This window comes from Balaenoptera borealis (assembly GCF_965194805.1).
Source record: "Balaenoptera borealis genome assembly, chromosome: 6".
NCBI lineage: Eukaryota > Metazoa > Chordata > Mammalia > Artiodactyla > Balaenopteridae > Balaenoptera > Balaenoptera borealis.
Window position 1 is genome coordinate 125,079,338 of NC_138863.1, and position 69,185 is coordinate 125,148,522.

A 69,185-nucleotide genomic window follows, 5' to 3' on the forward strand; every position below is an offset into this window, starting at 1 on the left:
GACCTCGAGGTCGGCCCGAGATAGATCGGATGTGGTGAATAAAGCCAGGGTCTCCCAAGTGTCACACACACACACACACACTCACACAGACACTTATGGTCTCCATCAGGTACGTTCCCTGGTCTCTCGGCCCTTTCTGGAAGCCACCATGGTGTGCACAGTCACTGGTTCCAGCTCCTAGAACCCATCCCTCTTCTCCTTGGAAGCTATATCCAAATTTTTGTCCAGGTGTCCTCTCCCCCCAGCCCAACCCCGCCTCCATCTCAAGGCCTTGTAAGTTTGGGGCCAATCCTGAGGTCCCACCCCTGGCCACATGGCTGATTCAGCATTGGGGACCTGACCCAGTTCAGGCCAATGAGACAAAGGAGCTTTGCTGGGGGACTTCTGGGAAGGAAGTTCTCTGCCGCTCTGGGTGGGGTGTGCAGACATCAAACCTGAAACCGTCGAGGACGCAGCCCATAGATGAAGCTGACACTCGGGGCACAGGGGAGCAGGGGCCTCTCGGAGGCCCTGAGCTGCAGTCCGACTGCCAACCCACCTCAGGCACTGAAGACAACCAGCTGAGGTTTGCTGAGCCAACAAACCCAATGTTCGGTCACAGAGTCCCTGCATAGAGCCTGGTGTTTGGGGTGGTGAGGCTAGAGGTGTGAATACTTGAATTCCCAGAGGCAGAGCCGAGGGTCTGCAGGCCAGTGGAACCAGGAGGAGCAATGCCAGCCTGGTTACCAAATCCAACCGAGGCAGAGGAGCAGGAGGCCAGCCGGCAGGCTGGACGATGTCCGAGTCACTGCGGAAGGCCTCCTGGGGAGCCGGCCGGAAGGAGGGGAGGCCAGGGGAGTCCATGAGATGGGCCAGGGGCGGCTGTGGCCTCGAGGATGGGGAGGGGAGGCCGACAAGGTGTGAGCTGCCTGGCTCTGAGCTCTCTTGGACTGACACACACCTGGAGGTGTCCCAGCTCCCAGACACTCGAGTAGCTCAGGCCTCGAGCTAGCTACTTATTCACTTGGGCGGAATCACCACACGTGGTCCTGCGGCTGGAGCTGTCCCTGCAGGGCCGGCTCCCTCCCCACTCCCACAAGGAGCTCCCTGCAGGCCCCACCCGACACAAAGCAGGGCTCTTCCTGCCAAAGCACCCCAGCTGCAAGGGGCAGGACCCCCTTGAGGCTCAGCCACCAGCTGATACATCTCTGAATCTCACCTTGTGAGAAACCTAACGCAAATACTTTCTCCTGAATAACGTCTTTAAATTTCTCATCGTGAAATAAAAGTGAAGCCTCTCGTGTTGGCACCGTGGCTGCAGACCTCCACACCCCCCAGGGCACACACACCCCAGGGCACACACACCCCAGGGCACACACACCCCAGGTTTGGAAGCTCAGTGGAGCTCGCCTGGTCTGGGCTTCAAGCTTGGCTCCACCAACAAGGAGCTGAGTGGCCTTGGGCAAGAGAATTAACCTGTCAACCTGGAAGGGAGGGAGGGAGGGAGGGAGGGAGGAGGAAAAGGGCGGAAATGCTAAAGCTTTCGAAGCAGGGGCAATAGAAATCAGCTTCCTGTGCCCCACTCTCATAATTTCCTTGCTCATAGAAACTTTGGTTGACAGAGCAGACACTGTCAGCCACAGGACAAGGCAGAACCACAGCAGTGACAATCCTGCCACCTGAAACAAAGCTCAGGACTTGCATCCAAAAGGAAAGCTAAGACTCCAATGTCCATCCCTTTCACCTGCTTTTTCTGCAGAAGAGATTTAATCCCTGCCACCTGGAAGTCCAGGCTGGTCCCTGCGCCCAAGTGCACAACTCCAGCGGCCCCCAGGAAGGACCCAGGCCACTGCTGCATGTGCCACATGCCACTCAGAGCAGCCCGTGTCTACTGATGGAGCTGGAGACCCGAGCTGCGTGTAGTGGGGGCCTTGATGCCGGAAAGAGAGGCAGGTGGGGAGCGGGGCGGAGCCAGCCCATCAGGTCTTCCCGCGCCTGGGGGCCAACTGCCCCGGTTCAGCCCCTGCCCCTACTCCCGCCCCTGTCCCAGCACTCACCAGCAAACCCCCCAAATCCCTTGAGCCTGACTCTTCATCTGTGCAATGCAGCCCTGGTACCGCCCCCGAGTTCTCACACGCACTAAATAGAGTCACTGAGGGCGGCACCCAGCAGACTCCTGGGCACAGAGCTGGCTCTTCGAGCCCCTTGTCTGCCCTTCCCGTCACCTGGCCCCCATCTCCTGCATCCCCACCAACAGCCAGTGAAAACATCACGGGACAGGGCTGAAGCCCCTGCCGGGTCCGGGCCCAGATGAGCCCCAGAGGACGTGCAGGTCACGCACGGGCAGGGGTGCTGGCCAGGGCAGAGGGCCTGCGGGGGCGCTGTCTCAGGACCAAAGCACAGATAATCGCGGCTGCGCTGCGTAGCAGACAGAAATGGAGGGACACACACACACACTCTGAGTACTTTTGTCATTTTTGTTTGTTTCATTTTGTTTTGAACACTAAGATTTATTTTCAAACAGCACACAGACGTCTGCGGGGCAGGGCCAGGCCAGGCTGGTGTCTGGGCCCGAGGTCTCAGGGGACGCTGGACGCCACCCGCGGCAGCTGCCAGGAAAGGAGGGGCCCCGGCCCGGGCGGCCGGCCCAAGCTTCAGGCAAGCGTGGTGCGCGGCGGCCCCCAGGCCCCGCCCCGCGGCCCGGCCCCCAGGCGGCGGCAGCGGCGCCACCCAGCGGGCGCGGGCGGGGAGGCGGCCGGGAGCTCAACTAGGGGATACAGCAGCTTCAGGAACGCTGGCGATTCCGCCGGACTCGCCGAAACCAGGCTCTTTGGAAAACCACCTCATCTTTGGGAAGACACCTCCTGGCTTAGGTCTCTCCCCTCAATTTCCCTTTGCTTTTCAAAAGTTTAAAAACAAAAACGGAAAAAAAAAAAAAAGAAACACACATTTTTCGGGAAAAGGTGCTGCCGTTCACGCGTCCGCAGCACCGCCAGGCGCTCTGCTCTCACTGCACCCTCGCGGTGAAGTTCTCGGGGAAGACGCCCCGGCACTTCTCCAGTTCCTTGTACAGGATCCAGTCGCTCTCCTTCACGCCCATGAGCCAGCCTTCATCCTGGGGGGAAGCCAGAGCGTTGCATGCGGCTGGGGGAGGACGGCGTCCCTCCCGACAGGGCGAGCCCTCCTTCTGGCCGCTCATTTCCTCTAGACCGGCACACCCGCCTTAAAGGACGCCTCCTCCAGGCAGCATTCCCTGCTCTTCTCTTTGGACACAAACCGGGCCCCGCACCCCAGGAGCCATCCCTCCCTGCAGGAGGTGCATTTAACTCTTTATTGTTTGGTGAGTGCTCCTCACCGCGGGAAGGCAGCCTGACTGCCGCACTGGTCCAAACGCCTCTAAACGACTCCTTCAGTCCCCCACCAAAGAGCTTCCCACCAGCTGGTGCCCACAGAGGCCACATCACCGAGGAGGACATCAACTGTTCTTCCGGCCTTCCACAAACAATGCCAGAAAGTTCTGCTGAGCACTGACCACTTGAAAGCTTCTAGAGGGACCTGAGGCCATCCCACCAAGCCCTCCGGGTCGAACCTGACCTTTGCTTTAATACTGACCCCTCACAGGGATCATCTACCCAGGCCGTGACAAGCCCTGACCCCTGGGCCTGCGGTGACCACACACCCCCTGCCATTGCTGCCCCTGCAGCGGCGCTATGCCTGGGACCCACCTGCAGGATTACCTGCCTTGTCCTAGACCCTGTGTGTGTCCTACCTGAGCCACTTCCACCCACCCCAGATGGCTCCCACTGTGGGCTGGGAGGCCAGGGGTCTGCTCCTGAAAACCCCACCTAGCCCAGCGCTGGCCCACCGGGGAGATCGGCGGGGATCTGGGGCTTTAGGAAAATGGGCTGATTCAGCGCCAGGCCCAGGAAATCCTTGTTACTCAAACCTCCCAGCCCACGGTGGCCTCAGTAAGTACCTAGTGTCCTCAAGTCCCAGCCCAGGACGCCCCAGCCAGGTTGGCCTCACCCCAAATCCAGCCCCCTCCCACCCTCGGCCACTCTGACAATTACACCACAGGGACATGTTGGTGACTGAACGGACTGGAGTCCCACTAGGTCCCCTCTGCACTGTGGCTGCCACCTGGATACCCATGTGGGCAGCCCCACTGGACCACCAGCACCCCACAAACAGGGGCTCCTGCTGAGGGGCCACAGCGACCTGAATAAAGCAGCCCGTCCGGACCTGGGGCGGGGGGAGGAGGCAGTTCTGCCCCACTCTGCGCCCCCGCAGGGCTCAGCAAAGCCCACTCTGAGGACCTTCACAACAAGGAGAGGCCACAGCAGGAGAAGGGTCTGCGAGGCATCAGGGTGAGGGCCAGCTGGGGGCAGGGCTGTGGACTCCGGGGTCCGTCACGTGGGCAGGGAGGCGCGTGCCCTTGTGGACAGGGCGGGGCCCGCCTGGAGGGTGGCACCTGGGGCCAACAGGAGGCTGCAGAGCGGCGGGTGGGGGGGTGTGGTCCGTGGAGGGGCAGCCTGGGATGCGGTCCTGGAGGAGGGGGGCCCGGGTTGGGGGGGCCTGGAAGGGAGAAGGGGCCGAAGGAACTAGGATGCAGAGAATCGAGAGAAAGGCAGACAGAGGCTGAGGAAAGGAGGAAGCAAGAAGCAGGAAGTGAGAGACTGAGGGGGGGCAGACAGGGTGAGAGCAGCAAAGGGGAACTGTGCCGGCTGCTGGGAAGGGAGGCGGAAGCAAGGGCGCGGCCGTGGGGAGAGGCGGCGGGTCCGCTGGCGTGGCTCTGCTGCCCCCTGCTGGCCGCGCCGCCTCCCTGCACCGGGCCTCACCTGCTCCTCCGGGTTCTGGAAGGGGATGACCAGCACCACGTCCCCAGCTTTGAGCTGCAGCTCGTCCGTGTCCGTGGCCGTGTAGTCGTGCTGGGCCTGCACCTGCAGAGGGTGGGGAGAGCTGACACCCCTTTCCTCGGCAGCCTTTGTCCCACCTGCAGCCCCGTGGGCGCCGGGAGAAGGTGAAAGCAGCAGGAGCGGGACTCGGACGCCACCTCGCGGATCGGGGAGCAGAGGACGAGTAGTCGGGGAGGGACGGCTTTGGGCCCCCCACGTAGCCTCGGGCCCAGTGTCCTCCCCACCCCATGGAGGCAGCCGGAGGCTGCGGGTCAGCAGGCCAGGCTCACCTTGAACATGAACCCCGGGGGCAGGTCCAGGCGCCCTGCCCCGCTGCCGCCCTCCACCGTGCCGTTCACAGTTGCCGAGAAGGTCTCCACCACCACCGCGGGGAGAGAGCTCTGGGGGGAGGGGGCGCAGGTTAGCGAGGGCGGGGAGTGGGTCCCGGAGGGCGGGGCCGCGCGGGCAGAGAAGGGGGTGTCTGTGCCCAGTGCCAGACCAGCCTGCTTCCAGGTTCCTCACCAAGAACCATGACCTGGACCAGCACAGAACAAGACATGGGGCTAGGGAGCCGCGGGCGGCGGGGAGAAAAGCCAGGGCCTTGGTCCCTGTCATCTTACGGAGGCTGCTTCACTTGCTGCTGTCTCCCCGGGCTCCTGGGCTCCAGCCGCAGGGTGGGTCCCACACGCCACCTCCGAGGCCTCTGCTGGCTGCAACATAAATGCGGGCATGGGGTCAGACACAGGATGGGGCGCTGAGACCAGGACAAGGAGAGGGGCCACGGAGAGCCAGTGCCTCTGCCTGGTACAGGGAGCCCCTCAAAGAAAGGCTCCGGGCACGGAAGCAGCTGGAGAAGGTGCTGGCAGACACACGGACCCCGAGTGACGTACTGCTGAGAAGCCCAGCGCAGGCCCCTGGGTGCCACCCCTGAGCCTCCCTTACAGGCCCTGCCCTCTAAGCCCAAGCCCTAGGCCAAGCCTCGGCTTCCTCCCACCCGCCTGGCCCCGCTGGCCCCTCACAGGTGGCTCCCATGGCCAGGGCCCAGGCAGGGCACCTCGGACGCTGCCTGGCCGCAGTCAGGCTGCGCTGGGCCCGCACTGAAACTCAGCCACTTCTGAGCTCTGGGAGCAATCACTCAGCCCTCCCGGCCCCCACCTCCTCATCTGTAGGAGGAGGAAATGTCTAGGTCAGGCTGAAGGTTAAAGGAGAATTCTGGAGAGTGCCCACCATGGACCTGGAGGTGCTCGAGACATGCCTCCCTCCGACCGTGGGAGGCCTGAGCTGGGACGCTGGGGTGGGGGGTTGGCGAGCGGGTGAGGGGCTGACCTGACCTGAGCCACCCCAGCACGAGTGACAGACAAGCCCTGCCCCGGGGCCTCCTGGCTCAGGGCCCTAGCCTCACCCTCAGTCCCACGGTGGCCTTGTCCGTCCTGTGCCCCCTCCTCCGGGCTCTTCCTCCATGCTACACCCCCAGAGGCCAGGGGCGGGTGAGGGGCTGGCGGGGGCACTTACTTGGGCAGGCCCCGGCTCGGCCGTCTGGCTGGGCCAGGCCACGGCAAAAGTGCCCTCGGCAGCGCTGGGCTCCCTGGAAGGCAGGCTGCCAGCTGGACTCTCTGTGGGCTAGTGATGGGCCACCAGGGAGAACAGGGTGGGAGGGGTGGGGGACGGGGGTGGGGAGACAAGAGAAGAAGGTCGTGAGCAGCCCAGCATGGGCCCACAGGAGCAGATGGGCGCCTGCAGCCTGGCCGGAGCCCCACGGGGCACAGACAGAGACTCCCCGGGGGGACACCTCCTCCCACCACTGCCCAGGGGACAGGAAAGTGCGAATGTGCCACACGCAGCTCAGCACGTGGCTGGGGGGAGGCTCTGCCTGCCTGCGCCAGGCTCTCTCTGGCCTCCTCCAGTGAAATACCCTGGAGCTTGCGAGCCCCAGAGCCTGGGCTGCGGGCACTTTCTCGCCAGCCCCTCCTGCTCCTGCGGGAGCCGCGTCACCAGCTGTGGGGTGTCCCGTGTCCTCCCTGAGGACGTGGATGTCTGAGCCACCAGGTGATGACAGCACCTGTCGGGCAGGCGTCTGGCCTCACTCTTTCTGTCCTGTTTCTCGAATCATCTCTCCCCCCTCCTCTGTTCCAGCAGCTCCCTGGTGCCACTGCCCTGCGGGGCCCCTGCTGACAGAACGCTCCTCGGGGGCAAGGACCCTCCACCCCAAGGCCCCCCTACCCAGCAGGCCTTGGCCCAGCATGGGAACACCCCACCCACCCTCGGGGACCAGTTGGTCACTGTCTACGCCACTCACAGGCCCTGACAACTGGGCTGCACCACGGGGGACTCTTCAGAGGCTAAGCTGAGGAGCCCTTTCCCACAGGGCCTGGCTGAAGGCCCAGGGTCTCCATTGGGGGGGGGGGGACGGCGGGGGGGGGGAAACAGAACAGCTGGAGGCGCGGCAGCTCCCTATGTGCGTGGGCACGGCCAAGCGTGCGTGTGCGTGTGCACCTGTGAACCAGCCAGGTGCAGGACGAGGCGGGGTGGACACAGAGCAAACACAGCTTACCTCCCAGAGGTCCCACGGAATTGACTGAGCACAGCAGAGGGGAGAAGGACAGAGTTAGCACAGAGGTTAGAGACGGCGGCAGGCAAGCAGTCCCCAGGGACCCCCACCCCGCACCCGTCCCAGGGCCCTTGAGCCCAGCAGGCACAGGGCGGAACAGAGCCGGGCTCTGCAGTCTCCAGAGCACCGAGTCCTGGACACCTTCCAGGCTACTGAGACCCCCAGGCCAGGGAGTGCCCAAACCCGGGGCTGCTGCCAGGAGAGGGGCAGCAGGATGCTGAGATGGACCGTGTAAGTTGCCAGGTGAGTGTTCGGCTGACCTGCTCCTGAGGGTCCTCTTGCTGACCTGTGTCTGCCCTCTTCCCTTCCCCATGGTCAGGACCAGGGGAGGTGACAAGAGCTGGGGGCCAGGGCTCCAGGGGAAGGCCAGTGAGTGGGAGGAGAGCCTGGTGACCCCAGGACCCCCAAAGGCCTGGGCCTAGATGGGCCCACATGGCCGGTGGGCAGACATGAACCCAGGCCCCGGTGCCCAGAGGCCGGTGGGCCCGTGGGCAGTGGTGGGCTCACACCAACCTGACCAGAGGGCGTGGGCGCCTTCACAGGGCTTGCCACAGGTGGGAGGGGGTCAAAGTCCAGGTCCAGCAGACTGGCCTGCTCCGAGAAAGGCCCCGGGGCCTCAAACTTGGCAACAGCGGCAGAGAAGGAAGGCAGTTAGTGACAGGCTGCGAGCACTCAGCCAGGGCGGCGCAGCAGGCTCCGCTCCCAGACACGCCCACCAACACAAGGGCACGACCCACACCTCACCCCCGGCACAGGCTCCACCCACACAAGGACACACGTGGGGCCGGCTCGGCCACCGGCCCCCAGGCAGCCACCCGCCAGACCAAGGCCGAGCCCCCAGCTGTCTCGCGTCCGCCCCATCCTTCAGGCCGAGGAGGCCTCCCAGTGCCTGCGCCCGCCAGCAGCAGCCCAGGCCACGGCCCGGGCTGGACAAGACCACACTCAGTCCCCCGGCTCGGAGGGCCCCTGGACGGGTACAGGCCACCCCTTGCTGCCGCAGACTGACAGGCGGTCCTGTGGTGACACCCACCCCCAACCAGCTCAGGGCCGAGCCAGCACACAGAGCCCAGGAGTCCCGTCATAACGGGGAGGGGGGTCCCCAACACCTGAGCACCCGTGTTCACACTGCACGTCCCCCCCCAGCCCCCCCAAGTTTCCCATTCAGCGGGGCTGAGTGCAGCCCAGGGATGTGCATGTGGCAGGAATGGCCCCAGGAGACGGGCCGCAGTGGCCCTGTCCACACTGTGAGAAGCCAGCCCCTCAGTAAGCTGGGCCAGACGATCATGGAAGAAAAGGGTCTTTCCCAGAGCCACCCTGGAGGACAAGCCGCCTGGCACCAGTGCCCAGCGGACACGCTGCCTTCCTAGGAGGAGGGCTTGCTCACCTGTGGCCCCATCTCACACAAGGGGCTTCCCCGGGGACAGGGACGGCTTTGCCTGCCCTGGCTCGGCCCAGGGTCCTCCCCTCAGGCAGGGCTGGGAGGGCCGCAGCCCCGCAAGCCTGGGCCAGCCAGCTCTCCTCCCCGCCCCCTGATGGGGCCCAGAACTGACGGGACACGCCCTCCAGCCCGAGGCACCTGAGGTCCTCCATTTAGAAGGACCCGAGAGCTGGAAGCGTGGGCAGGGGTCCCCCGGGGAGGGCCTTCCCAGCTGAGCTGCAGCCTGTGCGGGGAGACCCAAGACCCACAGTGCTGAGAAGGGCTGGTGCCGCCAGCGCACAGCTCAGGGATAAGGCGCAGAGCGCAGAGGGCCCAGGCCCAAGCTCAGGGGACTCCCTCCCGCCCCCACGCTCATCCCCAGCCACAGACTCTCCTTCAGGTCAAGCCCTGTCCAACGAGCCTGGGACGAAGGTCACTGCCACCTCTAGAGGAGCGATTGTCCGGGAGGCCGCGCGGGCTGGCTCCTGGGTGCCCTCACCGGCTGCGGGCAGCATTTCTCTGCCCCTCGTGGCCCCACCACCCACCCCTCTAAGAAGCCAGCCAGGCGCAGGCAGCCGCCGCCCCACCAGACTCCAAGGGGACAGGGTCACCAGGCCAAGGGCAGACGGCGCACTCTCTGCTCACCTCCCAGCGGGCCAGCCTCCCCCCGCGCAGGCCCGGAACCGGCCCGGGGGCGGCACGCAGGCTACTCACCACAGCCCAGCAGAGCAGCGCTGGCGGCACAGTGTCCTGGGGGGGCCGGCCCACCCCAGCCCACCCCAGCCCCGTGCAAAGCACCCCCGGCCAGCGCTCTCCAACCCCGCTGGGCGGGGCCCCGGCTCCGGGGGGTGGGCGGAAGGACGGAGGGGAGGCGTGGGGAGCACGGCGAGGGCCACGCTCAGCGGGCGGCTGGCTGCAGGTGAGGCCCTCAATTCCTCGCCTGTGAAGTGGGGGCAACCCCTCCCAGAGGCGGCTGAAAACCGAACCAGGCCCGGTAGGTCAGCGGCTGGCCCCACTCCCTGCGCGGTGTCTGCTAGCCCTCGCGTGCACCCCGAGGCGGAGGCAGGCTCCAGGCGGCAAGCAAGCGTCCCAGCCACAAGCCGCCCTGAGGCCGCGGTTCCCCGAGGCCCCGGGAGTGCCCGGGGCCAGCCTCAGCCAGCTCTCCACAAAGGCTCCCTCCCGGGTCCCCCGAAGCAGGGCAACCCCTGCCCTCCCCCAGCCGCCCTGCACTGGAAGTCCCTAGTTCCGACCCAAAGTCCTCCCATGGGGGCTTGAAGCCCACTCACCCCACGGTCCCTCATCGCGGAGAGCACGGTCCGCTCCTAACTGCCTCTCCCCTGACGTGCCACCCCCCAGCCCTGCCCCTCCCTCCAGGCCTCTGAGCTTGTGCAAAGGAGCCTGCACAAGGCAGAACCCAGAGGCCCGGGCAGGACAAGCCCACAGCAGCGCGGCAACGTGGGCCCAGCACAGCCTGGGACTAGCCAGCCTGCACGAATGGCAAGGCCCGGCGGGGACAGGGCAGCCCGTCTGTGAGGCCCGGAGGCCAGGCTTGGAGTGGTCGGCGCACTGCGGCCTCTGTGAGCCGACCCGACCATGTGCGGCCCACCCCCCGCCACCACAGTGACCTCCCCTGCTCCGCCCTCCCTCCGTCCCCCTGGGGATGGGCATTACGTGCCTCCTAGGGCATGGACAGCAGGAGCCGGGCTCTGCGGCCCAGCACAGCCCCGGCTCCAAGTGGGGTCAGCAGCTCTGGGAGCTAAAGTCTCAGCGCCTCGCAGGTGTTCCCAACCCTGCGTGTCACCTCCTCGCCGCCGCCCAAGCAGCGCTCTCCTGACGCACACGGAACTCGCGGCAGTTCCTGAGCCTGTCCCTCACCCGTCCTGACCTACACGCACGCTGCCACCTCTGGCTAACGCGCACTGTGTCTGCTCGTAGGCAAACGTCACCTGCTCCAGGAAGCCTTCCCTGATTGGCCCAGGTCCTCCGTGCTCCCTGCCCCTTTCGGCCACAACATCAATGGAACGGAGAGGCCACTGTGGAGCCGACAGTCTCTACTAGGACTATTTGCCCGTGTCCCTACGTCTGGCCACGTGCTCAGAGATGAGGGATGACGGGTGGAGGGAGGGAGGGAGGGATGTGCGAGAGAGAGGCCCAGAGCCGACCCCTGCAGCCAGACTCCTGCTCCTGAGGCAGAGGCACCGGGGGGTGGGAGAGGGGGGAAGGCCATGCACACCCTGAAAGAGCGAGAGAAGGGAGAGAGAGCTGGGCCGCGGCGGCCGCGGCTGACCTGGGAGGGGGTGGTCACGCTGATCTCAGGGACAAACGTGTCCTCAAACAGGCTGAGGATCTGCTCCTGCTTGACCTCCTTGGACGGGGTGTGTTTGGGAGGCGGAGGGACTGGTGGGCCTTTCCGGAGCTGGGGGTCAGCAGCAGGCGGGGGGCCGCACAGCAGAGCACGGGGGTCGGGGAGACAGACAGAGACAAAGCCACGTTAGTCACACCCCCGGCCACGGTCCCACCCGGCCACTGAGGAGGACACAACAAGGAGAGCCACTGCTCCCCAAGATACGGACACCGAGACCACAGGGGCCCCCGGGAGGGGCCGAAGCAGGCGGTCGGAAACCCTGTACAGAGAGAGGGAAGGGCAGAGGGCGAGGGAGCGAAAGAAGAGAGAAGAGGAGAGAACAGGACAGAAAAGAAGGAAAGAAGGGCCTGCGGGGCCGCCAGGGGCTGCCATCGGAGGGTCTGGCTCTCACCGCCCTGGGGGGAGAGAAACAGGAGCTGAGAGAGAGCCGGGCGTCCAGCCCCCTGCCTCCGCTCCTGCACGCCCAAGCCCTCTGCCCACCCCAACCCCTGGAGGAGCTGCAGCCCAGCCTCTGGCCATCACCCCGCCAGGGCCCCGCAGAGGGCCACACACCTGCCCACTCGGGGACCTCAGCAAGTCACCCCCCCGGCCCAAGCCTGGGTTTCATCGCTTGTCGAGTTGGGGTGATAACAGCATCTGCCTTACAGGCTGGTTGTGAGGACGATGAATGAAAATACAGAAAGGCTGGTGCAGGGTCCGGCCCAGAGCAAGCGCTCGAGTCAAGTGCAGACTCTCAACACCCTCTTAGCGTCGCTCTCCTAATCAGCTGTCAAGCGGGCCCACAACCGGGAGAGCTTCGGCCAGGAGCCGAAGGGCCAGGGGACAGCCTAGCAGGGCTCAGATGGTCCTGCCTGGTGGACCCCACCCCTCCTTTCTCCCTTGGCAGCCCCCGGGGACGCTGCAGAAACCTGGAGAGAACTGGCGGGGGGAGCGGGCTTTCCCCTCCGTCTCCCCTCACTGAGCCCCTCCTCTCGATGCCCCTTTCAGGGTCCCGCATGGCCCCCCGCAAGCAAGAAGGCAAGGAAGAGGGGAAGGCAGCCACCTGCGCAGATCTGGATGCTCCGGGGGCTGAGGGCCCTGGAGACTGTGTCTCGGGAGGAAAGGGAGACGGAGAAGGTCAAGCAGCCCAAAGGCCAGGGGAGAGGAGAGACGGGGATGCTACAGCAGGTGGGGGTGGGGGGGACACTTAAGGAGGAGACAGACGGTCACAGATGCCCCTGTGACCCTGGCAGGGGCCGGGGCCACGGAGGGGAGCCAGGGCCGGCAGGGACAGGGGACGGGGAAGGAGGGGAACGGCGGCAGAGCAAGAGGCAGAGGAAGGAAGGGAGGGGACAGGCCACCGAGACATGTGCCTACCTGAGACGGGGATTTGGGGAGGGCGGCCCCGGGGGTGGCCGCACCAGCCGGCTCGGGCTCGTGGTTGACTCTGATCTCGGGGGTGGCGGCAGGGGAGCCATCAGGCGGAGAGGGGCTCTTGTTCCCTTTCGCAGGGGCGTTGTCACTGCAGAGGCGAGACAAGAGAGGGGCCCGGATGGAAGGAGGCCGCGGTGTCCAGGAAGGAGTGTGCGTGTGACAGGGTGTGTGCACGTGCCAATGCCCTGGGGACCCGTGTGTGAAAATGTGCTTGCACGTTGTGTGTCCACGTAGATCCTGGGAAACTGAGGGTGCATGTGTGTGTCCAGACTCACTGGAAAAACATGACGCCCACATGTGCACAAGTGTGTGTCCCCGTGCACCCACGTGTGAAACTGCACGTTCGTGTGCAGGAGGACGGGTGGAAACGAGGCGACACAGGCGTGAGCACTGGGAACGGGCAGGTGTCCGCAGCAGGGCCTGCCCTGGACACAGTGACAACCACACCCGGAGCTGAGGTCTGCGGGCCCCGACGGGGAGCAGGGCGGGACCCGGGAGCTGCCACCAGGGGCCGGCCAGCCTCCCTCAGGCCTCCACCACGTGCAGGGGCGCCGAGCCCCACAGCAGGAGAAAGCCATACGTCCTAGAGGCAAAGCGAGTCTCACCCCACGTGTCAGGCAGCAGCCTCTGCGCTCAGGGCGGCCCCGCTCCTCAGCCTGAGCCCACGGGCCTCCGGGCCGGCTTGCCTGCCGTCCACCCCTCACGCCAGCACACGGCCAGCCCCGCTCCCCGGGCCCCGAGCCTTTGCTCCCACGGGTCCTCCCGGGGAACCTGGGCAACTGGCAGAGGCAATGCGCAGAGGGGGTAAATAAAGGGGGGGGGGTCTTCACAGCGGGGATGAGAGGGTGAGGCCCCCAAGTCGAGTCTCAGTACCAACAAGGACAAACGGTGTGCACGGCCCGCTACTGGGTGCAAAATAAAAATCTATGTTGTACTTGCCTAAAGAAACTCTAGAACAGTGCTGACCGAGACCAGCCACCAGCTACAGGTGGCTGTTTAAATTAAACAAATTAAAAATTCAGCTCCTCAGTCACACTGGCTACATTTCCAGTGTCCACCAGCCACATGAGGCAGGCGGCCACTGTGTTGGACCGGGCAGGTCTAGAAGGACAGACAGAAACTAGTGACCCCATCACCTGCCCGAGCATGACGGGGGGCCAGACAATGGCACAGAGGCGTGGGAGACTCGCTGGTTCCTTCTCCCCTTTACTGAATGTGTTTTATGGGAACGTCTTTGCCTCCTTAAAGAATACACATACATCCAGTATATGTACACACGCACACACACACAGAACTCCTACAAGCCGCGGAGCTACAGCAGCCCTCTCCCTGAGCCTCCCGGGCCTCCCTTCTGGCTGCAGCCTCCACTCCTGGTCGGGCCGCAGCCCAGGAGGAACGTGCGAAGGCGGTCTGCCCGCCCCCCGTTCCCACCGACACCCCTCTGCCCTCTGCCCCCCAATACGCACACCGCACACAGGAAGGCGAGTTAGGGGTTAGTGGCGCCCTCGGCAGGGCCAGGCGCATGCACAGGGGCCGGGGTGCTGGCCTCCGAGGGCCCCCCCACACAGCACTCACTGCCGGTACCTGTTCTTCTTTCTGCGCAGCCGGGAGAACAGTTTAGTTTTCTTTCTGTGGGGACGGGCGGGACGCGGAGGCCTTCATTTGGGGGAAATGCAGATGTGGGCCCGGCCTGGTCTCTTCCCTCATTGGCAGCCCCTCTGCTCAGAGGAGGGCTAAGGGCAGAAGCCCTCCTAACTCCCGGAGGCGGGGAAGAGGGCCCAGTCCTGCCCACGGCCCCCGCTGGCCTCCGCGTCCTGCCGGGCACCCTGAGGTGGTGCCCACAGAGCAAGCAGAAGAGGACGCTGCCCTGAAGCAGGACCCGGCGAGCAGCAAGAGGCTCAGGCCGGGACAGCGCTGGCCACCCGCCCGCCCGCCCTGCCCGGGGTCCAGCCACAGGAGCTCTGCCACCCGCCCGCCCTGCCCTGTCCGGGGTCCAGCCACAGGAGCTCTGCCACCCGCCCGCGCTGCCCGGGGTCCAGCCACAGGAGCTCTGCCACCCGCCCGCCCTGCCCGGGGTCCAGCCACAGGAGCTCTGCCACCCGCCCGCCCTGCCCTGCCCAGGGTCCAGCCACAGGAGCTCTGCCACCCGCCCGCCCGCCCTGCCCGGGGTCCAGCCACAGGAGCTCTGCCACCCGCCCTGCCCGGGGTCCAGCCACAGGAGCTGTGGGGCCCAAGGACCGGGATCAGCAGGGGGGACCCTGGGAGAGGTGGCGTCCTGGCTGCCCACTTTGCTGCAAAGGAGGCTCACAAGCCCCCACGGCCCTTCCTCTCCCCTCAGACCAGCCCCTTCCCAAGGCGGCCTGGTCCCCGCTGCCTGCACCGCCCGGGGGGGCGGCGCCCTCCACCCTCCTCACCCACCCTGGACGCACCACCATGACCTCCAGGCCAGGCGGTGACCTGGGAAACTCGTTTTGGCCTTTATTGCCCCCAGGGCACCCTGTGGGCCGCTCCCTCCCTCACACGTACTGTGCTTTCAGGGGAGACAAGGGACAGTGACATTTCACAGAATGTTGACTGCCCTCCTCCTCCTAGGGGACACCCCAATTACCCCAAGAACCAGACGCAATCACCCCGCCTTGTAGACGAGGAGGGCGCGGTGCCCCGCTGCTCTCCACGCTGTGCTGCGATGCACAGCAGCTCACGGACAGAAAGGAAGGGAGATCTCGGACTTGCTGTGGTTTCCCACGGGCCACGGCCGAGGGCCGGGTGTTTCCCCTCCTCCCTGGAGCTCTCCCCTCAGGAAGCAGGGCTCCCCTCCGGGCAGAGGGCAGGAACAAGCACCCCCACCCCCGCCACCGCCACTGGGGCCTTGGATAAGGTTGGGGCCACGCCCCCGCTCTACGAGGAGGCTCCCTTCCCGTTGGGCTGAATCATTTATTCCCCGGGCCCAGCTGCAAAGCTGCACAGGCACCCTGACTGCTGCCCCGCAGATAGGGAAGCCAGGCCCAGGCAGGGGAGCTGCAGGCTGCCCGGGATAGCTCCTTCCCAGGTGGGACACGGCGTGGAGGAGCAGGGGCGCCCTCACCTGCTCCCCTGAGCACAGCGAGGCCAAGCCAGAAAGGACCTCGGCAAAGAGCCCGGCCCCGGACCACACCTCCCTCAGCCCCCAGCAGCCCTCTGCGGGGGACAGGGGCACGTCACTCACCTGGGCTGGGCCTTGATCGTGAAGGTGTTGCTCCCGTGCTGCTTCTCCAGGCTGACCAGCACATCGTTGAGGTTCTGGTTGAGCTGCAGGAGGGACGGCAAGCCGGCTGGGTGGGGGCCACCGAGCAGCCCCCTCTCTCCCTAGTGACATCCCTGCTTCTCTTCCTCCCGACCAGCCCCGCTCCTGTGCCCCTGCCCCAGCCAGGAGCAAGCTCTTCTCTCCCCATCACTGGGGGCAGGGAACCAGCACACCTGTCCCAGAAAACCCACAGGAAAAAAAGGAGGAGGCAGTGGGCTGCCCTGCGAACAGCTACTGTTTCTGGGACCACCTTTTTCTTCTTCCTACTTACAGGCGTTTCCCAAAAATGCCCCATAGAGCTTGTACTGTTTTTATTTTTTTTCAATTGTTTTTGCAAATTAACTGTTGATCCTAATTGTTAAATCACTTGCCAAGATGCTTTCAGGCCACGTTACAACTGCCAGAGGTCTCACCAAAAGCCCAGGCAAGACGAGGGGCTTACCCCATGCACCTCGTGATTCTCTTTACTGAGTATACTTCCCTCTGCTTTAGCCACTAGGAAGCCCGGAGCTGAATTTTCCTCCCACTTTACATAAATGTTTTCTTCCCAAAACACCTCTCTCTGTTTTTTTAAATTTTTTTACAAGTTGTCTCAAATCTTTGAAGGGAAGAAGAAAAAGTAGGAAGGAAAGGGAAGGCCTACCAGGCAGGAAACCATACTGAGGGTGGTCACTCAGGACAGGCCCCAAGCTGGCAAAAGCCCTCCTCCTGCCCTGGGCCTGGAATGCCCCAGAGTCACTTCATTCCTCTGGGCCCAGGAGACAAAGTCAGGTCCACCCACGGCACAGGGAGGGAGGGAGCTGCCAACGCCAGGTTTCTCCACCTCGGCTTTGCAGCTTAACTGCCAGTTTAATCAAAATGAAGACAACACAACATAGGAATTTAAGCTAATCCAACCCCTTCTTACGCCAGATTCTATAGATAGAGCAGACTTGTTTCAGTGTCTTAAGAAACATGAAAACACATTTTTTTAATTGGGAAAATTTTAGCAATTTATTTATTATCTGTCTACAAATTGGAAAACTGCCACCATTTTCTGACACTGAGCTCCCTGGGCCAAGGCTGCCTGAGAGCACGTTTCCAGTTTGAGGGTGGCGGGCTCCGCCCAGGCAAGGAGAATAGAACTGGGAGCAGGGAGGGGGCCGGGGCTGGACCCCTGGGGCACCCAGCAGCTCCCACTGGGCCCTGACACTCTGTTCCTTGAGGACTGGGCCCTGACACTGTTTCTCAGGGGCCCGGAGGGTCCCTCTGTGGTCACCAGCATGTGTCCAACCCCAGCAGGGAAGAGGAAGCTCGGCCCACCCATGCCTCTGACCCTGGCCCTTGGCAGGTGGAGCACAGCCCAGGGGCACTACCTTACTCATCTCCTTGTGGAAGTTCTCCTCCAGGCCTGCGATGCTCTGAAACGTGTTGACATAGAAACCCACACGGCTGCAGCGGGGAGGGAAGAAGGGCCAGGTGAACTGCAGGTCAGGGTGGGCAGCCCAGGAGAGCCACACGGGCTGCTTCGCCTCCACCCTCACCGGACCCAGCCCTGGGAGGGCACGGAGCAGGGCAGGCAGAATGGCCATGCCGCCTCAGGAGGGGAGGGCGGCCGAGGCTCAGCCCGCCACCTCCCGCCCCTCACCTGTTCCACAGGGACGGCAGCTCCTCCTGCAGATCCACATTCATCTCCTCAAACACCTTCTGGGCTTTGATGAGCTCCTCCTCGGCCTGGGGGGCGGGACGGGTCATTCCCCTCTGCCGGGCCTCTGTCCCAGCCCACCCAGGCTAGGCCAGGCCCACCCCAAGACCCTGGCCCCCTCCCCCCGCAGTGCACGGGACCAGGGCTCGGGCAAGACGGAGGTTGAAGTGGATGTGGACGCCCGGGCAGACCTCCCCATGCAGCCCCTCGGGCCCCTGCAGCCAGGCCCGTCGGGGGCATTCCGGGCAGGGGCGGGCAGAGTAGCCATGGCCAAAGGGAGAACCCCCTCCCCGCCCCCCCGCATCTGGCCCAGGTGCGCCAAGAAGGAGGTGAGGGGGCAGCACAGCCAAGAAGGCATGAGACAAGGGACAGAGGGGGCTGGGGCACAGGAAGGGGCAGAGGCCCCAGACCCAGCCAGCTGGGACCCTGCTCACTTCCAGGGGAACCTCTCTCAGGCGAGGAGTCCGCATGCTGCCCAGCTCTCTGGCCCCAGCCCGCGCCGGCCCCTCTGACTGTTCCTTCCCTCCGCTCCCAGGTCTGTCCCTACTCAGCCTCAACCACCAGCCTGACTTGGCCTCCCTGGGAGAGTCTTTCCTACCCTCTCCCGACCCCTCTCTCCCCTGTGACCCTGCCCCACCAGACTGAGGCCAGAGGCAGCAGATCGGACGTGTCCACGAGAGGCAGGGGAGAGGCAAGGGAGGAGGGAGCCGGGCTGCTGGGCAGGGGGCCTGCACCCGTTCCCAAGGCCTGGGGACCGGGCGACCGGCCGGGCGCCCTCCAGGCCTGCCCACGCCCACCAGGCGGTGATGCTAAGACCCCATCACAGAGCCCAAGAAAGCAGCTTGGCGAGGGCTGAGCCCAGGGTAGGGGTGAGTCAAAGACCCCGGCCCCAGAAAGGGCTCGGCTAGCACATTCCGGAGGGCGCTGCAGGAAACAGTGACTCAGGGGGGTTGACTTGGATTCAGGCTCTGAGTCACAGCCCAGGAACGAACGTGGAGGCCCCGCCCAGGAGAAAACTCCCCTTCAGCAGCCTCACGTTCGCAGGCCAACTGGCCGGAACCGCCACACTGCCACAGAGCACACCCGAGCTGCCCCATCCAACTTGAGCACCCCCAGCTGTCCCATCCAGCTTCAGGCACCAGCATCAGCCCGAGTCAGGGCCTACACCCCGCTGTGCCGGGGCCGAGCCATGGTGAATTTGGGCGTGGGATTTGGAGGGAAGAAAGGCCACCATGCTCCTGACTACATGACCTTCAGGTTGCTGGAACTTGCTAGAGTGAGCAAGAGCACCTCACCTCACTTTTTAAAATCTCATTTAAAAATTAAAGGGAGTCCACAGAAGACTAATAAAAACAAATATTATCCAAAAAAAAAAAATTAAAGGGAGAATAGGAAATAAAAGAAATGTCTCTAAGCATGCATGCCTCGGGCCCCTCCTGGAATGGGCCAGATCTGCAGTGCCCTCCAGGCCATGGGCCACATCATCCCTGCCTCAGTCCTCTGAGAATGCCAGTGCCTGATGGGGGGCTACTACCCACACTTCCAGCCTCCAGCACCTCGCACTGTCACGTGGGCCTCCCACCCAAGTACCCACAGGCCAGCTCAAGTCCCACATCCTCCAGGACCACCTTGACCGCCCCGGCTCCTGCAGCCACAGAGACCACCGCTCTGGTCCCCACGATGCTGGTCCTAACTCCCCAAATGGACAAGCGTAGCCAAGACGGTGGCGGACAGCACAGCAGCTCGTAGCTGTGCAGCAAGCGCTGTTCACACACCGAGCAACGCGGCAAAGGGCAGGGTGGCTCCGTTTTAGAGTTCCTAGAAGTCAGGGCCTGTGTCTTTTATTCCCTTTGAGTCACATTCCTCATATCGTGGCTCTTTCAGAAACACCAGGGGTGGCAGGAGGTGGGGGGAGAGCTGTCCATTGCTGGGGGGGGCCCCGCAGCCCTGGTGGCTCCACTACACGCCGGCGGACATGGAGAGCGGTGGGAAAGCTCGCCATGCAGCAGGGCCCCGGGGCCCTGCAGGCAGGTTTGGGGAGACCCCAGCACACATGGAGAGCAGCTCGGAACCAGCCCAGGGGATGTCCGGAGCTGGCCGGCTCAGGAGAGCACAGACTCAGGAGGTGGCACTGTCTCCCCAAAGTCAAGTCAGCCAGCAGGGCAGCCCCGGGACCCCAAGTGCCCCAGCTCACTGCCAGCCAAAGGCCTGAAGGCTCCCCAGCCTCCAGCCAGGCGTGAGGCAGGGTGGGGCAGAAGGAGGAGAGGCTCAGAAGAAAACTGGATCCAAATGGGAATGTCAATTTGGCCGAAAGGCGAAACATCTGCAGTCCAACATGCAAAGATGAGATCCCGTGCCTTGGCCTCCCCCAGTGATCCTCCAGGGCCGATCCTCCAGGGCGGGGGCCTGGGGGCCCTCCAGCAGGATCCCCAGCCACACCCATCCCGGGAGCCCCAAAGCGGCCACGGCCACCACCCCAAGCCCCACAGTCTCCCAGGGGCTTCTCCCACAGGACAAAAATGTTCACCTGGCAACCGTGCCAAACCCGTCTCAGGGAAAATTATGCAGAAATCTTGGCTCTGGGTGAGTGGCCCCATTCCCCCTCCAGCCAGAAGTCCTGAACTCTACAGGCAGGACAGGTCACTCCAGCCCCTCGGCCCTCCTCCACCTCCTGCAGCAGGGGAGGACACGGGCCTGTCCAAGACTCCCCCAGCCATTTCCCGCAGACCCTGGAGAGGTGAGGCTGTGAACAGCTCAGTGCCTCCAAAGTCGGCCCACAGCTTTGGCCTAAAAGACATCAGGCAGCAGTAGCCACAAGCCCACGCGGAGCCCAGAGTTCTCCATATCACAGGCATTCAATACGTGTGGGTTGAAGGTGAGGAAATCAGAGCGTGGCCCAGATAAAAGGGGGCAGCTGCCCAGAGCGAAACCCCACCTCCTGGGTGGGGCCTCTGTCGCCTGCCCCCACCCCAGGACCACGAAGGGGTGCTACAGCCTGGTCAGTTTCACCGGACTGAGAACCACGAGGCCACCTCTCCCAGGGCACTGCATCGTGGTCCTCGGCCACACTGTGCTCACCCAGGACCCGGCCCATTCCGAGGTATTGCCAGGATAGTAGTTATCACTCACAACGACTTTCGTACAAAGAGCCTCCTCCAGGAAGCCCTCAGGGACCACTGAGATGTGGACTGTTTGCCCTCCATGAAATTCCCAAAGAGCCAATCCTCTCGGCCCCAGGCCTCAGCATCCCAGCCAGACCGAAGAGCCTTCCCAGCGTCCCCTCCAGGGGCACCATGGGGCCTACAGGTCCACTTACAAGGGTCACCATGACTCTGGCCAGCTGTGGCAGGACCACCCACAGGGAGCCCCGGGCCAGGGAGCCAGGATAATGACCCAGGGCTTGAGTCGGGTGAGCCCCAACTCAGGCACTAAGCGACTCTGAGACCTTGAGCAGGAGATTCTGCCTCTCTGGGCAGGTTTGTCTCCTCTGTAAATTCAGGGCAACCTCACAGTTCTTATGAAGCTTGAAGGACAATGCATTAAAGACACCACAGCCCTCCCCGCAAGAGCCCTCACAGAGGACAAAGGTTCCGAGGTTTTTCTGGGCTCCTGGAGGCTAGGATTTCAGTGTCGGTCCCAGAACAACCAGAGCCCCGGGCACCACGCAACAGAGGTGGGCCCATCCCAGGTCACCCAGAGCCCCCAGCTTCTGTCCGCTTCCTGCATTGGACCTCAGATCTCAGAAGCAGGAGCTCTCGCAGCAGAGACATATGAAAACAGCCCTGCCTCCCAACCCTGGAGGAGCCCTCCCCCGCCCCCCCCCCACCCAGGGCGTCTGGGCAGATGGGCACCCAGCACCACCCAGCACCAAGGACAGGACGACAAACCAGAAAGTGCCAGCACGTGCAAGGTTAGAAGCCAGTGTCACCTGATTTCGGAGCAGGTTAGTTTGAGCTACGAGATGAGCCTGCAGTTTGCCTTGGCACCACTGGGGGGCGGCTTTCTCAAGCAGCGAGACAGGCTGGGGGTGGGGAGGGGAGGTCAAGGTCAAGGCCAAGGAGCATAGAGAAACAGGAGGGAGGTGGGGAGAAAGAAACAGAGACACAGACATTAAACACCACGTCCAAACAGTCTCCAGTGCAGTGACAGACACCTGCCACCCTCCAAAGGGCCGGCCCCCCAGAGCAGGTAAAGGCCCCGAGGCTGAGAATTAAGGGGTGCCCCGAGCGGGGCGGAGAAGGGGGTGAACTCCAACTGCAAAGCAAAATGTGAGAATCGTTAGCAGGGGCAGAGGGGCTCAGCAAGCGCAGTCCTGCCCCGGGCTGGGCGGGGGGCTCCGCCCTCAGACCCTCACCTGGAGAGTGTGTGTGCAACCTTCACCCCACCCCCCACCCCCGGCTTGTTCCAGCTGTGTCAGGGTCGCCTGGGATCTGGTGAAGGAATTCCAGCCAGAGCACGCCAGGCCGGGAGGGGCCGGGCCAGTGAAACCCAAGCCAGGCCTGTTCTCATCCTGGAAAGCAGCCTCAGAGCAGGCGGAGGGGCCAGGGGCCAGGGCGGCACTACGGGATGGGCCAGGAGGGGGGCCTCACCCAGGGGCCCACAAGAGCCTCTCACTCAGGCCCTGGGCCCAGCGCCGTCCCCACCCCAGCCCTTCGGCCAGAACGACTAGTCCCCAGCCGTGAAGCCATCTGGCAAGGGCGTTGAGGATGCCCGCAGGCCAGGGCTCAGTGACAAACAAGACTGCAAAGGGTGCGGTGAACGCAGCACAGGAAGAAGGCTCCCCGGGGTGGGGGTGGGGGGACCTGGGACCCCTGCGGCCCTGCTGCCCCTCCCTGGAGACTTCCCGGCAGCACCCAACACCCCCGGCCTCACCTTAGCAATTTTGGCTTCATCCTTCTTTTTGGCCGTTTGGAGGGACTCGTAATGGTGCCGGGCACTGTCGAAGTCCACCAGCTTCCGCCCGCGCTTGGCGATGCGTGACTGGGGGACGGAAGGAGGAGGGGGCTGAACAGGGCCTGGCGCCCACGCTGACATGCTGACCCGGGGGAACTGGGTCACGGGCACGGTGACCCAGATGCACCGGGAGGGCTCAGGGCGGCCGACTCCAGGCTCAAGTCCGTCTAACACGTGCCTGAGACTGTCTCTCGGACGTTTCTGGTGGCCAAGAGCTCACCCTTCGAGACAGTCCGTGCCCTCTGCGGTCCTTTCTCATATGGAGGTCCTCGCAACAGTGAACCGTTTTTGTCAGTTCCTGCCAGCCGTGTCCGATGAGCCTCTCCTCCCTTGGCCCTCAGCTCCTCAAAGAGGCCTCCTGGGCCTCGGGCTTCTCTCCCCCCTGGGCCACCACCACCTGCCTCCCTCCTACTCTCCCCGTAAGGCACCTTCGGGAGCCTGAGGCATCTGCACTGGGTGGCCGAGGGGGCCAGCGTGGAGTGGGACCCCTGCACCCAACCACCCAGGGGATCGGGTCCAGCACTACGGTCACCACCTGAGCTCCACACAACTCTGCTTGCATGTCCGGAGTACCTGGGGTCCCAGTCACCTCGGTGGAGATCCTGGCCCACTGACGGGTCCTAACTCACCCGGGCCCAGCAAAGGCAGCTGGCTTTTTGAACACGCGAAGTCATACAAATACACCCAGGTAAGAGGCGACACGCACAACTATACACACCTTCCCTTCCAAGCACACAGAGCCTAACACAGGGCACACATACCCAGGCCTTCCAGCCCCTTAGTACACCTCATCAACCCTACAGGCACTCCACAGGGACACGGCCACACACTTACATGCCCCATGAGGTCTCCTTCCATAGTCTGGAGACCCAAAGGTACAGGGCTTCCAGCTCAGAAAGGCCCAGCTCTGGGGGCTGGCAGGCTGGTCTCAGAGGGCGCAGCCCTGTGTCAGGCGAAGCGGGAGGCCTGCCTTCAGCCCCAGGCTGCCCTCTCCCCCGCCCCGGCACCCCCGTCCCTCTCTCCCTCCCCAGCTCCCCGACACAGGCTGCCAGGCCGCAGCAGGGTGGACAGGCCAAGCGCCTCTCACCTTGATGTCAGGGAACTGGCCCAGGTACGTGTCCATGGTCAGCAGCGCCTGGTCCACCAGCTTCTGGTGGTAATCCACCCAGAGCAGGTCATTGTTCTGCAGGAGGCAAGAGCACAGCAGTGTGCACCGGGGGAGCTGGCCCACAGCCGGCCCGGCTCTCACCTCCCAGGGGCCCGGGGGCCAGCTCGGCCCGTCGCTTCCCGGCTGGGCAGCTCCTCAGAGCCTCAGCCTCCTCGTCTGTAAAATGGGGTCACACCTCCTGCCTTTTCACAAGGTGACCACGAGGATCAGATAAGCCCGGGGCTGGTGGGGCCGGGGAGGGAGGCTTCCTGAGCCAGGAGACACAACACAGAGAGGAGAGGTGCCTCAGGATCTCATCAGGAAACCCGTCTCAGCACAAGGGCTGTCAGAGGAGAAAATGGACCCTCAGAGAGGGAGGTGGACTTGCCCAAGAGCACACAGCACGTGGGGACCAGCAGGGTGCGACGGGCGGCCAGCTGAGGTCAGAAGGGCCCTTGGGGAAGGGCCGAGGCCACCGGTCCCACACTCACCTCAGCAATCTTGTTCGCCTCATCCCTGCCAGGCCAGTCAGGCTCGTACACCTCCTGCAGGCACTCGTTCAGCTTCTTGGAGGCCTCATGCATGGCTGTGGGGCAGAAGGGCCATGCTGCAGCCAGGGCCATGGGGAGCCCTGATTGGGGGGCTGGGGGGGGGGGTTACCCTTGCCCCACCCCTGAAGTCCCAGGAGGTAGGTGGACATCCCTGACTGCTGCCCCCTCCCAGCTCTGCGCCCATCAGCTCCACAGTGGGAGGGCCCCCTCTCTGCGTCCCAGGAGGCCCGCCCATCCAGGCCAGGTCTGCCCCTTACCTTTGACCGAGGCCAGGTAGGTCCGGAGATCCTTCTGCAGCCGGGTGCCCTCCGTCTGCAAAGAGGCAGACGAGAAGAAGGTGAGGGCCTGGGGCACAGCCCACACCTGCCCTCTGCCTCCTGCACCTCATGGACACCCGCCATGGATGGGCTGTCCACGGCAAGGCACTGGGGGCCTACAGGATACCAGATAGGAAAAGGCCCCACGCCAGGGCATGGCAGCTATCACCTCTCTGGCCACTGACACACTGAGCTCCCTCTCAGGAGCCCTGTGCCCGAAGGAACAGTCACCCAAGGGTGTCCGCACCTTCTCTCTCAGACACTATTCTCAGCCCTGTGAGGAAGGCAAGAAGACAGAGACCCCTCCACCCTGGACGAGACACTGGAGCACGGCTGAAGGCCACACACACGCACAGCCCAGGTGTAGGATGGGACCAGCGTGTGGCAGGCCTGCCCTCGGGTAACCATGAACCAGGCGACCAACAAGCCGAGGAACACGACTGGGGGTACAGGAACCACCCAGCACCTTGTCCTGAAAGCTTAGGTGGTTGGTGCCTGAGGCCAGCGGACTCCCACTGCATCCCGCCAGGGTCAGGAGGGTTCTGATGGGGAGAGGAGAGGTCCGGAAGGGGAGGCCTTTGGAAGGAGTGCAGAGAAGTGTGGGGGTCATGTCCAGGCCTCTCGGGACACTGGCCCAGCTGAGAGGGAAGATGCAGGAGGAAAGGGTGATGAGGGAGAATGCGCCAGGGAGTGAAGCACCCTGAGCTGGGAGGGCAGTGCCCGGGGCTTCCTGGCACAGCAGGCAGGGCCAGCAGAGAGGGTGGAACCCCAGGCACAGCGTCAACTCCCTCTGGCCATCAGCACCACAGAGGGCAGGGGCAGGAAAGCTGAGCTCCAGGTGCGAGGAGGGGTGAGCAGGCTGAGGCCAGCGGGGAAGGCCTGAGACCACCGCCAGGGAGATGCTGAAGTTTTCAGAAGCCGTGTGGAAAGGGGGAGAAAGCACACATAGGCTTTGGGGCCGTGAAGACCCAGCTCTGTCCCTTACCAGACACGTAGCCTCTCTCAGCCTCGGTCTCCTTGCCTGTCAGCTGGGTCGAATGACCCCAGCCTGGGAGACCACAAGCAAATGTGCGTCGAGTGCCTGCAGGGGCGCCTGGCACATCACAGGCCTTCAGGGAAATGGCTTAAGCGAGCTGGGCCGGGCCCGAGGTCGTGAAGGCCAGCCAGCCTCAGGAAGTGGGCTGTACACTGAGGACGATGACGGGGGACCCAGGGGGACACAGGAGACCGGGGCCTCTGGAGGGCCGTGAACGGCAGAGCGCGAGGCTGACCTCCTGGGCTCTCCCTACCCTGACACCAGCCTCCCCTCAGTGACACCTTGTTTTGAAGTCCCTCCCCCTGGTGGAGGGTTAGATAGATGACAGCATCGAGCCACAGTCCCAGGAGACCTGCGCCCCTCCAGAGCTCCACCCGGCCAACCTGGAGCTCCCGCAGGAGACGGAAGGTGGTGGTCCACCCCTGCAGGTCAAGCCTCCAGCCGAGGGCAGGCAGGGACCCAGCCCCCCTGCACAGGCTCACCCCCAGCACCCTCAAACCTCTCCTGTCCCCCTGCAAACAGGCCCCCCTCTTTACAGCCAGAGCCCTTTCCTCCTGCCCTGGTGTCCTCAGAGCTCCGGGCAGCAGCTGCTCAGTGGGACCGGCACTTTCCACACACCAGCTCTCAACACCACTGTTTCCACCTAATGAAGAGAAAACTGAGAGGTTGCATGACTTGCCCAGGGTCACACAGGCTCTCCCAGTGCCGGCAAGAACCTCCAAGACCTGGCCACTCAGGCCCCAGTTTGCTGAATGGGTCACGAAGGGGCTGGAACAGGCAGCTGCCTACTCGTTATGACGAATGCCTCCATGGGACAGCAGAGACACCGTGCAAGGAGGGTTTCAGCAGATCACATTTAAAAAAAGGAAACCCTCTCCAAAACTCCTTCAGTGGAGTTTTGGAGTATAAAACCCTGGCCTCACATAATTCTTAGGAACATCCAAGTTTGAGGTGTGCTGATTAAAGATTAAAGTACGAAACAAAAAGCCAATCCACAAGCATTCAAACCTCTCTGGAATTCCCTCAGGGATCGCATGTGGACCCCATGGGACTGGGGGACAAGGAAGGGTCCACCCCATTCCTGATGCAGCCTTCCCAGTCTTCACAATTCAGTGCTTTGGTGGTAGAGGTGAAGATTTAAGTATGTTTGTGATGTGATGTCATTGTGTTCATCTGATGTCACACAATCTTCCAGACCCAGCTTAGCCTCCATCATCTCACTCCCCTCCCCACCGTCCCCCAGCATCTGTCTCCAATGCCCCCTGAGAAAGGGGTCGCCCGTGGGGTGGGTTGCCACGCTTGCCCAGGCTTCAGGCCCAGGCTTCAGGCCGTACCAGGGCCCCTTGTGCTTCCCAAACAAGGCCACGCTGTGAGCAGGCACGCTGGGTACAGATGTGCAAGGCCCGCCCTGTGCCAACTGCAGCTGGTCCCAGGGTCGATGCCCCCCACCCCGGGGCCCCCAGCCAGCTGCCTCCTCAGGCGGGCGCCCAAGCCAGCTCCCCTCCACACTGGCTCTGAGAAACAACTCTCCGGAGGCTCCTGGGCTCTGACAAACGCCTTGCAGAGCAGCCGGGGGAAGGATAACGTTCTGGAACCACTGCCCCTCAGCCTGCTCTCCTGGCTCCGGACTTGGCAGTGTAGGAAGGGCACCACAGCCTGGGACCAACGGCAGGTGCAGCTCCATGCGGCGGCCAGCAGGCAGCCCATGTTCCCCCGAACCTCCCTCCAAAGGCTATCCCTGCCTCCCTGACATCAGCCCCCATCTTCCCAGGGAATCCAGGGGGCAAGGAAGTCCTCCCCTGCATGGACCTCTCTGGCTCTAGCTGACTCTTGCCCCTCTGCAATCAATGCCAGAGGATCTTCAAACGACAGATAGCCAGTGATGCCCCCTTGGAGCAGAGCCCTGGGTGCATCCTGGGGGATGAGAAGGAATCAGACCTGCCCCACCTCAGTGACAGATAAACAGCAACGATGAGCCCTGGGGTGCAAGGTCCAGGTGGCTCCTAGGAGGAAGAGCTTGGGCCACCTGGAGGACCCAGGATGGCTTCCGGGAGGGCCTGAGCTGGGTCTGAAGCACTCAGGTGGGCGGGAGTGTGAGCGGGCCCTCCAGGGTTCCACAGTGCAGGGACGGGTCGCGGGGGCAGGGACGCCGCAACTAACACTGAGCAGGCCCAGAGGAGCTGTGTCAACTGGGTCCCTGTGAGAGCAGGTGACAGCAAGGCGACCGGCACCCTCTCCTAGGACCCACCCCCATAGGAAGGGGTGGGAGAGTCACTTCCTTGAAACCCAAACTCCCTGCCATCCTGAACTCAACTAGGGCTGGCCCACGAGGCTTGGTGTTCCCAGGTGAAGAGCAGAGCTCCCTGTGCTCAAGCTTCACCTGGCCTTTCCCAAGCCCCCCCGCCCCCGCCAAGCCCTGCAGCTCCCTGAATTCAGTCCCCTGAGAATAGTGACCCTCACACCTTTGTAAATCCTGAACCCCACCCCCACGTCCTAGTCATCTCCACACACCAATCAAATCCAGAACTGCCCAGCTGCCCTAACTCCTAAGGGAGGGTTACCCCAAGCCTCAAACGAGACCTCAAATTTGCCCACCCTGCTTCCACCCTTGGCCCCTGAGAAGCCGACCACCCCACTCAGCCTGAGGGCAGAGCACCAGCTCAAATGACCGCCCATGTCCACAGCCAGGGAGCCACCAGCACTGGCTATCTTTAGCCCTGGCCTCACTCCCCAGCCCCTCTGGGCAAAGATCAGTGAGTGACTCCTTGCCCAGAGCCAGGGACCCAGAGGGGACTTCAGAGTTCTTGTTCAAACCTCTATTTTGCAAGTGAGAAATCTGAGGCCCAAGGGGCAAGGGCTCACACAGAGCCACACAGCCAGTAGATGTCTCTGTTCTGGGCCTTGAAACATTACTGGCCTGGGGGACAAGCAGCCATGGGGGCTCCCAACCCTGCTCTGGGAAACCCCTCAGTTCCGCTTCTCTGGCAGGTGAGGGTAGACTTGGTCCTGGGCCCTTTCCCAGCTGGCACCCCGGCCCTCCCCCAGCAGGCTCCCCGGCCCACTATTTGCTCCGCAGCCCTCTCTCCCAGCATGCTCCCAGCCCCCTCCCAGCTGTTCCCTTCCTTCTCCCAGCTCTTTCCCAGCCTGCTCCCGGCCCTCTCCCAGCATGCTCTTTGGCCCTCTCCCAGCTGCTCCCTTGCTCTCTCCCAGCTGCACCCCTGCCCTCTCCCAGCATGCACCCCTGCCCTCTCCCAGCATGCTCTTCGACCCTCTCCCAGCTGCTCCCCTGCCCTCTCCCAGCATGCACCCCTGCCCTCTCCCAGCTGCTCCCCTGCCCTCTCCCAGCATGCTCTTTGGCCCTCTCCCAGCTGCTCCCTTGCCCTCTCCCAGCTGCTCCCCTGCTCTCTCCCAGCATGCACCCCTGCCCTCTCCCAGCATGCACCCCTGCCCTCTCCCAGCTGCTCCCCTGCCCTCTCCCAGCATGCACCCCTGCCCTCTCCCAGCATGCTCTTCAGCCCTCTCCCAGCTGCTCCCAGCCCCTGGCCAGTGGGCTGTCAGAGTTTTCCAAAGGAGGCCCCTTCCCCCAGAGGTTCCATTCCAGCCGCAGAGGCTCTGGGGGGGTACCTTCCGTGCTTTCTGAGGCATCAGATGTGGACAAGGAGTAGGAAGAGGCCTGGGCCCTCCCAGCCCCCAGTCTAGGCCCACCTGGCCCCTTTCCCAGCAGAGCTTAGACCCTGACCTCACTCCCCACAGCCATGCCCATTCCTGTGGCCTCCTCTGGCCCCCATCCCCATCTGTCACTCACTGGGGCTAGTCCGCAGAAGCACGGAGCCATGGCCCAGCTCTCTCCCTCTGCTTCCTTGGCCCTGCCCAGTGAGGGGAGACTTGCCAGGGTCATTTCATTCCCCTCTTCTACTACGCTCAGACACAGCCACCAAAGTAGCTTCTTCTAGACTTAGCAGACCTGAGCGGGGAAGGTCTCAGGTACAACCCATCAGGGTATTCAGAGACCTTTGGTCAGGAAGTCCTCCCTGGGATCTAACCACTGCCCCCAGGCTGCCAACATAATTAAGGCCCTCCTGTCACCGGCCCCTGGCCTGTAAAAGGAATTGCTAAGGATGCCCTTCAAGTCCCTTGCAGTTTTTGGAATCAGACAAGTATGGGTCTGAATCCACTCCCAAAGCTGGATGGCCTTGGGCAAATCACCCAACTTCTCTGAGCCTCAACTGCTTCATCTGTGAAAGGGGCACAGTGACACCAGCTGCCTTACAGGGTTGCTACAGGCACCCACAAGCCATCTACAAATGGCCGGGCCTGGAGCTTGCCACTCAACCAGGCACGGTCGACACTCAGCCGGTGCCCAAGTCAAAGCCAGTCTGCTCTGCTCCCGCATTAAACCCTGCAGATACCACTCTCCTCACAAGAAGCTTCTAGAGATCCCACTTGCCTTGACATTCAAGGTCTCCCAGAGCCTGGGCACAATCTAATGCCAGCTCCCACCCCAACCTTAAGTGTTACCAAGGACCTAAGGTATACCCCTGCCCCTCCTTCCTCTCCCCCGCCACGGTCCACACCCAGTGCCGGTGCTTCCTCTTCCAAGAAGTCTTCCATGACCTCGCCAGCCCACACTGATCCTCTTCTCAAGTTCTCCTAGCCCACAAATTCAACTCTTGACATTTTCCACCTGGCAGCCACAGTTCCATTTTCACAAGCTCCCTAAGGCCAAGGGCCACCCACACTCACCAGCTGCTTGTTGAAATTCTGGACACACTGTTCAAACTGCTCATCCTTGGTCTCATCCGCCTTCCCCAGCTTCTGGAGGACCTGCCAAGGCAGAGGGAGAAAGAAAGTGTGTTACTCTGAGAAGGGAAGTAGCCAAACCAAGAAGGCCCCGTCACCAATACCGCAGACCCCTCCCCACCCCAGCCAGGGTCTGGGAGGCCCATGGCCAATATCACCCAGCCCAGGGCACCGGGACCATCAGAGGTCTTGTGGCTGCTGTGACCCCCAAGCGCAGGACTGAGACCCTCTTCATCCTCTACACAGGGCTCACCCATCCGTCAAGAGGAGGAACTTAGGACAGACTTGCTGTAGTAACCAAAACAGCAGTATGAGGGGTCGGGCGCCCCTCCTAGCTGACCTTACACTGCACCCCTGGGTGCTCCATCCCCACCCTGGCAGCTGAACATGAGGGGGCCAGTAGGGGCAGCCCCACCTCCCCACATGACTCCTTTTCCTGGGCCCAAGGCTCATAAATACCAGAGGGAGGGGCAGGGAAGTGACCACCCCAGGACCAGGAGGGCAGGGAGGGCTGGCTGGGCGTCAGGCTCTTGCCATCCCTAGGAGTCAGCTCCCAATCTGACTAGAGTTTCAGTTGTGACCCATTCTAGCCCATATCTAGACTCCCTCCCACCCCTGGCACTGACACCGGCACACGTGCCTTCACACACACAGGCACACAAGGGCACACACACGTGGGCTCACAGCCACACACTCTACTCCCCAAATCCCAGAGGCAGACTCGCCCCTCTGCGAGTCACAGCTGTCCCTTCTCAGCTGTGTCAGCAGAGAGGACATTGAGGACACAGATGGGGAGATGGGTGGGTAAAGGCAGAGAGAGAGAAAGAGAGAGACCCAAGGCCAGGAGAGGGGGAAAGATCTAGAAAAAGAGGGAGCTGGACCAGGAGCCTGAGAGGAAGCCCTGGCCAGAAAGGCTGGCCCACCAGGTTCTCTCAGACTCCCCTCTCCCAGCCCCTGCTCCCTCCAATCCCAGAGTTCTCTATGGGCAGAGAGAGAGAGAGAAAATAGAGGAGCAAGGAAGGGTGAGGGCAATGGGAAGACAGCAGAGAAAAACATGAGATGGGGGTACAGAAAGGGGATACTGAGGCAGACAGGAGGTGGGGTGTGCAGGGGGAGAGGGAGGCAAAGACTCCCCTCCACAGGCCTGGGCAGGCAAGCAAAAAGGACAACACTGAGATGGTCGGCAGAGACGGCGGCCAAAACCCAACAAGAATAACAAGTAAGCAGGTGGTAGTGGGTGAGGGTGGCAGGTGGAGGAGACAAACAGGTGGGCCCCTGGCAGGGATGAGTACCAGATGGGGCTGGAATGCCCCAGAACAGAGCCTGGACCCTTCCCACCCCTGACTGACCCTAGGATGGCCTGTGCTGCCCCGCTCCCCCTCCGCCAGCTGCCCAGGAGCCAGGGCGAGGCCCGTCAGCTCTCAGACGCTCTCTCTCATCATGTAATGCATTCGGCCATCTCTTGCCAAACGCCCGCTCTGTGCCCAGCCCTGTTCATCTCCGCTGGGGCAGCAAATCAATCAGACGTGTGTCCAGTCCCAAGAGAGAGGGAGGTACACGAGCCTGCGGGAGCCCAGGATGGATATCCTATCCAGGCCGGGCAATCAAGGAAGACTTCCCGGGGGAAGTGGCAGCTCAGACAGAGGGGAGAGCTTGCAGCAAAGGCGAGGAGGACCAGAAAGATGAGGTCCGTTACCAGGGAATTTCAAGTCGCTCAAGATGACTAGAGGTCGCAAAGGATGGAGAGGAAAGGTGAGAGTGGCGGGTGCGGGGGCAGCGGCGCACTGGGGAGCAGCCGCCAACAGCTTTGTGCTACAACAGTCAGGACACTCCATGGGCGAAGTGCAGCTGGATGCCAAGGGCTGACATCGAACTGAGAGGAGAAAAGCAAAACCACGAGCAGGAAAACGGGCACTTTGGGACTTCCCTGGCAGTCCCGTGGTTAAGACTCCACACTTCCAATGCATGGGGGGGGGGGGGGCGCAGGTTCGATCCCCGCTCAGGGAACTAAGATCCCACATGCCGCACAACGTGGCCAAGAAAAGATTTTTAAAAAGAGGAAGAAAGTAAAGGAAAGAGAACGGGCACTTCCCTCAATCCACAGGCTCCCCATTCCCCTGGCAGCCACATCCGGCTGGCCCCATGGGAACAGGGCGGAGCTGCGGGGATACCCAGCCCACTGGACACTGAGCACAAGTAGGTGACTCAGCCGTCAATGCCCACCCCACAGCCCCGCCACCTCCAGAGAGAGGAAGAACCTGCAGGTGGGAAAGAACCTGCAGGAGTCAGCAGGGGCCACTGGAGCGAACCGTCGGGCAGGAGGACTGCGAAGTGAGCCTGTGCACCCCCTGCCTCTCCTTCTCCCTGAGGAGATGCCCTCCATCAGTGGAGTCACCAGTGCCCGGCCGGCTATCAGGGCTCCTGAGAACGCCAAGGCCCCGAAGTACGCACAGACATGCACACCTGGCCCCAGGCATCAAACACAGCTGTGTGCTTCCCCCAGCCAGCGGAAGCCACCAGAGAGAGCTTCAGGCCTCGAGAAGAGGGCAGCCATGGTGAGACTACACCAGGCGGTGAGAAGAACCCTGAGAAAAGGGACTCTGACCGTCTCTCTCAACCTCAAGTGCCTTGTCGGAAAATAGAAAGGACATTAGCGGGCTTCCCTGGTGGCGCGGTGGTTAAGAATCCACCTGCCAATGCAGGGGACACGGGTTCGAGCCCTGGTCTGGGAAGATCCCACATGCCACTGAGCAACTAAGCCCGCGTGCCACTACTACTGAAGCCCACGTGCCTAGAGCCCGTGCTCCGCAACAAGAGAAACCACTGCAATGAGAGGCCCGCGCACCACAACGAAGAGTAGTCCCCGCTCGCCGCAGCTAGAGAAAGCCCGTGTGCAGCAACGAAGACCCAATGCAATCAAGTAATTAATTAATTTATTTATTTAATTTAAGAAGAAAAAAAAAAGGGCATTAGTGCCCACCTTAAGGCTCATGTCTGTAAAACATCTCTGTACCTGGCCCATAGTAAGTACCCAAGTACAGGGGATCCCCTAAAAGACTTTCAGAACAGCCTTCACACAGTTGATGGCTGGACCTGACACAAACCCACCCTCCCAGCCCAGACAGATGGCATCCCAAGATGCCAGACAGAAGTCACATGCACACACTCTGTACTTGAATGCACGGGCATGCATGTGCACACAGCAGACTCCTATTCATCCTCCAAAACCTTGCTCAGGCGACACCTCCTCTGTGAAGCTGCCCCTGCCCTTTCCCTCCTCCACCCCACTCTGTACCACTTAGGGCCTGTACCAACTCTCCTCATTGCCTGAGTGTCTGCCTCTGGCCTTGCCCAAGCCTGCACAGCCTGAGATCGAGGACAGTGTCCAGCCCTCTCTGTGTCCCCAGCTCCATTACAGGGCTGGGCACAGGGTCGACACACAGCATGTTCTCATCTGAGCTGTGAACTTTGAGGTCAGAGTCTTGACCTTGAACAAAAGAGCCCATCTCTCAGTTTCCTGTTATGCAAAATGAGAGGGTTGTGTATGGAAAGTCCTCAGCCTGACACGCAGAGAGCTCGCCATGAAGGTGGCTGTTAGGATCAGGGTTAGATCTGGCATTCACACGAATTTGAGGCCTGGTCTTGGGTAACGTGTGTTGGCTCCAGTGGGTCCCAGCCCTGCAAAGTCAGTGTGGAAGGCGGTGACCAGCACAGCTCCATGTGACCTCAGGCGAACGGCTTAACTCGCTACACCTCAGTGCCTGCCTCTGACAAGGGAGTCACTGTACCCACGGCACCGTCGAGGCTCAGGGCATCGCCCAGCGAGTGTGTGCTGGCCTCGGCCTTGTTTATTGCTCACTGTACCCATCCCACTTTACAGACAAGGGGAGGAGGGCACACAGCCTGGGTCCTCGTCCTCAGGGGGAGCTCCCAGTGCGGCTACTGGGGGCAAAGCAAGCTGGGCACCACCTGCCCCAGGACAGGGACCAGGACAAAATTTGGTGCAGCAAAGTTCCACAGCACCGATGGCTACCTGTGTGCCACCCTCCATAGCTAGGGCTCCTGCCACGCCCCAGACACTGGGGAAGAGGCCTTTCTGACCAGCCTCTGGGGTGCCCAGACCGCACCCGATCACCCTGCCACCTAAGAGCCACTGGGCCATGCCCGATCTGTCCCCACCCCCACAGACGCCCCAGGGTGGCTCTGTCCAGCCCTCACCTGGGACACACACAAGCTCAGAGCCCTCTCCTCGCCGAGAGGGGAGCCCCAGCCATGGGCCCTGGGGACAGAGATGCTCCACCCGTTCAACGCCCGGGTAGCAGGCCACGCTACGCTCAGACAACCACTGCGGGCAGCAGGGGGGCTCTGGGTGTCAGGAGGTGCAGGGCCACAGGGGCTCAGGGGATACAGGACCACTGGGCCGGGTCTGGAGAATGAGCTAGGTGAGCAGGGGGCTGGCGGCTGCCCCCTGTCCAGGGCTACGGAGTGGCTCGGGGAGCCCCAGACTCGCCTGTGTCACACCCATCGCACACTCGTCACGCACGTCTCCCTTGTAATAAACAAAGGGGAGCCTTTTCGACGGTGCGACAGACGACACCAAGGTCGCAGTTGCTCAGCCCAAGCCCAGTAGTCCAGGAAGCCATATCGGTGCCACCCTAACTGCTCTCACCACATCCTCAGTGCAGCTAGATAGCAGAGGGTGTGGAGAGCTTCGGAAGGCCCAACCCCGGGCAGGGCAGAAAGAGGGGAGCTGGTGGCAGAACGAACCTCCCCGACAGCGTCCATGGGTCAGCCTGTCCGGGCTGGGCTGTGACCCAGGGCCAGTGGTCCCTCCCTGGGTGGGGCAAGAGGCTCACAGGACACGGCTGAGTGCCTCTAAGTACCAGGGCTCAGCGACAGCTTCCTGTGGCCGGGGTGCTGCATGGGAGGGGGGTGCCCCTTCCCCAGCCTCTCTCACGGCCCAGAGGTCTCGTCCGGGCCATCTTGCCAGGCCCCCTCCTCTCCTCCTGGATGGCCAGTGGCCCCAGGGGACAGGCCAGCTGCGCCACACACCCGGCCACCAAACCCAGAAGAACGAAAGGGCCCCCGGGGCCAGTCTCGTTCGAACTAGGGACCAATTATCGCTCCCTGCCCACCGAGCACAGCACTTTACAGACACCACGCGCCCCCTCCTCACAGGTAAGCGTCCTTGGCTCCGCGTGACAGATGGCAGGCAAAGCAGGACGCACAGCCTAGGGCCTCACAGTCAGGAGTGAGCCCAGGGCTGCTCCCAAGCTCCAGACCGGAGGAGGGGCACCCAGCAGACCTGGCCCCGGCAAGCCACCCCAGCCCAGCCAACACAGGGCGGGGAACAAGCGTGCAGGCACTCACCCCTCGGCTGACCCCAGGGGCCCCGCTTGGACCCCTCTCTCCTCGCAGAGCCTGGCCCGCCCCCTGCATGTGTGGGACATACACCCACATCTGAACATGTAGCATAGGGCTGGCGAGAAAAGCCCAGCCCAGGGGCCCAGGACGGAAGCCCTGGTCCCCAGGCTCTGGACCAGGCTAGAAAAGCCCTTCTAGAGACCAGCAGAGATGGAGACCTCCTCCCGCCTCCCCCAGCACCCGGAGCCCTCAGGCTCACACACACAGAGGGGCGTTCAGCTCCCCCGGGCACCCACCACCCAGCCGCTGAGACCCCAGCGGGCCTTCACCTTCCTCATCATCTCCTCGGGCGCCTCCGCGGCCACGGCCTCGATTGAGGTCGGTCACGGAATGAGCTGCGCCCGGGGGGCTGGGCATCACCACTGCACTTCCTCCTCCGGGCAGGGCCTGCAGTCAGGGGACCACAGCGACAGGATGTACGTCCTCGCAGCCTCACAGAGGCTCCCGGGCAGGCAGCCGGGCAGATGGGCAGGTGGAAGGCCAGGCTTTCCCAGGGGTCACACAGCAGGGACCCATTCGGATGGAGACAAGCCAAGAGGCAAAAACGAAGAGGTGGCCATCACAATTGGGCCAAAGGCCACCTGGCGGCTGGAGCTGCCCCCTCCCAGGATATTCTGCCCCAGCTTTCCACGGCCTCAGGGTCTCTGGCTCATTCCCCGACACCCTGGGGTGACCCCGACTCCTGCCGGCCTGCTCCACCCTCTGTCCCAAACAGCGGGATGGGCCGGCTTCATGGTCCCCGAGCCCGGATGCTGCCCGGGCCCCCCTGGCCCCCTGGGATGGGCGCCTGTCCCCACACTCCTCCCAACCCTCTAGTAACCTAGGAGCCAGGTGGGCAGGGCCTCAGCAGAGCAAGGAGGGAGGGGGGAGAGGTAAGCCCCAGCCCACCAGGCACGGCCACATTGCATAGGCCCCCTCCTGACTTCTAGTTTGAAATATAAACCACTTAAACGGCAAAACAAGTTGAAAGAAGAGTACAACAGACTGCCATCTGCCCTTCCCCCAACTCACCAATTGTTACCACAGGCCACAATTTTTCTCTCTCTCTACTGAAACAGTTTAGTTCGTTTGTTTGTATGTTAGCCCAACCACTGGAAAGTAGGCTGCAAACATCATGACCCTGTACCCTCAGTCCTTCACCCCTAAGGACGTCGGCACATTTCCAAGAATAAGAATGTTCTCCTAAATCCCCATGGTACCATGGCACCCCCGATGTTAACTCTTTACTTATTACTATTACCCAATATACGTCCATATACAAACATGCCTAGTTGTCCCCCAAATCTCCCTTAGGTCTGGGTTATTTGTTTTTTGATCTGGGATCCAAACACAGTTCATAGTTCACACATTGCTTTTTTTTTTTAATTGAAGTATAGTTGATTTACAGTGTTGTGTTAATTTCTGCCCTACAGCAAAGTGATTCAGTTATACATATGTATATTTTTTCATATTCTTTTCCATTATGGTTTATCGCAGACGATTGAATATAGTTCCCTGTGCTATACAGTAGGACCTTGTTTATCCCTCCTTTATATAACAGTTTGCATCTGCTAATCCCAAACTCCCAATCCATCCCTCCCCCTCTCCACCCTGGCAACCACAAGTCTGTTCTCTGTGTCTGTGAGTCTGTTTCTGTTTCGTAGATATGCTCATTTGTGTCATATTTAGATTCCACATATAAGTGATATCTCTTTCTGACTTCCTTCACTTAGTACACACTTTGCTTTTTACTGTCATGTCTCCTGTCTCCTTTAGTCTAAAATATTCCCCCACATACCTATTCACTGTACATATTTGTTTCTCTTTCATGATATTGACATTTTTTTTATTGGCGTACAGTTGATTTACAATGTTGTGTTAGTTTCAGGTGTACAGCAAAGTGATTCAGTTTTATATATATATATATATATATATATATACTCTTCTTCAGATCATTTTCCCTTATAGGTTATTACAAAATACTGAGTATGGTTCCCTGTGCCACACATTTTTTAAGAGTACAAACCAGTCCCATGGAGCATGCCCTACACCCCAGACTCATTTCCTCATGACTAAGTCCAGGTTAAACATTGTTTTGGCAAGCATACTACAGAGGTAACGTGTCCTTCAACAGCATCCCCTCAGGATGCCCCCCGCTTCCGGTGCTGAGCTTGACCACTTGGTCGGGCAGTGTTTGCCAGACCTCTGCTGTAGAGATGACTTGTCTCTAGATAATTAACTAGTCATGACTTGTCTCTAGATAATTAACTAGTCATCTGAAAGGCGATACATCGCCACTGTGTGACGGTCCACGGCCAGTAACTTTTTACCCGATGCCTTTATATCCATTTAATACTTTACTACTCAAAGTGGGGTCCACGGACCAGCCGCATCACAGCCCTTTGGGAGCCTGGCAGAAATACAGAATTTCAGGCTCCACCCCAGACCTGCTGGATTTGACGATGCATTTTAACAAGTCCCCTAGTGCTCTGTGTGCACATTAAAGTCTGAGAAGCTCTGTGCCTCTCATCTTTGCCTGAACCAACAACTGTTATCGCGGGCTTCTATCACCTCCTCTATATTACCTGGCGTGCTATAAAGAAGTCCTTCCCCTGGTCGTGCCTTTATGGGGATATTGTTATGGACTCTTGCCTCCGTTTTGCATTCAGTGTGCTATAGTCTATTACCATCATTATTCTTTTTGATGCTCAAACTGTCCTAAATTCGGCCAGTGGGAGCCTGTGGACACGCCTCCACTAGCCTTTGAGCACTTCCTTGCTTCCTGACACTAGAGATGCTCCAGGCCCAGCGGGTCCCTGCCCCGGCCCTAGAATCAGCCATTCCTCCAAGAAGCCCAGGTTCCCTTTAGGGGGGAGGTGTGCTCACTGCTCCTGGGTGTCCTGTTCCTAGGTCTTTCTTTTCATCTTTATGCCAGGCTTAGAGCTATATTATTCTCACTGCCACTTTAGAGATGAGAAAAGGAAGGAATTTGGCCGCAGGGCAGAGAAGGAGCAGAGCCAGGACTCCGTGGCTGGGCAAGTGTGGCCCAGATCTCGTCTGCTGTGGAAAGTGAGCTAGACTCAAGGCCCTGCAGCTGCCCACTGGGTCCGTGCCTGCCGAGGCCGAGGCCACACCACCCGGTGACTGAGCCCTGGGGATGCAGAGGCGATGGGCTCCTCCGACAGTCGACCCTAGCCCAGGGATGCCCTGCTGGCCTGGCCGAACCCTTCTTGGCACTGTGCGGCCGTCTGGGCCCCTTGGGCCTCTTCCTCCAGTGGGCCTTGGCACCCCCATTTCATGAATGAGAATGAGACAGCCTGGGGCCCGGGACCCTTTGCTGCAATGCTTGCACCTGGACACACCTCTCCACAAGGAACAAAATATGAAGAAACTATATGGGACTAAAAATAACTGCGTGCATGCACAGTTGGGGAAAAATTATGGACGAAAGATACAAAGAGACCAAAAAGCCCAGCTGCCACTTTTGAAGAGCCCGGAGCAAAAGCAGGGGGTCGGGAGCAAAAGCAGGGTCCTGCGCAAGCCCCCTGCACTCAGCACCACCAGACGGGTGGGCAGACCACCTCAGCCACCCCTCCCTCCGACCCCTGGACACACCCCTACCCTCACCCCATATTAGGAACAAGCTCGCCCCCCCTCAGGAAGCAAGCGAGCAAGGGAACCTGTTGTGTGTTCTCGCTCCCACCAGCTGCAGCGGGGGGGGCCCGTAAAGCCTTGCCTGAATTTCTTGTCTGGCCCCTAGTCAGTTTCTATTGCTTGCGGAAGGCCAAGAACCCCGGCCGGTATCAAGGAGACTGTGGGCCGGCCAGGACTGGACCCAGGGCTCCTGACTCCTGGGTCCTTTTCCCCGCTGCCGCTTCTGGGCTGCGGCCCCCGCCGCCCGGCTGGCTGGTGACTACACCGGGGCTGCCTCTCCCGCCGAGGACCCGTGAACTCACTCACGCAGACGCATCAGGCACCTCTGCCTCCAGAACCACAGCGCTCACGCCCAAGGCTGGCGATCTGCTGGCCAGTGTGACACGGCTACAGCCCCAGAGCGGCCGCTGCACCCTGGCGTCGGGTGGGCACCAGGCAGAGAGCGGCTAGAATGAGGGGTCTGGCGTCCCTGGCCCGGCTGTGGCCGGCCGTGGTGGGGAGCAGCTCAGGCTCCTGCCTGAGAGCAGAGCCCAGGGCCCGGAAAGCCAGTCCAGAACGCAGGGCTTCCAGAACGCATGGCAAGGGGCCCTCCAACAGCACTCCTCAGCCCTCCTGCGGTGCCGGGCTGGCCACACATCAGGCTCAGCCTGACGACTTCCCCAAAGGGAGATGACTTTTTAAGAAAGATAAATGTTAAAACGCCGGCCTTGGGCAAGAGCCAGGAACGGCATTCCAACCCCAGCAGGCAAGAATGCCCCCCAACGCAGGCCCGTGTGCACACTCGCGTGTCTGCGTGCTGGTGCTCGCCCACGTGTCTGCACACAGCCCCACACACGCTCCCTGACACGGCTCCTGCCCCGGCCCTTCAGTCGCCTCCAGACACAGCAGGAAGGTGGCAGGAACCACACGGAGGCCACAGAGCCATGCAAGAAGCGGAGCGGAGGCCAGGAGACAGTGTGAAAGAAGAATCCGGAATGCAGAAGGGAGCTGGGGAGAAAACCAGAGAAAGGGAAAGCAACAGTCTCCCAGGGGGGGCAAGCCAGGCTCCAGGCCCGGGAAGGGCCATCTCTGGGCCGGCGGGTCTCAGGCAGCTCGAGAGGGGGTCCCAACTCCAGCTCCCTCTCCCCAGCCCAGCACACACGCAGGGCTGCCCCCAAGAGACAGCCTCCTTCCCTGGTTCCTCTGTGCCCCATCCTTGCTCGGCACCTCCGTCTCCCCAGGCTGGCTGGAGGAGGTGACAGGAGAGGCTGCCACCCGCCTTCTTTTCAGGGGAAGTCTGTGAGCTCAGCTCACACTCCGGGGGGGTACCCCTCACCATCGGATGTCATCTCTCAGCCATGCACCCGCCCAGCCAAGCTCCCCATGGACTGCATCTGCCCCTCCTTCGAAGCTCCACAGACATCATAGGGCAAGGCATGACCCCAGGGAGCCCGGGCCAAGGACCCACCTTCAGGGGGGGCCCCCCACCCCCCCACCCCTGACACTGCCTTACAGGTGGGCTCATACCACCAGGACATCCCAAGGTGTGACTGTTGGTCCCATGTTACAGATGAAGAAACAGTCTCAGAGAGGTCACTCAGCTAATGAGTGGCAGAGCCAGGACCCCGAACCTGATGGATTTCAAAACCCAAACCCAACTCGTGATTCTTTTTTTTTTTTTTTTCTTTCGGCCGCACCGCTGGGCTGGCAGGATCTTAGTTCCCCAACCAGTGATTGAACCCCGGGCCCTCAGGGCAGTGAAAGCTCGGAGTCCTAACCACTGCACCGCCAGGGAAATCCCTCAACTTGTGATCCTTAAACAGGGGTACAGAGCCGCCTGGGGGTAACAGGAAGCGTATCTGTTTACTGCAAAAGATTCCTGCTCCACCTTGCTAAGTTCCAAAGATTTAACTGGTAAAGAAACCACTTTTGTGACATAAGCGGCACAGATTGTGTATTAGAATGCAAAGTTTGCAAACATTTTTGCAATGAAATACGAAACTAAAAAACATTTCCAGGTTCCCCTCCCAACCCTCCCTGAAGCTCCAGGGCCTCACCCCACTTGGTGATCTATTTTTTTTCACAAGCCCTCATGTTCTGGAAGTCGCTATCCCCTGACACCAGTCCACAGAGACTCAACATCCTTTCCTGTGGGCCCTGGTAAGAACAGCTGACCGACTAAGGAAGCCAACGGGCCTTTCTTGGGAAACTGTCACTCTAAAATTATCTCCTTCCTCTTTTAGTGATTCTTCCTTTCCTTTAGAAATACTGGCGAGAGTGAAAAGTGATGTTTGGTTTTCTTTTTTTTTACATCCTTAACTGGTACACAAACACTTGGCCGCCATGTATGTCAGACCCACAACAGCGCCTTGAAATACGACAGTCTGATCGAAACCAGCTTACTTACTTACTTACTCCCAGGTAAGGAGTTTCCAGATGATTCCAGCCAAGAAACCCTGCCCTCCTCTCCTTTCTCCCCTCCCCTCCCAGGAAGCCTGAAACTCCAGCCTGTTCAGCAGATAAGCCAGTGGCCAGAAGCCAGAGCAGGGCCACCCAGACCCCCGAGGAAGCTAGGGTGGGCTGCGGTGGGTGGAGGAGGCTGGAACAGCCCAGAACAGAGCACCGGGGAGCAGAGGCAGCTGGGGCCGAAGCTGGGATGGGGAAGGGGTTGGGGGGTGCTGGGAGGGGCTGGGCTGGACCGATGCAGGGGAGGCAGCCACAGATCAGATGCAGCCGCTAATCCAAAGGCGTCCCAAGAGCCTTACAAGCATTCGCTAAATCCCATGAGAGGGAGGTATTCAGATGAGGAAACTTGAGGTCTGGGACTTCCCTGGCGGTCCAGTGGTTAGGGCTCCAATGCAGGGGGCACGGGTTCCATCCCTGGTCAGGGAACTAAGATCCCTCATGCCATGCGGTGTGGCCAAAAAAAAAAAAAAAAAAAAGGTATTATACATAACTATCAGGCAGTAATATAAAAATATGTTGTAGAAAGAAAAAAAAAAAAAAAAACACAAAAACTTGAGGCCTAATGCCTCTGGTCTCAGGGCTAAGTAAACAGGAGCTAGAATCTGAACCTGGCCATTGGTTCCCAAACAAAATGGCTTTAAAGGAGCCCCTTTCCATATGGGAGGAATTGGGAGGGGGTCAGCCCACATGGGGTGCCCTGGAGCCCCAAGGGGGCACAGGAGGGGGCCCAGGCTTGGTCGTGACTGGCTCCCCTCCCCTCAGGAACCACCCGCCAGTTTGAGCCCATTCCTGGGTGTCCACAGAACCAGAACCAGAAGCAGGCCTCCATGTGGGTAGGAGGGCTTCTGGAAGGGCCAGGACCACCCAGAGGGGAAGGCCACTCCCTTCCACAATCAAGCATCACCCAACTGTCCAGATCTCCCCCTCTAGCCCTCACCCCACCCAGCCCCCCCTCCAGTGGAAGAAAGGGACTTTTCACCAGCTTCTCGGGGTGGGCCCAAGTTGGTCCCTCCTCAGGGACCCCCACGTGTTTTTGGCCCTCACAGCTCGGATGCAATGGAGGAGTCACCGCCCCTGGACTCGGGGATTTGGCCCCTGGGTTGTATGGGCTGGGACTGGAGCTGAGGCTTGGCTCATCTGGGATGCCCTCCCCCAGCCTGGAAGGCTGTGTTCTACAGGGAGCAGAGCAAGGCCCCCCGCCCTGGAAGGGCCGGTGCTCCAAGGGGGAGGCATGTCCGATGGCGATGGAAGTCTCTGAACAAACACACAGCAGGGCACGGAGAGGGCGGGGCTCAGGGACATGACCTCTGTGACCTGATGAAGGAGCGAGACCACACCAGGCAGAGGGCACAGCAAGTGCAAAGGCCCTGGGGTGGGAAGAGCAGGCCAGAGTGTGAAAGAGGGCAAGAGGGCAGGCGTAGGAGGAAGATGCCCTGCAACACAGGTGCCGAGCCCTTCACATGGAAGGAAGTACTATTATTATCCCCATTTTGCAGATGTGGAAACTGAGGCACTGCCTCAGGGTCACACAGCCAGCCAGCAGGGTGCTTAGGATCCAAACCCCGAGCCTAGCTCCAGAGGCTAGACACTCCAACCACTGCACAAACTGCCTTGGCAGCCAGGGCCAGGCCACAGGGCTTTGAAACGCCAGCGGGGAGCAGGAGGCTCTGGAGAGCTGTGACCTGACCCACAGTTTTAAAAGCCCCAGGCTGCTGTGTGGGAACAGACTGCAGAGCAGGTTGGAGCAGGGAGCCCACTTGCGTGACTACAGTGACCCAGGTGAGAGGCAATGATGGTTTAGGGCCAAGACAGGAAATGGCGAGAAGCGGTCAAGGATGGGGCGACAGGGAGACACCTGAGGGGGACGCCAGGTTTGAGCAACAAGAGGGAAGGAGCCTGAATCACCCGAGGTGGGGACACCTGGGGGTCACAGTGAGTCTGAGGTCCCCAGCGCTGTCGGGAAGGCAGGTAGGGACAGCCAGGACCCCTGGTGCAGCCGGGACAGGCCCCATCCTTGGGTTCCCGTTGCTCCCCCTACCCACCCACCTGCCCCCTCAGTGGTTCCCACCCCTGGCCAACAGCTCAGGGTGGCGACCAGCTCCGTGTCTGGTCTGGACAGCAGCTGAGAGAAGGGAAGGGAAGGAGGAGCGCTTCCGGCTCTGGACGCCTTCTGATGGGGGGAAGCCAGGGGGCCAGGGCTCACCTTCCTGAGCCCTGAGCCCCATCAACAAACCCAGCCAAGACCTCAAGGGGGTATAAGGATGAAGTGGGGCTGTGTAGCTGAGAGGGCCCAGCACAGAGCAGTGGCTGGCTTCCCCCTGTCCCTTTACCCCTGTGTTGACCTGGGATGCCTCCCACCCAAGCCAGAAAGCTCTAGCAGCCGCTCCCACCTCGTTCCCTCACCTCCACCCCACCCCGGCCCACACATCCCTTTCCTGAGCCTGGTGCCTGGCGCCCCAAGCACCTGCTCCCCGTGACTCACTCGGGCTTACACACAGCATGGCACAGCAGCCAGCCCACCTCCCTCAGCAGCCTCCTCCCCCTGGCTCTGCAGGGACCCAGCCAGCCCCACCACCATTACCCTGACCCCTGGTAAAGGCCCCCTGGAGCCCAAACAGCGGCTCAAAGTACTGGCCTCTGACGACCCACAAGCAGCCCCGATGGGCCTTGCTATCTGACATCCCAGCGCTGAGCCCAGGTTGCCGCCCACTCTACAGAGGGGTCAGGGAGGGCTCCCAGCCACAAGGTCACCCGCCGGCCACTTGCGTCCGTGCTGGGTGGGGCCAGCGGAGGCCGCGCACAGCCCCGCCCTGCGCCCTGCGTCCAGCCCTCCACACCACCTGTTCAGAGACGTCAGCACCACCCGCCCCCAGCCGCCGCCGGCCCACCTGTCCCCTCCATGCGAGTGTGGGTGCTATTCTCAGCCCCAGGCGCCACAACGCCGGCCATCAGCAGAGGGGTGGAATCTGCCCCTCCAGCCCAGCCCCCTCCCAGCAGCCCCTCATCAGCTGCTTGCTGGGCTCCCTGGGGGAACAGCCTGTGCGGAGAAGCAGCAAAGCGTGAGCCCAGTCCCCAACTCAGCAGAGCACAGAGCCAGAGCCAGGCCAGGGGAGGTGAAGGTCTCGCCTCCACCCACCTGCCTGGGCCAAGCAAAGGTCTGACCGGGGCAGGACCACGGCCACCTCCACGATATTCATCAGGAAACCACTTCCCTACTGACGCCAGGCTAAGCCGGCCCTTCACATCACCTCCTCCAGGCAGCCTTCCCTGACCCCCACCCCAGGCACAAGGCCTCACTTATTCCCCTGAATGCCCTCGGCCCTTTGCCTATGCCTGTTTGGCCTAAATGTGCAACCAGGCTATTCATTCATTTTACCACTCGGAATCCTCCATGGCCACATCTGTGAACCTGGAACTATTAAAAGAGTACCTAAAGGACATAAGACATGTGGTATTTTTTCCCAACATGTTAGTGCTTTTATTTTGATTATTGTTGTTATTTTTGTCACTCAAAGGAGTTGATGCCCAGAGTCAGCTTTAAATAGCTCCACCCAGGCCTGCCAAGTGCAGACACACGCCCTGCCCACGACACAGCACGGGGGAGGGCCGGCCCCCTCCCCCTTCCCCCCACCTCTCCCCACCCTGGCCCTGTGGTCCCTCCCAGGCCCTCGGCTGCCCAGGAGCTGTCCTAAGGGCTCCCCTAACTCAGCCCTGGTCTGATTCCAAGTTGCCACTACCTGTGAGGACACCCCACTTTGCAGATGCAGAATCAAAGGCTGGGGACTCACTGGTACAGGGCCCCAGAGCAGAACAGGGCCCAGGGCCAGGGCCACTGCTTTCCACTAGAGCAGGGGCTGGGGGAAGGCTGCGAGGGGGCTGGGAGGGGCTGGAAGGGAGCATAGTCAGAGCAAGGGCGAAGACCAGGGTGCGGGAAACAAGAGGGGCCCAGAGTGGGAGTCCGGTGGTGGCCCCGCCCCTGGCAGAGGCGCTGACTGTCAGGGGGACAAGAGGGGCTTTCCCAGACTCCCTCCTGCTAACCGTGCACCACCGGTCTTGGGCTGGGGCGGGGTAGAGAAGTACGGTGGGCAGGGAGGGGCCTGAGGGGGAGGCACTGGTCCTCCCAGCCCAGCAGATGCAGGAAATGAGCACACGGTGGACAGGAGGTGGGGCCTCCCCCTCCCAGCCCGGAGACCACAGGGGACGATGCAGGGGCCGCCAGAGCTCTGGGCAGGTCACCCCCCAGGGTCCCACCTCTACCCTCAAAGGTAAGGACCAGGTGAGCGCAAAAGGCCCCTCCATCTCTGGCTTCCCAGGGTTGGGGCAGAGCATCAGCCCTGGAGTCTACCTTGCTAAGGAGGTCTTCAGGGTCTGACCCACATCCCTCCCCGAGAAGAGCTGAGGCAGTGTGGACACGGAGGGGTAGCAGAGACTCCCCACACCCACCCACAGCAGAGGGCCCTGGCCCCCAGGAATCACAGCCAGTGCCAGCTCACCGTCTGGGCCCACTGCGGAGCTTGCTCACACCCACCTGTCCCTTTCCTGCCCCAGGGCCCGCTTTCCCAGGACAAACACAGTCCAACAGCAAGGGACAGCTGAGCTGACAGAGTTACCCATTTCTTTTTTAAAAAAACACAAAATCACAGCAATGTGCCAAAGGAGGAGAGCAGAAAAAAGCAGTGCAGGGCATGGCCTGGGGTGGACGCCCAGCCCCAGACCCCAGGAGGTCGGCTCCTGGCCAGCCCACGCTACAGCTCTGGACACTTCTGGAGCATCTAAAAGCTGGAAGGGATTCCTGCTGCTGACAGGGAGAGGGAGTAGGGGTGGGGGGAGGCCTAAAAGTGGTGAGAAGGGGGTCCGCGGTGTCACCTGGCCCCTGACGGGCCCTCGCTGGGCAACACCTTCCCCTTCCTTCCTCCCCCGAGGCCTCACCATCTGGATCCCAAGCTGAGCCTGAATGGCTCCACCACTGCTGGGCCAAGGCTGGCCCGGACTTGGGCAGGATGGCCCAACTGGACGCACAGGGAGGGCATGGGCACAGCTGAACACCCCACGCCCGCCAAGGCGCCTCAGTACCCCCACCCCACCCGAGAGCTGGAACCCCAACCTTCAGTGTCCTCGGGTGTGAAATGGAGACACCTCTTCCCCCATTAAATCCTCACACACGGGGAAACCGAGGTTCAGAGGGGACAGGTAACTTGTCCAAGGTCAAGGGCTTGAGAGGAGCAGGGCTGGGATTTGAACATGGGCCTTCCACCTGCCACGCTGTATAAGATGCTCCGAGAAGCCTTTTCCATCCCTCGTGCACGGGAGCCTCACACCCCAACTCAGCGTTAAGTGCCTACTATGTGCGGGTGTCAGGATCACACATTCACAGCGGGACCAGCCTCCACCACTGAAGACTTGGGTCTAGCAGGGAGGACGGTCACCCCATTGTGTGGCGGAGCAAATCGAAATAAGAAGGGTTGAGTAACTGGCCCAAGTCCCCAGTGGAGGGGAGGGGAGCAGGAGCGCGGATCCTGGGTCTCCGGTGTGCTGACAGCCCTTGGCTCCCCCATCCCCACCACGTGGCTCCGGAGAGCACTAGCTGGCTGCAGGATGTGGGTGTGGCCTCTCCTGGTCTCTCACCTCCGCCCACAGCGCACACAGTGGGACAGGGTCACCGACTCAGAGCTGGGACGCAGGCATCAGGTTCTGTCCTGCTGCTGACCATGGGTTTCCCACGGTGCTGACTCAGCTCTCCCAGGCGGCCCTGCAGCCCTGCACCCACGCCTCGCGGCAGCTTCCTCAGTGCAGTCCCAGGACGGCCCCTACCTGGTCCACCAGACCCAGGACAGCACCGCCCCCGAGGCCCGCAGGAAGGGCCCAGGACCCCCCCTTGGCTGTGGCCCCTGCCAGGCCCATGGTCCCCTCCACCAGGAGGCCTGGGCTGGTCAACTTGGGGAAGGTGGTGACATTCCAGCCCAGGCAGACCCACTTCCAGAACAGACTGCTCCACTGAGTCTTTGGCGGGGACACACACACACACACACACACACAAACACACACACACACACACACACACACACACACACACACACTAAGCTTATAAACTAGCTCCTGGCTTAGTTTATATTTCAAACAACAGTATTTTCATCCTGTGCCAGGTTCAGCAAATGCACCCAATTAATTGTGGATTCTATTTCTCCGTTTAGATCAAGACTCCACTTGTATTCCTGGCCATTAACTCCTCCTCAAGTCTCCCCTCCCCTCCCCCGATATGGGATTCCCCTCCCTCCCCAACTCTGTTTTCAATCTGCACCCAGGTCTGTCTCTACCTGAGGCTCCCCCTGGGAGTCAGGTCAGGACAGTTCCTTCCACATCCGACCCTGACCTTCGGGGGTCCCGTGATTCCTGCATGAAGCCAGGTTCCCCCACCTGCCTGGTGGAGTCATGGCGGATCCCAGGGGCCATGTGGAAAGTCCCAAGGTGGCTCTGCAGGGTCACCTTCTCCTCTAGCAGGCCAGCCGCCCTCCCCCATACATACCACACACACACCCCTCCCCAGGTGTTCGCCCCACAGAGGCAGCCCCCACCCACTGATTTTTAATGGAAAACATTTCAGCATTCACATTTGCACTACAATAATCTCTTCCAAGCACCCTCCAACCACCCTCTCCCCGCTCAGGGATGGGGGTGGCAGCTCCCAGGAAAGGCCAACCTGGGGCCAAGTCCAAGACTGGGAGGGAGGAAATCCCAGGGCTTCCCTGAGTTCCAGTGTTCTCATCTGCCAAGTGGAACCATAATCCAGTCCCGCCAACCTCATAGGTCACTGAGAGGAACAAATGAAAAACAGCAGGTGGGAGGGTTCTCAGTAAACCACAAAACGCCACGGAGATGCCAACCCTGACCTCCCCTCCAGAATCATCCAGACCCAGCTGGACCCAGCAGAACTCAGCTCCACCATTATCACTTACAGGAGTCCTGGAGTTCACCTTCCCTCACTGGGAGGGGCATCTCATGCTTCCCAGTTCCTAGGTGGGCAACTGAGGCTCGGCGGCCGAGCCAGTTCAACCCACATCTCTCAAGCCCCAGCTCTTCCTGCTATGCATTGGGTTCCTCGAATGAATGAATGAATGAATGATGGGAGACCTCTCACCTATGTCCCCAGGGCCCTCCCCTCATTAGGCCCCTCAACCCAGCCCACCTGGAACCATTTGCCCTCCCCCCACCCATTCAATCAAGCTCCGGCTCAGGGGGGCTCTGGCTTCCCTCCTGGGGGAGGCGACACCCCCCCCCCCCCGATTTAGTGTTTTCAGCCTATACAGGAAAAAAAGGAAACAAAAATGCACTGCAGTTCAATTTCAAGAATCTGGTCATCAGAACACAAAAGCCAGAATGGTTCCTACCTGTGGGTTCCCAGGGGTTCCCCAAGACGCTCCCTGGAACAGAAGCTGTGTGTCCTCCCTCCCCAGGCACTGATCGCATCACTTCCTCCAGCACCACCAGGCACTGGGCACGGGTCATGTTCACTTCCTCCTGGACCCTCTCCACAAGCCCATTCCCGTTTACAGAGGAGGAAATAGGGGCTCAGAGAGGGCATGACTTGCCCAGGACCCCAGAGCGGGTGAGTGGTCACTGGGGTCATGCTCCCTTCTCTCTGTCCAGGTCTGTCTTTCTCCCGCACTCACCCCAACCTCCTTCTTCCCCTTCCCTTGTTCAATCTCTCTTTGACTCTTGCCCACCTGCCAGGGGGCCGGGGCCCAGCTCAGCACCCTCGTCTGCTCCATCACCCACATCTGGCCCCGAGATAGGTGTTGACAGGCTGGAGGACACGTCTTCAGAGAGGTGATACCGTCTCAGAGCAGAGAAGTAGGGGCGGCCACAGGGGGCCGGGGTGGAAGCAGCAGGGAGACCCCTCGGCCCAGCTTTCCCTGCGCCAGGTCTGTCCTCAGGGCCCAGCGATGGGACCCGGCTCGCCAGGGCTCCAGCATGGCGGTCGCAGTGCTGGGGAGAGGCCGAGGTGACCAAAAGGTCCAAAGAAAGTAGCAGCAGCTGTCGGAAAAAGGGCTGGCAAGGCGCTCCCGTCACCCCAGCCGCCTTCCGGCCCCACGGCCTCTGCAAAGCTCCTCAAGCACAGGCCTGGGTGGAGACCCGGACCCCTCACCAGCCAGCCGCTGGCCCTGAGCCTCATCCACAAAACGTTACCTTACCGTCGTCCACTCCTCACCCTGCAGTCTGCACTCCGAGCCAGCGTTCCCACCAGCTGGCATGACCCCTCGTCCTCTGAGGGCCTTTCCAGGAAGGCTGTGACCCCAGCCCTGACGGAGAGGACTCCAGGATGGCAGCCCTGCCCCAGACCCCCCCGTGCCTTCCTGGGCACAGCTGGATTCTAACCTGACCCAGGTCACTCCCTCAAGAGGGGATGCCACTTCCTCCAAGCAGTCTTCCCTGACTGCTCAGGCCTGATGGAGAGGCTCCTCAGGACCCCAGTGTCCTTCCCCTCACCTCCCCCCAGTGCTGTGATGGGCACTGGGTGTGGGGCTGGGAGCTCCTGGAGGGCAGGGGCCAGTTCTTCTCCTCCCAGTGCCCTCACACCTCAGCCCTCTGGCCCACAACGGGCAGGCCATGAAGGAGAGAATGACGAGGGGAAGAGGAGCTAACTCAGCACCAGAAATCCAGGCATCTAAAGCGAGGAGCCAGCTCGAATGTCCCTACAAAGGTGCCCCGGGGGCTCCAGGATGGGGGGTCTTGCAGGGGCTCTGAGGGCCTGAGAGCCCCAGCTCCACCAGCAGTGACGACAGTGACAAGTCCCTCCCCCCAGCACTGCGGTGGCTGCTGCCAGCTGCCGCCCACTCACTCCCAGCCCCTGGGGCTCAGCCCCCGCCTTACTGCGGCCCTTGCACTGCAGAGGCAGAGATGTCTGCAAGCTCGCCCCCTGTCCACAGAGCAGGGACAGCAGCAGAGACCCAGCCGGTCACCCCAGGCACAGCATGGGGGGGACGGGGCACAAATGCCCACTCCCAGGGGCACCATGGACAGGTCTCAGCACCGATGCCCACCCCGAGGCTCCAAACCCACCCTCCACCAGTGCTGTGGCCCCAGTCCCACCCCATCTGCCGCGGCACTGGGACCTGGGGTCAGGGACTGGGGCTGAAGGTGAGGTCCAGGAGGCAGAGGGAAGCGGCCCAGCCGAGAGCAAGCCCAAGTGGGTGTGAGGGCAGCAGTGAGTCTCAGGCCTAGCAAATCACACAGACCCACAGGTCAGGGATCCCCGGCACCCCGGTCACCTCAAAGCTTTCTCAGGTCGGAAGAGGACCCCTGCAGACGGCCCAGGCCAACCCGTCTTTGGCATCTGGCCTGAAGCCAAGGAGGGCTCCGCAGCAGGGCCCCAGCCCACTCCTGAGAACTCGAGTGTCTGGGCCCAGGCACTGCAGCCCCAGGCTCAGGGTAGCACCATCACAGCCCTGAGACATTTTACTGCCGGAGAAGGTTCTAAGCAGCGATGCCCAGGGGTCCCTCGGAATGGCCTGAGCCAGGGCCGGATGCGCCCCCTGCACCTGACCCCAAGACCTGGGCTCTGATGCCTCCTGTGCTCTCCGGGGGCCTGAAATCCTGCAGCCACATCGCCCTTCCCCCTCCCACCCTACACCCTGAACCCAGGGCCTCCCGGGCCTCTGCCAGCCGTCAGCCTGCCTCTACCTGCCTGAAGAATCCAAGCATCCAGTCAGCAAGGAAGCACTGAGCACCTACTGTGTGCAGAGCTGGGGGCACCACAGCGACTGCAGCAGGCAGGACCCACCCTTGTGGAGCAGATATTCTAGGGGGCTTGCCCCAGGCCACCACGGGCCTGCTTCAAGCCTGGGCCCAGGAGAGCAGCCAACAACACCCCAGCTCCAGGCGGCCAGTCCACAGGGTGGGCAGCGAACTGCCCCAGGGCACTGGGCCCCAGACTTTTAGATCCCACACCAGGAAAACCTTCCCAGTGTGTGCATGCATGTGTGTGTGTGTGTGTGTTTTGCGGGGCGGGGGGGTGCGGTCAGCATTATGACTATTTCCTCCCCAAAAACATTAAGAAACTACCAGAATTACCATCATTTCATAAAAGAAACACTGTTGCAACAATCTGAACAAAAGTAGATACAATCTCAGGATAAAAGGTGTTCCTTTATATTGAGTAAAGCGGATGCAGCTTTCATATTTGGGAAAACACACACACATCACCTCATTTGTCCTCACTTGCAGGTAGGAACTCCTGTCCCTAGACTTGCCTCAGGAAACCCCAGGCTGTCCCCTCACCCCAGAGCCCACCAAGCACCCCCAAAACAGAAAGGCCACATCCCAAAGTATAAGCTTAGACCCCATGTGGGGACCCAGGGGCAGACAAGCAGCCCCAGATCTAATTTAATGGTGGGGAAGGTCTTGGGACCAAAATCTGTCAAATGACACCCCGCTCCCCCAGACAGGCCTTCCCTCCTGGATAGAGATCCGCATCTTATTTGCATGATCTGGGCCTTCCCACTGGCCTGAGGGCCTAATCACCAAGGGAGAGATAGCACCCCAGACAGTGGACCAGGACAGCCCATGGGCAAGTCACAGCACTGCTCTGAGCCTCAGTTTCTTCGTCTGCTGAATGGGTATCATAATGACCTTCCCTGCTTGCAGTGAGGATGAGAATTTTCACCAAGCACCTGGCACTCAGCAGGTGTGCAACAAACCAGGTTATTTTTAAGTTAATATTTGACAAAGGCTTCCCTTGGGACAGGAAGAGCCTGCCTTTCTCTTCTCAATTCCCCAGCCCTGACCCCTGCCAGCCCTTGGCACTAAGCCAGCTTCGCTGCCCGGTCCAGAACCATGTGGCCTCTTTGGGAGGTGGCATCCTCTTTGGGGAGGCCCCAGGAGCCCCAGATGCCAGCCAGGTCCCACGAGGCATGCCCCATCCCCGGAACAAGAACCACCAGCCCTGCCCTTCACTTGTGTCCATTTAATCCACACAGCATTCTCTGTGGCTCTCACCACTGACTTCAGGTGAGGAAACTGAGGCTCAGAGAGGTCAGTGTGACCTGCCCAAGGGTAGTAACGTGTGGGAAGGGATTCAAATCCAGCTCCCTAGAGAGTGGTTGCCACTACCCTGAGTTGCTGCTTGATGTGAAAATCTTGTAAGTGGTCCTCCCCGGGCTGGGCCATCTTTGGTGTCTCCCTCCTCCTCTTTTATTGGCCCCTCTCACCTCCCTTTACATCCTGGGTGAGAACCCCCACCCACAAAGCAGCCCTGGCCTGCACTGTCAGTGCCCTTCAGCTCTGGTGTCCTTTTCTTTGCATTTTTAATCCCAAAAGGAGACTTGCCAAAAAAGGAGCTTTAGTGACTTCCCTGGCGGTCCAGTGGTTAAGACTCCATGCTTCCAATGCAGGGGGCACGGGTTCAACCCCTGGTCAGGGAGCTAAGATCCCGCATGCCACGTCAAAAAAAAAAAAAAAGGAGCTTTAGAAAACCACATAGCAGGGTGACATCAAACGGGAAGGCATCATCCCCCAGACGCCCTCTCACCTGGAGCCAGAAGCTTCGGCTCAGCCTCTGCCCAAACCAATCCCTTGCACCATGTGAGCACCCGGCCCTGGAATGCTCAGGAAAGGCTGATCTGAGCCATCACGTTCCACTGAGGAAAAGCTGCCCTGCTCTTGTATCTACCTGCCACCAGACTTTTCGCTTCTTGAGTGTCTCCCCCAGCGAGACGTCAGTTCCAGGCAGGCGGGGGCTTGGTTTTGCTCAGCCCTACAGAACCAAGATGGTGCTCAGCACACAGTGGGTTTTTCAAGTAAATGAAGAAGTAAACCCCGTGATCACTTTACGGATGGCCAGAGTGAAGCCCAGAGAGGGGAGAACACTTACCCAGGGCCACCGGATTTACGTGCAGATGAGTCCAGTTCCCGCCCCAACCCCGGAACTGTGCAATTCCCTCCCCCTGCCACACGCCGCTCCTCTGCACACACACACACAGACACGCACACACACACACATGCACACATACCACCCTGGGCTGGGACAACATTACAAACCCTGATCCGTCAAGGGCTCAGCAGGGATTAGCTGTCTGCAGAGGCCTGTAATGGACACTCCAGGGAGAAGGGCTGGGACAAGGGCCTGGCGGGGAGGGAGGTCTCTGGGTCATCATGCAGCTCTGCCCACTAAGCACTTGCTGTGTGACAGGCAACTGTCCGAGGCCCTACTCTCCACAACGGGCGTGTGAAGGGGAACGAGTATACCCCCACTTCACAAATGAAGAAACTGGGCTCAGGAGGGTCCTGCCATCTGCCCAAGGTCCTGGCTGGTCAGGGGAACCCAGGATCCCCACCTGTTGCCTGCCGAGCCCATGCCCAGGCTCTGTCTCTGACACGCCCCTGGGTAGGACCCAGGGATTCTAGAACCTCATGGAAAAAGCCCAGGCAAGGCCGGGCTAAGGCAGAAGGGGGGACAGAAGCACAACTTGGAGAGGGGCGAGCTGGGCGGAGATCGCCTCATCCAGGGGCAAGGGCCTGGGCAATGCCAGAGAGCGAAGGTGAGAAGGGGACACGGCGAGGTCATCTGCGAAGAAGGAGGGTGAAGAGTTGAGGCCTCAGCTGCTCTGAGCGTCCACAGGATCCACAGATCCCACCGGCGTTCAAGACTTGATCACATCCAACCCAAATCTATGGCCCAGCCAGCCCTCTCCACTCCCGACACACCCCACCCTTTCCCTGGGTGACCAGCGGCTCACTCCCCCACTCCACGCGCACCCTGACCCACAGCTGTCCCCCCCACACCCCGGGAACACCTCCTCCAGGCCCCAGACAGCCCAGTGAGCCGACCTGGGCAAAACAGCCCCTGCCTGGGCCCTGCCACGAGCCAGCAGACTCGATGGAGCGGGACCTCAGCTCACGCCTGGGGCCCAGCCCCCTCCCGGCCCGCCGGGGCCCAGGAAGTCTGGAGGTCACGCTTGCAACTTCCCCACACCCACAGGCCTCAGCCAAACGTCCACGGAGCCCCCAGAAGCACCCCACCCAGAGATGACGCCTAGCTCTGGGGCCTTCTCTCCAGCGCTGGCAAGATGAACCATCTACATAAATAACTCGGGTTCAGGGAGAAGCTGATCCGAGCCTGGAGAGGTGCAGAAACGCTTGTGTAAGATCAGAGGAAAGAGACACAGCGCAGGGAGGTACAGAGTGACGGAGGCAAAGCCAACATGGGAGGGGACGAGAGAGAGGACACTCAGGGGCGAGAGAGACACCCCGATGGGGAGGACAGTGGAAAGTCGGGGCGGAGGAGAGCCACTGCTGACCGGGGCCCGGGGCCTCAGAGGCCATCCAGCAGACCCGGCGGGCTCCCTGCCCCCTGCCCTCTGTGTGGCGTGGCTACTCTCAAGGCCGCTGTGAGCATAAGAACTGGTTGCAAAGGCCTGGCTTCCACTGAGGAGGCCTCCGTGACTACGGCACGGGAGACCCTGACCACCCAGATGAGCGTGGCCCCATCACGGCCATGTGTCAGGGTCCCATAAATAACTGCCACCGCACCTTCCCTCTAGGGAGCATCTGCTGTGACACGCCAGCGCTATTCCGTCCACGGACAGCCCCAGGCCCTGCCCCTCAGAGCCAGGCCTCCCCACTCTCAGCAGCGCCGGGCCAGTGCGGGGGGCGGGGGGGGGGGGGCAGACAGGGGGCAAAGCCTCCTCCCCTGCGCCCTCCGTGGGCCCGGCTCCACCAGCACAGGCCGGCCTCTCTCACGCACGCCCCACGAGGACTTCTGGGCAGTGGACCTCGGGGCAAGCAGGCCAGAGCATACCCCCACCTCACCTGTCCCTTCTCCCCAACCATCCCATCACCCCAGGGACCCAGCCCACCAAGCCCTAATCTTCTCTGTCATCTGACCCAGGCTCCACCCCAACTTGGCTCTGCCCAGCCACCTACTGAGGCCCAAAAATGGACAGAGTCATTTATAGAGGATCCGACAAGCCAAACGCGACGGGAAGATGACCTCATGGTACCCGGGTCCGAACTCCAGGCACATGCTCTGCACCCGAGCACCCTGGGGGCAGCTGGGGGCTGGGAGGTGAGCGGTGACAGTGCCATGCTGGGCTGATGGACCCCGGGGAGCCGTCCGCTGTGGTCTCACGCCCTCCTCACACCAGGGCCAGAGGCCTCAGGACCTTACGACAGTAAGCTCCACGCCGGCCAGAGCCACGTGCACCCTGCTCCCCGCAGCACCCCGCTCCCCGCAGCACCCAGGGCTCAGCCCAGGCCCAGGCACACAGCACAGGTCCAGGCGGGATTCGCTGAATGAGGGAAGGCCAAGGAGCACACACGGGACAAATCAGCCCACCCAGAGCCTGCGTCAGGTCTCCCAAGCCAAGCCCCCAAACGCCCTTGTTTTTTCATAACAGTCACTCTGCACCTGCTGGGGCCAGGTGAATGCTGGGTGCCCACACGGATCTGCCCAACCCCCAGGGAGCACCCAGACCAGTGGTGGATGCTGCCGGGTCAATGGGCAATGCCAGGGCCCCGGGGGGAGTCACTGAGCTGGGGGACAGGAGAGCTGGCTCCACAGGGACCAGCGGGCAAGCTTTCCCACACCTCACCGTCCCCCTCTGAATCCTGGTGGACGTCTGGGCAGAGAGGACATGGGGGGAAATCGAGGGTGAGGAAGAGAAGAGGAGAGATGGGGGCCCTTCTTCCTATGCAGATACAACCTAGGCCCTCCACCCAAGCTCCCGCTTGTCCCTGCTCAGGAAGTACCCTGCCGTGGCAACAGGACCACTGGAATTGCCCCTTTACTCATAGATTTGACCAAGGCGAGCTGGGGCCAGGGGCTGGGTACCTATGAGACCACTGCGAGCTAGACATGGTCCTGAGGGCCACCTGAAGATGCCGAGGAGATAGCCAGGTCAGCGGCACCCAGGCTGCAACGCAGACTCTGAGCCTCCGGAGGGCAGAGGGGAGAGACTGGTGTGGGTCAAGTCATCGGGCTTCCTGGGAGGGGGCTGCAGCGGGGCCAACAGGGGAGGCTGCTTCCCCAGACTCGGCCAGGACGCCCGTGGTGCTGTGCTGGCTTCCGCTGGGGAGGACCTCCCAACCAGAGCCCACGGGGCGGAGGGCAGCAACAGCGCTAAGCAACTCCAGTCCCACGAGGCCCAGGCTCGGGCAGCATCCAACTGCCCATGGCCACAGAACAGAGGCTAAGGAGGGAGGGGGGCAGCTCAGTGGGGTCAATGATGACCTCTCGCCACGTACACGGAGGGGATACAGCCCATGCCTACTGCCCCTGAAATTACTGAAAGATGCTGCTGCAGAAACAAGGCAAGTAGGGCAAAGGGGACACAGCCAGAGCAAAGGGGAGCCGGGGAGAACTAGGGAACGTCACTGGATTGGGGGCAGGGAAACTGCCTCAGCCTTTCCTAGGCTTCCCATTCATCTTCCTCAGCCCCTCAGGGGCAGGAAGCAGGCTTAGACCCAGAGCTGCCTGCTCCAGGCACCTAAATGGATTACCCAGCCGTGGGAGGGGAGGTGCGGGGAGCAAGTGCTGAGGCATCTGCCCCTCCCCTCCCCCCAACCTGGGCGACTGAAGCCTTCCCAGCCCCCAGCCAGCTATCTGTGGTACTCTAATCCCTCGTCCCGCCCTGGGGAGGGGAGGAGGACAGCTGGGACAGGCCAGATCTGGAGTCTGGCTGAGGGCCCTTCCCTCTACGCAACCCACCCACCTCCTGAGCCCGGGACCACGAGGATGAGCGGCAGGACTCGGAGGGAAGCGCGGGGGAAGCTCCAGAGGCCGCCGTCGCTCTCACCCCGACCCCCACCCCCTCCCCCACTGTCACGTGGCTGCATCCTTAGGGAGCCCGCAGGTCTCAGCTGCACAAGTCATTGTTTATAAACAGCCACAAGCCTGGCGGGGGAAGGCCGGCCGGTCTCCGGGATCCGGCGGCAGAGGGGACAGACCCGGCCAGGGGAGCACTGGGGGTCCACCCTGGCAGCAGCACTGATTCTGCAATCTCAGATTTCAGAGTTGGAGTCGGCAGGGGAAGTGGCGTCAGCAGCTGGCGTGATCCAATTCAATAAACCAGAGGCGGCTAGGGATAGCAAGCCGGGCGGGCGCGGACCCCTGCCCCCCAATCCTGCGTTTCCTGCACAGTCCGAGGGCCACGGGAAGCCCCGGCTGCAAACAGTGGCTCTCCGCGCCGAGGGGTCGGGTTTCCTGCGGGGCCCTCCACACCCCCGGCGGCTTGCCGTCCCTCCTCCGGGCCGGCTCCCCACCCCGGCCGCGGGCTCCCAAAGCCAGAGCCGCCACCCTCTCCCCCCCGCGGCCGGAAACACGAAGCCCCTGCTCCGGCGAGGGCACCTCCGGAGGGGTGCGCAGCTCTCTGCTCCCCGGGAGCCGGGCCGGAGCTTCCAGGCCGCAGGCACCTCTCGGGAAAGGAAACCTGACCCCTCCCTCGGCCCACGGGGACAGAAGGTGGAGCGGCGGGTGGAGAGGAGGGAACGGCGGGCGCAGGAAGCGCTCAGAGGCCTGGAGTCGGCGCGCAGGCACCCGCGAGCGGAGGGGCAGCCTCGGGATTCCCGGAACTAAGCGACCCTGGGGACAAGGGGCAGACCCCCCTCGCCCCAGCGCCGGCCCCGCTCGCAAGGCCCAAGTGGTCCCGGAGGGCTAGGGGCGCCACCTCGCCTCCCAGCCTCCCGGCCTCGGCCTCCAGGGCGGGGTTAGCCTGGCCCTCGCGCCCGGAGAAGAGCGGGGCCGCCGCTCCTCTGCAGAGGTGCCGCGAAGATACAAAGCGGCGGGGGTGGGGGTGGGGGGGTGAAGGGACAGCTGCGCCCTCTCCTGCCCCACGCCGGGGGTGAGAGGAGACGGAGGACGCGGACGGCAGAGGGCACCCAGAGCGCCGGGGGGCGCAGCCTGTGGACCCCCGAAGGCCCTCGGCAGCGCTCGTCTGGAGGTGACAGCGCCCGGCCCGGGGTCAGGACCAGCCCCCGGCGCGGGGGTGGGGGACAGGTGTCCGGACGGCGCGGCTGCAGGGGCTCGGGCTCGCTCACCTTCTCCTGCGCGCGAGTGAGCTTCTTCTGCACGTTGCTGGCGATCTTCCCCGCCGTCACCCCCTTGCTGCCCATCTCAGCCATTGCGGCTCAGGCTTGCCCGGTGGCTGGCGCCGATCTACCCAGCCCCCAGCCCCGGCCCCCGGCCGCGCGTCCGGCCCGGGCTCCCGCTCCACGCCGCGCACTAGATCGCCGAGCCGACTGGCGGAGGCGGAGCGTGCGCCCGGCAAGCGAGCTAGCGAGCGACGCGGGGACCGTGGGAGGGACGGACGGGCCGAGGGAGGGGGAGGGAGGGGGAGGGAGGAGGGGCCGGGCCTCTGGCGGCGGTCAGCGCCCCCCGCCCGCCCCCTCCGGACAAGACACAGCCTTTTAAAGGGCCACCCGGGCGCCGGAACCGCTCGGCCGGCGAGGAGGGAGCTGCGCCCACCATCGCCGCGGCTGAGGTGGCGAGCGGGACTCCCGGGACCCTCCGATGACACCGCCCCGGGGCTGGGACGAACACGACAGGCCTGGGTCCGGCGCCGCCGCGGGCCGTCTTGCCTTTCCGCAGCCCCGGAAAGGAGGCCAGATGGAGGAGAAGGGTGCTTTCAAAAATCAAAGATAAAGTGTGTGGCGATCGGGGAGCCCGGGCTGGAGCGCGCAACCCAGCCGGAGCCGCCTCTCCTTCCCGGGGGCTCACCTCTGGCCCCCTCTCTCGACGCTCGGCCTCCTCCTGGCCTCTAAGTTCACCCTTCTCGACCTGGGTTCTCAGGGCGCCACCTGTGAACTGTCCCCCTTGCCTAGTCCCTTGCCAGCCAGGCGCTCGGTTTTCTAATTTGCGGATGATTATTATAATAACAGCAGCCTAACAGTACTGAGCCTTCCTGTGTGCCTGGAACTCTGCTAAGTGCCTCGTCGACAGGCATTATCTCGGTCAGTGTCCAGGACAGCCCGAGAAAGTAGGTGCTAGTATCTCTCCCGTTTTGCAAACGAGGCAGAGAGAGGCCTGGAGCCAGACCTCTGACTCCACCTCCCAGGCTCTCCAACCACTATACACTGGGTGGTCTCCTATGCCCTGCTGGAAGAAAAATGGGTAATTTTCATTATTCAAAGAGAAGATAAGGTTATTGCTAACCGACCGGTGACATCTTTGCCAACAGACCAATGACACTTGTTCAAAATTAATAAATATGCATTGGGTTTACTGATCCCACCCACACCCCTCCCCAAAATCTAGTCAGGGGCTTGGAAGGATGCCACAGCACTTTGCTGCCCTGGAAGTCAGGGCGGGTCCCGGGGATGTGGGCTGAGTTGAGGGCTGAGCGGAGTCCTGGAGGCCCTGTTGAGGAGGCCTGGACGTGTCCAGCACCCAGGCAGGAGCCAGGGCAGGGGTCCCCTGGACGCTTCTGGGAGGAGCAGGAAAGGCTCTTGCAGGCCATACACCAAGCCTGCCGTACTCATGGAGAAACCGAGGCCCAGGAAAAAAAGGTTTGGCCTGCGCTCCCCGGGAAGCCTCCTCTGCAACCTCTCTGGCTACTTCTCTGGTATTTCCCCAAGACCGCTCAGGACTTCAGTCCTCCGGGCCTATTATTATTCCTTTTTGCAGAAAGACAGACTGAGGCTTTGCAGTTGCTGGAAGTCAAAGAGATAAGCAGAGATTCAGACCCAGGCCCTCCAGCACTAAGGCCCTCAGCTGATACACGGAACTGCATACCAGGAAAAGCACCAAGCGCTGCACGAGGGGAAAGCATTTTGTCAAAATCATTATTAATTATAAACTCATGCCCGATTCCCGAGTTACGAGAACAAAACCTAAACAGTGCAGTTTCTAAGGCAGCTTTCTCCTAAAAGCTCATCAAGCTTTCACCTCATGGTCCATCTCCTCCTAATTTTATGTTTGGCATTTTTCTAACCATTCTCTAAGAGCGATTTCTTCCAGTCCTCCTCTGAGGAAAGGAGAGAATGAGCAGAAGTCAAATCATATTACAGTCAGCCTCCAGGGAACAGTGGGAGATTCTGCTTCACTGGACTTTGGTGTTTCAAAATATCACTTGACAGAAAAATTGAAGGCAACTTAAGTGGTCATCAGCAGGATAGGGTTAGTTGGACAGCACAGCGACCAGAGAAACCATTAGAGGATCATTTTAAACTATTACAGAGATTGTGTAGCAACATGAAAATAATGCTTAAGTATAATTATGAGTGAAAAGGAGAAGACAGGAAATCGTGCATGCCCTATCCTTGCAACAACATGAAAGTAAGTGCTCATGATCAAAGACTCGAAGGAACCAGGCACAAGGAAATAGATGTGTTACGATCAAGGCATTATGGCTGATTTTTTCCCCTTAATTTCCTAAATATTCTGTAATATGCTATGTTGCCTTCATAACTAAAAAATACACACAGCTCTTATCGTTAAAAAAGATAATTCTTTATCTGATCTCTAGATTGGAAAGACTTTTTAAAGCACAAAACCATTGGAGGAAGTATTGACATAAAAAAAACGCTTGTTTGAGGGTACGCAAAAATTCAATTTTTTTAAACCTCAAAAAATACCGTCAACACACAGGATAAAAGTTTGGAAGGAAATGCTCAAAAAATGTTAGTATAAGGCCAAAGGGTAGGAAGGTAGGCGATTTTTACTTTCTTCTTTATGGTTTTCTCTAGTGTCTTACTTTTTACCCGGATAGTCCATTGTTTTCACCATCAGGAAAAAATTATTTCCGTTTTGAAAAGAAAGTTGACATAAAAAATTGAAGTGTAAGAAACTAAAGAAATATCTTTGAAAATAAAACAGAACTCACAATTCATAAGAAAAACATTAAGACTTCTACAAATAAATGGGCAAATGGACAGTTCACAAAATTGGAAATTCAAATGATCAGTACATAGGTATTAAAAGTTCAGTGTTGGGCTTCCCTGGTGGCGCAGTGGTTAAGAATCCGCCTCCCAGTACAGGGGACATAGGTTCGTAGCCCTGGTCCGGGAAGATCCCACATGCCACGGAGCAACTAAGCCTGTGCACCACAGCTACTGAGCCTGCGCTCTAGACCCCGCAAGCCACAACTACCGAAGCCCGGGTGCCTAGAGCCCACACACCGCAACGAAGAGTAGCCCCACTCGCCGCAACTAGAGAAAGCCCATGCGCAGCAACGAAGACCCAACACAGCCAATAAATAAATAAATAAATAAATTTTTTTTAAAGTTCAGTCTTACCAGAAGAAAACAAAAAAAACTGTCCGTTAAATCAATGAGATACCGTTCCTGCCCTCACTTTCATCAAATCAGCAAATTGTTTTTTAAGTTATGTTACTTCAAACCAGAGAGACAGATACTCTCACATACTGCTTCTGAGAGTATAACAGATACAGAGTTTCTGGAAAGCAATCTTGCAGTATATATTAAGAATCATCAAAATACCCATATTCTTCAACCCTAGAATCCCAAGTATAGGAAATATAAAATTTTAGCAAAGCTTTAATCACAAAGATGTTCATCCCATTATAATAGTACAAAATTGACAATACGTTGGCTATTATTATTATTCTTGTTACTCTTCATGTTCACTCACTCCTTCAGCCTCCAGACGTTTCTGAGCACCTACTAAGTACCAGTCTGGGCTCAGCTCTGCCAGTGGTGCATGCAGTGAAGCCCCTCCCTGGAAAGTTCACTGTTGCAGGGGCTTGATGGGGTCTGGGGGTGGTGGAAGGCTCTTTGAGGGAGTGGTGTTAACAACCTGAAGCAGACATTGACAGGAGAACAGGGAGGGGAGCCTGGTGCCCAGCAGAGCCCTCAAATATCGAGGCAGGAATAAACGAGCAGACAAGCAAATATCTGACGGATTATTGGTATACATTTCCTTCCGTCCTTTTAGCGCAGGCCTCCCAGCCCCTGCATCCCTCCAGCTCTCCAAAGCCCAACCCCAGGCCTCTGCACAAAGGCCTATCACCAGCTGTGATTAAACTACAGTATAGCCAAACGTGAAATGTTTACCAAAACAATAACACTTTTACTTTTTCGTGATGGGGAAATGCTATAATGTGTTAATAGAATAATACAGTATATTAAATTCTACAACAGTATAGTCCCAACTGATATTCAAATGTGGTTGGTACACACCCTCACACCATGCACAAAAATAAACTCAAAATGGCTTAAAGACTTAAACATAAGACATGACACCATAAAACTCCTAGAAGAGAGCACAGGCAAAACATTCTCTGACATAATTGTACCAACATTTTCTTAGATCAGTCTCCCAAGGCAATAGAAATAAAAATGAAAATAAACAGATTGTACCTAATCAAACTGACAAGTTTTGCACAGTAAAGGAAACCATAAAAAAAAAAAAACTAAACTAAAATACATCCTACGGAATGGGAGAAAATAGTTGCAAATGATGCGACAGACAAAGGCTTAATCTTCAAAATATACAAACAGCTCATACAACTCAAGAACAAAAAACAAACAACCCAATTGAAAAATGGGCAGAAGACCTTAATAGAAATTTCTCCAAAGAAGACATACAGATGGCCAGTAAGCACGTGAAAAGATGCTCAGCATCACTAGTGATTAGAGAAATGCAAATCAAAACTGCAGTGAGGTACCTCCTCACACCAGTCAGAATGGCCATCATTAAAAAGTCTACAGATAACAAATGCTGGAGAGGGTGTGGAGAAAAGGGAACCCTCCTACACTATTGGTGGGAATGTAAGTCTGTACAGCCACTATGGAAAACAGTATGGAGTTTCCTCAGAAGACTAAAACTAGAATTACCATATGAGCCAGCAATCCCACTCCTGGGAATATACCCAGACAAAACTATAATTCAAAAAGATACATGCACCCCCTATGCTCAGAGCAGCACTATTCACAATAGCCAAAACATGGAAACAGCCTAAATGTCCATCGACAGATGAATGGATAAAGAAGATGTGGTACATATATACAATGGAATATTACTCAGCCATAAAAAGGAACCAAATAATGCCATTTGCAGCAACAAGGATGGACCTAGATATTATCACACTAAGTGAAGTAAGTCAGAAAGAGAAAGACAAATGCCATATGATATCACTTACATGTGGAATCTAAAATATGACACAAATGAACTTATCTACAAAACAGAAACAGACTCACAGACATAGAGAACAGACTTGTGGTTACCAAGGGGGAGGGGGAGTGAGGGATGAACTGGGAGTTTGGAGTTAGTAGATGCAAACTATTATACAGAGAATGGATAAACAACAAGGTCCTACTGTAGAGCACAGGGAACTCTATTCAGTGCCCTGTTATAAACCATACTGGAAAAGAATATTAAAAAATGTATGTGGATAACTGAGTCACTTTGCTGTACAGCAGAGATGGGCACAACATTGTAAATCAACCATACTTCAATTAAAAATTTTTTTTGATTTTAAAAAAACAAATGTGGTTGCTATCTCTGGGTGGAGCAGTTCGGCATGGGTTTGATCTCGTCTTCCTTTTTTATTTTGCAAATTTTTTTTGTATATTATTTTTGTAATCAGAAAGAAATGCTATTAAAAACACAAATTGAAATGAGGAAACTGTTCCCTGGGACACTGGTTGGGAAACCACACTGTGAAAGAGTGTGTGCCGTGCCTGCTGGTCTGCATGTCTGAACAGTGAGGTCTGGGGAGATGATTTTTTAAACCATGAAGGACTCAGGTGGGCAAAGGGCAGTCCTCCTGTCCCTTGGAGAAAGAAGAGCAGCGCGCGATGTCTTCCCTCTATCCTTCAAGAATTGAGTAAGACGCTCTGAGATGGCACTATGACTCTTAGTATCACCAGCATCATTCTGTCTTACAAAGCAAGATTTCTGCCTTATACTCTTTTGACAGTCAGAGTAATCCTGTGTTCAATAGCAGTAGAACTTTGTGCCATTCTCTTACGGGTGGAGACTTGAAGAAGACAGGTTTACCCAAAGGCCCATGGCTGCTAGGTCCTGTGCTGGGATCACCTAGCACCTGGCCATCTCCAGAATGGGGAACAGACCATCTTCATACCTTCCTCCTGGGACAGCAGGCTTCATCTTTTAGAAAGACAGGGAGGGTGCAGAAGAATCTACAGGCAGAACCAAAAGGGGATATGTCTTTCCAGAAGCATTATTTCAGGCAGCATATGTGTGATATGGTGTCCAAGAAGGGCCCCTGGCTCAAATTATCCTCACTCCCTCCAAGTGTAAAATGTCACCATGATATTGTGGGAGGGCCAGTCAGACCTGGAGTCAGAAGTCAGCTCCTCAGTTTACCACTTGCCCATCCTTGGGTATGTCATTTAAACTGTGCAAGCGTCATCTGCAATATGGGAGTATATTACACTCTTTAGATTATTTTGGAAATAAAGAACAATATATATATAAAGCTCCTGGAATATTAGAAGTGACTCTGTAAATGGTAGCTCTATACAGTGAGTAGCAGATGCTATAAATTTACTCTGCCCAGCTAATTGTCCTTCTTTTTTGATGCTGCCTTGCCCCTTGCACCATGATGCATACATACCCCAGGTGAGCCATTCACCCAGGCCATAACCATTGGCTCAGGGATGAGCACATCACCCCAGCAGAGCCAATAAGAGTCTTCCCTGGCCTTGTAGCAATATATGCCTGTAGGACACAGAAGTTCCTCTTTCTGCTGGGGTTGCTAATACACGAGATGTAAGCGTGGAGCCTCCAGAAGTCAGCTTGCTCACCGTGTGAAAGATCCGGCTTAGAAAATGAAGTCAACAAGAGTTGAGAGTTGGAGAGATGGAGACAGAGAGAAACAGAGACAGAGAGACAGACATAACGATATTGTTTGAGAACGTGGTTTCAATCATGCTTGAATCCTGCCCACTCCCCACCTCCCACTATCCAACTAAACCAACCAGTACGTTTGTTTTCTGGCTAAAGCCAATGTGAGGTCACCTGCAGTTGTCATGACTGATATATTGTTATCAAAATAATGTCCTTCTGAGAGACAACCCTGGTGAACCCCTAATGCTATAAGTATCCTCAAGTTAGAGTTTCTCTTGAGTGCCTCTACCTGGCCCATCTGAATTAAGATGAAATGTCCAAACTTGGATAGTTTTGAGGGAAAGTGGGAAAAAACAATGCCACTGGGCTATTAGACCTAAACCAGGACTGTCCTGGGCAAATTGGGACGTCCAAGTACCTAGTTAAGGAGTAGGCGTTCAGAATACAGGTGGAAAGAGGCTAAGGACATGCCGTTCACAGCCTGTGCTCGAGCTGGTCCTCAGTGCTGATACCCATCTGTTCTCCCGGGCATGTCCACTATCCTGGAGGGGACCTTTGCAGAGATAGGAGGACAGCCCTCCAGGGGACCTTCTGAAAGGGGACCTGTCTCCAGGCTCCACCTACTTGCTTCCAAACCTACTGAACCCAGATGGTAAGCTCCAGTTTTCATCCATTTTAAGCAGGACATGCAGGAGGTGCTGGGGAACAGGCCAGTCACCGGGCCACCAACCAGCCCCAGGATATTTCCAAGGCTTCCAGCAAAAACCAGTAACTCCCTTTGGCCACCGGCAAATGAAATCTCCAAGAGCAAAAAAATTTTTAAGATAATAGACTTCCCTGTGTTCCTCCCCTATGTCTTTAAACATTTGCTGACCTGTGTGTGGTCTATGGTGTGGCTGAAAGGTAATAGACCAAAAAAGATGGCAACAACAGCATAGGCTTCAGAGCCAAAAGGCCCCAGCTCTGTGATTGTTAGTGGTGTGAAATTGGGCCAGTCACTGCCTGCTCCTTTTAAATGAAGCAATAATAGCACCAGGCAAGGCTGTTGCTGAGGATTAGAGGTAACCTAGCAGTCCTTGCCTGGGGCTTAGTGGCCTCAGCAAATGGTTACTATCATGACATCCTGTCCTGAGGGTCAGGAACAGTGTCTCTGGTTTATGGCCCTCTTTGCTAGTGAGACAGAGTAGGCTGACCTTTGCCAGCTTTACAGGTGGGTAAACAGAGGTACAGAAAAGCAAATAGCCCTTTGCCCAGCAATCCTTCGAAAAATCATGGCTGAGTTCCTTTAGAAGTAAGATGCCAGCCTTTGGAAATGCTCACTCGAAATTTATTATAATTGTCTTTGTATTATCTAGGGGAAAAAATGGTTTACTAAACAAAGTGTCATGACAAGATTGCACATGTATGTTTTTAAGCATTTCTAAAGTTTCATTTATCTGTGAACAAACTAGCAAACTATGGGAAGGAATACTAAGAGGACTGGCCAGTTCCTTGAAACTGGACTTCATTTACAGTGTATGAGGAACCCTTTAGGAAAGCATTTTCAGAGTGTATAACAAAAGGCTTACAAACCCTTGCACCCTAAGATGCGTCTGAGACTATCCTTGAAACAGTTATAAGTACAATGACATTCCTTACAAGAAAAATAGTGAAAAGTTGGAAACAGCCTAAATGTCCAAGCATGGGTTGGTTAAATGAGTTAATTTCTAAATTTTGGTATGTTTTAATATTAAGCTACCATTAAAAATTGATAAATAGAACTTCTTTGAAATTTAAAAACTCTGCTCTTCTAAAGACACCATTACACTGTATGAAAATGAAGAAGTAATCCCCTCAGATAAAAACTACTCGTGATACGTAGATCTACTAAAGGACTTGGATCCAGAATATATAAATAATTATTGTAACTCAGTAAGAAGGCAAACAATCCATTTTTTTAAAAAAACATTAAAAAAAAACAGGAAAAAGAAAGACAAATGATTTAAAGAAACCCTTGGTCAAAGAAGGTGGTAATAGGCACGTGAGAAGATGCTAAACTTCATTAGTCTTTAGGCAAATGCAAATTAAAACCACAATGAGCTAACACGACACTCCCCAAAATGGCTAAAACTAAAAAGACTGACAACACCAGTCTTTGGTGAGGATGTGGAACAACCGGAACTCTGCCCAGAACCACCTCTTCCCTTGCATCAGATTCCTCCTCCTTTCTTCATGGCAAATTTTTCTTTTTCTTTCTGTCTTTTCCTCCTACCTCTTCTTCTACTCAGGTTCATCGTATGTGCCTAAAAGCTAATTGTGGGCGCAGCTGCATGTTTCACCTCCTGAGCGTCCTGGATGCAGACAAACACCTGAATGGAGAGGAGCTGCCCAGCTCATCCCACCCATGCCCGTACAGGCTCCGACATGCACTGGAGCTTTGAATGTGTCCTTCCTGAGGACATGTACACACATACTGAACTTTCCTACCCTAGTTTCCTCACCTGGCTACCTGACAACCCCTCCTCACCCTTCAGACCCAGCTCACGTGTCTCCTCCTCCAGAGAGCCTTCTTCCACCCATTGAATTCAGGCAGGATTCTTGTAAGGAATGTCACTGTACTTATAACTGTTTCAAGGATAGTCTCAGACGCATCTTAGGGTGCAAGGGTTTGTAAGCCTTTTGTCATACACTCTGAAAAGGCTTTCCTAAAGGGTTCCTCATACACTGTAAATGAAGTCCAGTTTCAAGGAACTGGCCAGTCCTCTTAGTATTCCTTCCCATAGCTTGCTAGTTTGTTCACAGATAAATGAAACTTTAGAAATGCTTAAAAACATACATGTGCAATCTTGTCATGACACTTTGTTTAGTAAACCATTTTTTCCCCTAGATAATACAAAGACAATTATAATAAATTTCGAGTGAGCATTTCCAAAGGCTGGCATCTTACTTCTAAAGGAACTCAGCCATGATTTTTCGAAGGATTGCTGGGCAAAGGGCTATTTGCTTTTCTGTACCTCTGTTTACCACCCAGAATCCTGTGCTTGCCTTTCTCACACACCTAGCACCCACCCCCCAAAATGTCATTCTGTAATAGTGAAGAGAAGGCACTCTGGGACCCAATTCTTCACTAACTCAGTTAGCGTCCACTGTGTTCCTCCTGGCCATGGGGGTAACCGGAGCTGGGAGAGGAGTTTATGATCCTTTGGGGGGAAGAATTAGTTCTTGCTCCTCGTTGAGAAGTGACGACCCCTGCATGGAATTGTGGTTGCCTTTGAGTGGACATGATGCTCAGTTGGAGAACCACAGCCTCCAGCTGAAGTTCCTGAGGGGCAGGGACTGGGTCTGAGGAGCTCTGACTCCCAGTGCCCTCCATCAGCACAGATCAGTCACTCAGCGTATGTAACCGAGATGTGGCCACTGCACTTGGCCCTGGGCATGATCCCCTCCACCCCCACGTTCAGGGAAGGCACGCAGCACCAGAGGACGGAGACCTAC

At 59.4% G+C, this 69,185-nt stretch overlaps 1 protein-coding gene across 19 annotated transcripts; it reads right to left on the reverse strand.

The window, feature by feature from the left end:
• Nucleotides 1-2,445: 2,445 nt before the first annotated feature.
• Nucleotides 2,446-59,199, reverse strand: BIN1 (bridging integrator 1). Of its 19 annotated transcripts, none has more exons than XM_082396790.1 (20): nucleotides 58,979-59,199; nucleotides 30,392-30,472; nucleotides 24,553-24,607; nucleotides 24,236-24,330; nucleotides 23,685-23,780; nucleotides 22,517-22,624; nucleotides 21,573-21,665; nucleotides 17,588-17,673; nucleotides 17,316-17,391; nucleotides 15,883-15,965; nucleotides 14,262-14,306; nucleotides 12,621-12,765; nucleotides 11,187-11,315; nucleotides 7,996-8,103; nucleotides 7,426-7,449; nucleotides 6,387-6,494; nucleotides 5,495-5,584; nucleotides 5,165-5,275; nucleotides 4,818-4,919; nucleotides 2,446-3,094 (listed from the first exon to the last, which is right to left on the reverse strand). In XM_082396790.1, the coding sequence occupies exons 1-20, from the start codon at nucleotides 59,060-59,062 to the stop codon at nucleotides 2,987-2,989; spliced, it is 1,827 nt and encodes a 608-aa protein (XP_082252916.1). In that variant the 5' UTR covers nucleotides 59,063-59,199; the 3' UTR covers nucleotides 2,446-2,986. The 19 variants fall into 19 exon arrangements, with proteins under 19 accessions (XP_082252916.1, XP_082252905.1, XP_082252917.1 ...); XM_082396779.1 differs by having other exon boundaries at nucleotides 14,262-14,333; XM_082396791.1 differs by lacking the exon at nucleotides 14,262-14,306.
• Between the last annotated feature and the right edge of the window lie 9,986 nt (nucleotides 59,200-69,185).

Coding starts and splice junctions, on each gene's coding strand:
- BIN1 (XM_082396779.1), bottom strand. CDS start 59,062: ATGGCTGAGATGGGCAGCAAGGGGGTGACGGCGGGGAAGATCGCCAGC. Junction 14,334..15,882: donor ACGATCAAGGCCCAGCCCAG/GTGAGTGACGTG, acceptor CCCCAAATGAAG/GCCTCCGCGTCCCGCCCGTC. Junction 8,104..11,186: donor GCGTGACCACCCCCTCCCAG/GTCAGCCGCGGC, acceptor GCTGTTGCCAAG/TTTGAGGCCCCGGGGCCTTT.